The sequence below is a fragment of the Lycium barbarum genome, chromosome 9, assembly GCF_019175385.1.
Source record: "Lycium barbarum isolate Lr01 chromosome 9, ASM1917538v2, whole genome shotgun sequence".
NCBI lineage: Eukaryota > Viridiplantae > Streptophyta > Magnoliopsida > Solanales > Solanaceae > Lycium > Lycium barbarum.
The window spans coordinates 191,165-253,515 of NC_083345.1; the positions used below are offsets into that span (position 1 = coordinate 191,165).

Consider the following 62,351-nt stretch of genomic DNA (forward strand, 5'->3'; position numbering starts at 1 on the left):
CCTAATTTTGGATCTTGGGATCTTCTACTTTATATATACCCTGAGACATGCTTGAATTTGAAGGCACCACCTTATTCATTGAAATGCCTTTAGGGACTTAAATTTAATTTAGCATGTGTCGATCAACATTCTTTCTCTGTGTATTGGAGTATTATAGTGAAAGTGACTATTAATTCTTGATTCTGAAAATGAAAGTGATATTTAATTTTTGTGAAAGCAAAATCTTGTAATTGAAAAGCTTTTTACAACTGAATCATGAAAAAGCATCAAAAGTAAAAGTAAGAAAAACATTGTCACTTATAATTATGCTTGCCATACAAAAAGCAGACTTGAGATATATATACTCATGATTAAGTAATTATTTGTGGTATTAAGATTTTCTTTTGTTGGATATCACCACAATGGTGAAAAAGAAGCTTCCTCTTGTGGTGCCAAACAGAGTCTTCGTTGGCTCACAAACTGCCCATTTAATCATTCAACAAAAGGAAGCCTATAGCTTAAAAGCAGTAATTGATGACAGATGGATAGATTCTTGACTTTTGAATTCCTTATTCGATAAAAAGGAAAAAAATTGAACAAGTGGAAAATGAGCTTTTGACCATGTGATTGAACCGTTAATTTTATAATAAGAATAGGACAAAGTTGGTTATTGCAGCTAGTGGGTAAAATAAGATTAAGTTATGTCTACATGATCTGTTAATGACTCAATTATTAAGTACTGACTGAATCAACATTTTTCACACTTGGTATAGGTGCTGTTGTTGAGGTGACATGCAAGGTTGGTGACAAGGAAATCAAGAGCTATGGTACCACTAAGATCAATGGCAAGGTTGCCATCACTGTTGAAGGATTTGATTATGCCAAATATGGAGCAGATGCATGCAAGGCTAAACTCCACGAGGCACCAAAGGGATCAAAATGTAACATTCCCACAAATCTTCATTGGGGCATGAAGGGTGCGAGCCTCAAAGTGAAATCAAAGAATAAGTACGAAGTTGTACTCTCTGCAAAACCATTTGCTTATGCTCCAAAAATACCATATGAAGAATGCATGAAGCCTAAGCCAACTCCAACTCCTTACTACTACAAATCTCCTCCACCTCCATCACCAACATACGTATACAAATCTCCACCTCCTCCATCACCAACATACGTACACAAGTCACCACCTCCTCCATCACCGGAGTACGTCTACAAGTCTCCACCACCTCCATCACCAAAGTACGTCTACAAGTCACCACCTCCTCCATCACCAAAGTACGTGTACAAGTCACCACCTCCTCCATCACCGAAGTACGTGTACAAGTCCCCACCTCCTCCATCACCGAAGTACGTGTACAAGTCCCCACCTCCTCCATCACCGAAGTACGTGTACAAATCACCACCACCTCCATCACCCAAGTACGTATACAAGTCACCACCACCTCCTCCATCACCGAAGTACGTGTACAAGTCCCCACCTCCTCCATCACCCAAATATGTGTATAAATCACCACCACCTCCATCACCCAAGTACGTATACAAGTCCCCACCACCTCCTCCATCACCGAAGTACGTGTACAAGTCCCCACCTCCTCCATCACCGAAGTACGTGTACAAGTCCCCACCTCCTCCATCACCCAAATACGTGTATAAATCACCACCACCGCCATCACCCAAGTACGTATACAAGTCCCCACCACCTCCATCACCCAAGTACGTATACGAGTCTCCACCTCCTCCATCACCGAAGTACGTGTACAAATCACCACCACCACCACCTTACTATTACAAGTCTCCTCCACCACCATCGCCATCTCCACCTCCACCATACTACTACAAGTCTCCACCACCACCATCGCCATCTCCACCTCCACCATACTATTACAAGTCTCCTCCACCACCATCGCCATCTCCACCTCCACCATACTATTACAAGTCTCCTCCACCACCATCGCCATCTCCACCTCCACCATATTACTACAAGTCTCCACCACCACCATCGCCATCTCCTCCTCCACCATACTATTACAAGTCTCCTCCACCACCATCTCCATCACCCCCACCTCCATACTACTACAAGTCTCCTCCACCACCATCGCCATCTCCTCCTCCACCATACTACTACAAGTCTCCACCACCACCGGATCCATCTCCTCCACCACCATACTACTACAAGTCTCCTCCCCCACCATCACCGTCTCCTCCCCCACCATACTACTACAAGTCACCACCACCTCCATCACCCTCACCCCCACCTCCATACTATTACAAGAGTCCTCCACCACCATCGCCATCTCCTCCTCCACCATACTACTACAAGTCTCCACCACCACCATCTCCATCTCCTCCTCCACCATACTACTACAAGTCTCCCCCACCACCATCTCCATCTCCTCCACCACCATACTATTACAAGTCCCCACCACCACCATCCCCATCTCCTCCTCCACCATACTACTACAAGTCCCCTCCTCCACCATCTCCATCACCCCCACCTCCATACTACTACAAGTCTCCTCCACCACCATCACCATCTCCTCCTCCACCATACTACTACAAGTCCCCTCCCCCACCATCACCATCGGCCCCCCCTCCATACTACTACAAGTCACCACCTCCACTATCTCCATCACCTCCACCTCCATACTACTACAAGTCTCCTCCACCACCATCACCGTCTCCTCCTCCACCATACTACTACAAATCACCACCACCCCCATCACCATCACCCCCACCTCCCTACTACTACAAATCTCCACCACCACCATCACCATCTCCCCCACCTCCTTACTACTACCATTCTCCACCTCCACCTGTGAAGTCTCCTCCTCCTCCATACTACTACAGCTCACCTCCCCCACCCGTAAAATCACCTCCCCCTCCAGTATACATCTACGGTTCTCCACCACCACCAGTCCACTACTAAGCAGTTTGAAAAGCTTGGCCGTTTTCCACAACCACTCAAGTAAGCAGTTGTTTGAATTAGACTTTAAAATTTTCTTGTTACATGATAAATTTTTCTTGGCGGAATTATTTTACCTAAGTTTAACTGGTTACCCTTTTGCAGATTTCAGTTTAAGTCACAAAATAAGTGATGGCTTCTTGAGGAGAAGATTCAGAGATCCATTGTCAAAAGCAATCAATTTAATCAATAAGGTGTTCAACTTTGCAATTGAAAGGTTGATTCCTAGAGACTTGGACCACTTTGCTACTACTTCTCTGGTGGCCTTCTTACACATTGTTCCCTTTGTGTCTTCACGTGGAATCGGCTTCAACAGCTTACGATTTTATTAAGAAAATAGTAATTATTTAGTGGATTTGGAGGTGTATTTGAGTTTTCATGTTTGCTTCTTTATAGTAATTTATTATTGTATAGGGGTATATCTTTGATTCGTTTGCTGTTAATTATTGTTGGCTGTCTCCTAGTGCCTACTTGTGCATTGTGCACCAAATCAATAAAGAGATGAATTTCGTTCACTTCACTCTTCTCTTTGGTTTTATTATCATTCCTCTTGGTTATATATGTGACGATAAGATTCTTCCTCTACGAACATCTGAAAATGGTAATTAATCTATTCTTTAGAAAATTACATTTCTCTTTCGAAAAAATAAAATTTAAAGGGAGATTGAAAAAATAAACAAGAAAAGAAAGACACTGAATGAAGTAGACAATAATATTTGTGTTATTACAAAGAAAGGTTTTGGTCAAATAAGGAGTCAATCTCACTTTACCCCTCTAATATAGTCTATTTTTTTAGTACAATGAATGAGGAAGAGGGAAATAAGATTATGGTTGCGGGTTAAAAGAAATATGGGTGGATAGGGTGTATGGGTCGAATTTTTTATTAAAGTGGGCTGCTTTAACTAAAAAGCGTGGACCTCTAATTGGAAGCCACGTGTTCTATCTGTTATTGTAAACCGTCGTTAATGAATGACATGGATAAGCTATCTTGGTTACGGCTATGACACAAATGAGCCAAACTATTGACGAGTGACATAAATGAGTCATTTTCGATAGTTCGATGACATATTTGAGTCTTTTCCTGAAAGAAAGAGGACACTGCTAAAATATTACTGTAGTAATATATATTACTTCAATCTGACGCTACTTGATTTAGCAATTAAGAGATATAAATGTCTAGAAAGTGATATTAACTTAGCTCGATCGACTCTTTCATTAATTATGGTGATCTTTCTTCTCATTAATCAATCTTTAAAATACTACAAGGGACAAGTTCTTTTACCCTCTTATACAAAGTCGGATTAAAGGATGTCATTTTATCTTCTTTTGGAAATTAAGAGAGACGATACAACTTCAAGATATATACTACCATATTGAATTAAGCTATCCAAAAGAAGGCGATGAAGGTTATGAACTATGCCAATAATATCCGATTCTTAAGAAAAATTAAGCATACCAATTACCTTAAGATTAATGGGAGTTTTTGGGTTAAAGCGTCTTCAATTACATATCCTACATAATAGTAACTCATTGTTCTGGAGATCATTTTTTCCATTTAAATAAAAAGTATGACCAATTATTCAAAAAATACAACATTAACAACAACAATCCAGTGTAGTCCCATAAGTGGGTTTGGAGATCGGACACGATGTACGCAGATTTTACCCCTATCTTTATGGGATAGAGAGGTTGTTTTCGATAGACTCTCGGCTAGAAAGTATGAAGAAGAAAAATGATGATATCTATATACATTTTTTTGAGAATCGAGTCCTGAAAACATAGCTAGAAATATTTAGTGTCGCTCTCCTAAATAATGCACCAGTGGCGCGGAGACTCAAACTTGAGATCAATGGTGGTACGGACCCAATCTTTTGTTAGTCACTATATACCTTGTTTTGATTCTTAGCCAATTCCTGGTCCCAGAACACACACATCAAATTAATATCACATGCATGGCACTGGAAAAGTATATATTGGAGAAACCCTACATTATTATGAATTGATCACTAGCAGCCTTTTTGTCTTCGATAATTGGGAACGCTTTTTGAACCACAAAAAATTGGGAACCCATGAAAAAATTAATATAAGGACCATCATAAAACCAATTGTTTTTCGAAAAAGACTCATAGATACCCTTCTTCTATCTTTGGATCTAAAAATACTCTTTCATCCATTTTTTATGTCTAAAAATATCCTTAAGATTTGTTTTTGATACAAATATACCCCTCAAACTAGCAGGTCAAATTTAACTCTTTTAAAAAATCACATAGCATTTTGTAATTGATTACATATTTTAATTTCACAATAAGTAAAACCCACCCAATTTTTAAGATCCAAACCCATTGACCCGTTTTAAGGTCAGTGGCTGCTTCGGATTGAAAATCAGCACACTAAGAAGAGACATAAAAGGGATGCTTAAAGTGGAAGAAGATCAATAATTCAAAGAGTCAATACGGAAATTCATCCATTAAAACTTCAGAGCTCTTGGTTATTGGCAATTTTATTGAATTGTTCAATTTGACCCATAATCTTCGAACACATCTAGACTTTAATTGGACATCTAAATTAGCCTACCCATCTTCGAACACGGTCAGTGGCTGCTTCGGATTGTCTGTATTCATGTGATTCCATATTATGCAGAACACCAAATTCATTCTTGACTTTCTCAGGAGACCCGCAAGATGGGTAGGTTTCAACTACTTCAAATAATTCCGCACCTTCCCTCCAAGCAACTCTTCCATCAGCTTTATATGGTTGTTGAGATGACATATTACGCTTACCTTGCTCACTTTCTTTACTTTTTCCAGTAAATTTAATATGTCCTCCTTCAATATTACCTGAATTAACCTCATTGTTCTTAAAGACTTCTTCCATTTTTCCTTCACACATGTTTTGTTCCATGTCATCTTTGTCAAATGTCTTGCTTGGTCTTTCCTCTAACGGGTCAATGAGTTTGGGTCTAAAAAATTGGGTGGGTTTTACTTATCTCAAATTAAAATGTGTGACCAATTTACAAAATGCCATGTGACTATTTAAAAGAGTTAAATTTGACTTGTTAGTTTGAGGGGTATATTTGAGTCAAAAACAAACTTTAAGGGTATTTTTAAACCTAAAAGGTGGATGAAAGGGTATTTTTAGATTCAAAAGTAGAAGGAGGATATTTATAAACCTTTTTCAATAGGTTAGGAATATTTATGAGCCTTTTCCTATTTTCTTTTTACGAATACACTACGTCAGGAAGGCAGGTCAGTTGTGATGTTTAATGTGTGTCTCAAATATTATATCAACCTAGTAAAAGTGAGTGAGCGAGTTGTGATGTTTAATTTGTGTCTCAAATATTATATCAACCTAGTAAAAGAGAGGGAGCGCGCGCTCACTCAACAAATTATATGTTGTCTTCCTCTAACTTATAGTGTTAGATCTAGTTAATTAAATGGTTAATTCTATCAATATTAAGAGCACTGGAGTTGGATCTAAATATGTACTTCTAATACGAGTTTATAAGGGTTACTGGTAATTGAAGGAAAATATTTTATTGATAACTCTATAAATCTCTAAACGGTCTCTACAATTTCTATTGTTTCTCTTGTTCTCTCTTGTTTTCTTTTGTTATGAAAATAGCTAACGACACTTTATTTATAATAGTATAAAACTCATTTTAACTCACAACAGGAAAATCTATTCCTATATTAATTTGATTGTAAATCCTAACTAGACATGAATTAAAATATTAAATCCTAACCAATTTTGATTTCCTACAATTTTGAATTATTATTTTCAACATTCTCCCGTAATTCAAAATTGTATATCTAATTCTTGATCCACTTGTCCCCATCTTCAATTTGTTGAGGCACTTGTTTCCAATCCATCAATTGTTAAAGCACTTTCTCTTCAACCGTCACTCACCATCTTCCAATTTTGTTGAAGCACTTGTCTTCAACCCCGTTGATGCACTTGTCACCAACACCAAATTTTGTTGAAGCACTTATCTCCAACTCCGTTGATGCACTTGTCACCAACACAAATTTTTTGTTGAAGCATTTTCTCTAACCCCGTTGATGCACGTTGTCACCAACACTCAATTTTGTTGAAGCACTTGTCTTCAACCCCGTTGATGCACTTGTCACCAACACCAAATTTTGTTGAAGCACTTGTCTCCATGCACTTTGTCACCAACACAATTTTGTTGAAGCACTTATCTTCAACCCCGTTGATGGACTTGTCACCAACACCAAATTTTGTTGAAGTATTTGTCTCCAACCCCGTTGATGCACTTGTCACCAACTCTCAATTTTTTTTAACTCACTTCTCCAATTTTTAGAGAAGATCGTTCCTTTCTCTTGTGTTGTATTTGCTTATTCTTTTTTTTTCCTTAACCTGCAATATTTTTCTCAAGCATTCTCAGCATGATTATTCTTCATGCATATATCATTGGCTCGACATTTGTCTACGTAATTCTTGGCCAGACGGGCGGCATATATTGGCTAGTGTCGCCCGCCGGCTATTTGATTTTCTACCACGATCGTAGAAGCTCTGATACCAATTTGAAGGAAAACATTTTATTGATAAATTTTATTAATCTCTAAACGATCTCTACAATCTCTCTTGTTTCTCTTGTTCTCTCTTGTTTTCTCTTGTTATGAAAATAGCTAGCATCATCTATTTATAATAGTATAAAACCTATTTAACTCATAACAGGAAAATCTATTCCTATACTAATTTGACTGTAAATCTTAACTAGACATGAGTTAAAATATCAAATCCTAACCAATTTTGATTTCCTACAATTTTAAATTAATATTTCCTAATTATTACTAAAGTGAAATTTAGACTTAGAAGAAGATGAATATTGTTGTTTTAGAACGGATTTTGAAAATTAAGATAAACCATTTAATTCACATTATATAACTCAGGTGGCAAACGTGAATGCCAAGATATGATAGGTTTGACTGCAACCAAACATGTGAGTTATGATTATATACATACAGATGGAAACAAAGAGGAAACAAAGAGGTACCAGTTGCCATTTCCTCATTCCCTATTAACTTTTTGTGTGCTGTCTCATTGTTCCCTTCTAATAGCCGCCAGCACTCTATTTTCCTGTGATTGGATGGAGCATTTATAAAGCCAACTCAACTTGGACGTAATATCCTTTAATCGTTGATTGAGAGATAAAATCACTTCTGGCTGCTGGAGTGTACTAAGATTTTTGCTATTGCAATCAATTTCTTGTCCTTTTTTTTTAAAAAAATATTAGTGCCCGATTGATTATTAGAATCTAATGATTAAATTCGGCAATCTTCACATAATCTTGCTTCTTGCTAAATGATATAGACTACTGTTCTGAAGCGTAGTTATAGCCTGTTTGACCAAGCTTCTAAAATCAGTTTATTTTAAAAAATATTTTTTTAAAAGTACTTTTCAAAAAAATGTTTTTGGCGAAAAACAGTTTGTGTTTGGCTAATTAATTAAAAAAACTTTTTTGAGCAGCAATTAGTGTTTGACCAAACTTTTAAAAAGTGCTTCTATGCATATTTTTCTCAAAAATACTTTTCAAAAAAGTACTTTTGGGCAAAAACTATTTTTTTTAGCTTCTGAAAAACTGCTTCCGCTACTCCCCAAAAACACTTATTTTCTCCCAAAAGCTTAGCCAAACACCTCACTTTTTTTTCAAATAAGCAATTATTGAAAAAATAAGTACTTTTGAGGGAAAAATAAGTTTGGCCAATTATGCATGTGATTGTTGAATATAGTACCTCAGCCTCAAATTGAATTTTGATTTTTAGCCTGGTTCTTACATGTTGAGAAGGTATAATAATTAAGTAAATAAAAGTATGTGTTATCTCCAATAGTATAAATTTTTAGATGAGATAAATCACACACTTCAATATGATAAATTAGAGCAGATAAATTAAGGTTTTGAGTTCGAGTCTCATTGCCATTCATTATTTTTTTTAAAAAAAATAGACGTGTTTGACTCGTGAAAATGAATCAGACCTACACGTGGGGGGAGGTGTTAAGAAAATCGATACTATTTAAGTAAATAAAAATATATTTTTTCTAATAATTTAAACTTGTAGATGAAAATGGATAGACACTTCAACATTACCTTTGTTAGTTTTTCCATTTTGTATTTATTCTAATTTAAAAAGAAAATATCATTTTATCTCCTCCCAATAATTAAAAGATATCAATCCAAAACATGGACAATGACCGGTCCACTTATAGTCTTTTTCTATTTGAAAAATATAATAAATAAAAATAAAGTGGTGCTCGCTCAGGTATTAAACGTGGTCCTATTCCTGTATACTGAATAATGACCCGACCCGAACAAGTGGTCACAACTAGCACATAATACCAAAGTCTCGGAAAAAAAAATTGTCAGGAGACTGTTAAAAGCATGATTGAAGAAATAATATAGTTAAGTAATTATTAGGAAGAAAGGTAGGTTATAATGAGGACAATTGTGTAACCATCATCCAAATTCCAATCACTATTGATCAGCTTAATTGTGAACCATGCATATTGAATAAGAAAAGTATACAAACTTCAAATGATGTTTGTGGTTCCCCACCCCGATATTTTGTTGAGGGATATTGGACAAAATGCAATACTTGAAACCAAGTTAGTTAGGCAGGGAGAATAAAACATCACCAAAATCCGAAATATCTAAATATAGGAACGAAAAAGTTTAGAACTCGATTGAGTTAGCTGATAAGTATTAAGTGCTGAAACATTATTTTTAAGTGTTCAAGTTGATTTTAATCATAAATAATTCAGTAATTTCGTGTTAGAAATTTCCGCTGTCCTAATTTATGTGGCATTATTTGATTCGACTCCTACATGAAGTTTAAGAGAGAAAAAAACTTTTAAAACTTGTGGTCTAACACAAACCTTAAACATTTGTATGACTATAGATCATATCGAGTCAATTTACAGTAATTCACCATTTCCTATTTCGTTATTGCCTTTCCCTGGTTCGTGGTATGAGTCCTTTCCCTATTAAGAAAGTTCCGTATGAACTCCCCTACTGATGTGACTCCAGCTGATTATGGAGAAGGCAATTTTGTCTCTCGATATGCTTTGCCGACATGAGCTCTTGATGAATGAGAAATGAACTATTCTAATTTTCAAAGTAGAGGAAATGTAATATTACGTAGTCTGTAGTTATAAGGCCGGACTCCACCCACCCGAAAAAAAGAAGGAAGACTAATCGTCATCCTGCTCAAACTTTTGCTACCTGAGTTACATATATATGACTGACTGCGAGAAGGAAGCTATGATTGTCCTATGGGATGCGTCTGGTCAGTGCGAGAAAGAGATAAAGATGTCAACATTAGAATGAAAGGTTTTTTTGTTAGTTATATCAGGCCAATGATTCTCTTTTAGCTTTACCTACACAGCAAAGGAAAGAGTAAAAGTGAGATGAAAAATCCCCCGCATGAAGAAATAATCAAATTATTATATCTATCGTGGGAAATGGGCTCCCAAGACCATCTCTTCGACGACACGAACAATGGGTCCCATCACGGCTGATATGGGATGAGAGATACAGAAGATGCGCTCCTCATAGTTTAGCTATAAAAGATGTGCTTCCGATCACATACATTTCGTAATAAAGGATGATAAAGTAAACCAGATCATAAAATGTCTATAATTTTGCAGTCGTGATGATGTTATTGAGATTGCAAGATGGAAGGCTTATTTAAGCGGCACCTTCGACATAAAATTGAGGTGACGAGTCTGAGTGACGTGCCGGTGCTACTAATTGATTGCCAAAATCTAGTTGTGTTGTTAGTAAGAAGGTAATCAACACCTTTCAAAGCACTTTCGATTTTCTAGCTAGCGTGGGAATGTTTTTCTCTATTGCAGGCCTCATTCGTGAGAGATAGAAGTTTGGACTCCACATCTTCGTAGTCTTTTCTTGAACAGTGCAAGTAAAATTTCCTTTCTTATATATTGTAGTCAGAAACCTTCCGAAACTGCCATAGGGAACTAGCAAGAGTTGGCTGTTATCAGTTTACATGGTACTCTGAAAATGGTCTATTGAGACTGTGTGACATTCTAGGACCATTGTTCTACTGATTCATTAAGATGATAAAATATCAACATCAGAAAAAGTTTCAAGAATCTCAAATTACAATACTACAACATAAACCAATAGTTATACTAAGAAATAATTAATTAATGATGACAAAGATAGTTAATTTTGGACCTAGAAAATCATATTCCAAGGGTACCGTTGGCCGAGAGTTCACAAAATTGAAGAGAAGGCTTTGCAATTTGGAATAAATTCTAACCCCTAAGCAATTACCTACAATCCTCTTAACAACCAAACATGTAAAATGTTTCCTCAGAAATGGTAGAGGAAATAGAGGATAGTATAAGAAGAATTGTTAGTTAAAAACTAATAATTATATTTCCGCAGAAATATAGGCAGCTACTGAAATAATCAAAATCTATAATATACATTTGAGCGAGCCATTGGAGGATACCAAGTGAAGATCAGCGAGACAGCAAATTGCCGCATTACATAACAGACAACTTTGATGTGTCCTAGCTGAGTATATTCTTCCTCCTCTGCACAAAAACTCATCAAAAGATGATGAGGAATCAAACAGGATAACTGGAGCAGACTAATCAGTCAGCTTCGAAAACGGTCAAGAAGCTGAAAACAAAGGTGGCAAGATGTTAGAACCTCGCACGATACCTTTGAATACAAGAACTGCAACATATCGGTAAAATAAATGCCGCTGTCAACCATCTAACTTTTTACCCCTAGTCACACCATAATGGCCGCTTATTAGCTCTAGTTCCAGATCAGAGGTTAATTACTCCTACTATTAATTAGAACTTGCTCCTTTGAGTTCTACTGATGCATAAGCACATCCATGTCTTCGGATTTGGTGAAGAATAAAGTGGGGTTTGATGGAAGGTTTAAGGCACTACATGACATCAGAGTGATGGATTTAACATGTTTCTATTCCCAAAGAGTAGAATATGAGATAAATTTGATCGTGACCAGATATGGTGCCCTATGGTAAGCAATAGTGCACGCTAGGCATATTTACTCCCTCCATTCAACCTTTGGCCCTTCACATAACCATTATCAAATGAGAATTCAAAAAATATGACCATTTATCTGATAACACCAGCAACCTTGAGCACAAATTAACATATAGGAGTGCGATTCGCACAACCAAAGCACTGAGGACCAAATTGCAACCTCAGACAACCATCGAGGACCACAAAATAACTCTCATTCTAACAACCTCGAAAATAACAACAATGAGAAGTCTTGATCAAAAAAATTTCTAAGAATCTTGATAAAAAATAACAACAATGAGAAGCGCATAATAGAAAGAAACGTGACCACAACCAAATGTGATATCAGGCATGCAACTGTATAATATCTAACTAGGGGTGTCAAATGGGTGGGTTGGGCTGAATTTGGGCAGCGGGTCAAGATGGACTGAGTTAATAAATTGGCGGGTCATTGACCCAACCCGCCCAATTCTTACTAAGTTTTTATTTCTTTCTTTGTTCTTTTATAATTTTTTAGTACCTGATAAAAACTTTTTTTTCCCTTTATTATGGCTATATATAACATATAAATTAAAAGAAAATATTGTTGAAACTATTTTGAAAAGATTTCTCATGGTCAATTTGGGCTGCATATCAGCCCATTTTTTTATGGGCTAAGTTAATAAATGGGTGGGTCAATGACCAACCTAAACTTGGGTGGGTCATGTTTTCATGGGCTAATGTTGCCACCTCTATATTTAACACAACCGATCAATGGACAAAGCTCGCCTTCCTCGTTTTGAAAAGAGAGCATCATCAACACCATGTATCAGTATAATTATATCCCTTCTTTAATAAAAAATGGCTTGAAGGAGCTGCAGAAGCTTTAAATACCCTTCCCTCTCCAATGAAGCCATATTTAGCCACTAGAGTTGAGACAGAAATAAGTATTAACTCACCAGAGCAGGATACCGCAGAATCCATCCAAATACAGGAATCTGGAAAAGGAAAACCTTGATGGATGGCCAGAAACAACTGCAGGGAAAAGACCAAAGTTAAGATATCTTATGTGACTCAAGGGAAGACGAATGAGAAGAGAAAAATGAGAAAACTTGTCCGGAAAATATCCAAAAAAGGTGCTCACCCGAAGAGGACAATGCATCCATATATTTCCACAATGATACCCACAACTGGCCAGCGAACGAATATGAGGAAGAGCCCAAGCATAAATGATATCGTGCCCTGGAGTAAGTAAAAAAAGAACCTAAGATGAAAATTGAAGTGAAAGCGACTTGTTTAGTTTCAGTCAAAGAAAGAAACTGCATAAATGACACCAACATTTATGTTTTTGAGCAAGGTCATTACCACCACATATCAGTGGGCCCCTCCCCTCCCCCTCCACCCGAACTCTCTACCCTCACATTATGAAGACCGTTACTGTCTTCATTTTAAAATAGTAAAAGTTGAGAACATAAAGCATTTGGATCCAGCAGTGAAATGACAGAAACCGGAGAAAACAGCAAGGCATGAATGCATTGCCTAAGAATTAATAGCCCTTGAAAGATCGGTAAGAAGGTCTGGTAATAGAGAAAAAGGTGCTAAGCTGTTAACTTCCGAAACTTTAAAGTTAAGTATCGTCCAGAACTGCAAGGTGCTAAGCTGTTAACTTCCGAAACTTTAAAGTTAAGTATCATCCAGAACTACATAGAAGAGTAGCTCCTCCACCCCCCTGGGCAATTTTCCCTCTCTACTTTGCGGAAAGAGCTTAGCGGTTTGCTTTAGAAGGTAACTTAGGCCTAGCGTCATGACCACAAGAAATGGAAATTAAGTCACCTAAACAAGCTCTATATCATAGGCTAGGGATGGAACATAAAAGTGGAGCTAAAAGAGAGCAACAGGACTACTTCAGTGTGGTTTGTAACTGATCAAGTAAAGAAGTTGGAATTAAATTAATAGCTACATTATTAGTTAGATGTCTAATAATCTGAAGTTGCATTGGCGGGTGCCAGAAAGATGCATTTTATAAATTACAGAATTTCAATACATATGGGAGATTGTGAGCAGTGAACCTTTTTTCTCTTTCCTTTACTAAAACAAGAAGTTTATATTGCCTCATAAAAGAGTAATGAAGCCTCTCCAGACATTTTTATATTCATGATCTTTTCCCACAGAATCAGATGGTTTGCCTTGGTAGCCATTTATTCAGAATATTTTAGGAGTTTATCGGTTAAAATTCTAGTATTCTTCTCATCCCTTCAAGGATGCTTTTGTGAATTTTTTGAGCATCTAGGAAAGACAATTATCCATACTTCATGGTCTGCTCCTTTGTGATCTTCTATTCCTGGACTTCTTAAACTTCTTTCTTCAGTATTTTTAAATAGAAACCAAAACTGATGAAAGAGCTTTAGCTCCGAGAACAAATTAAAATCTATCTAACAAGACAGCAAAACAAACTCATGCTAGAGCAACTAGTTTTCAGGGTGTATTTAAGCCACATTGAGACATTGTGTTCGATCACATGGAAGAGATAAATCTGCTAGATCTATTAAACTACACGACAGAAATACGAGATTGCTTATATATACAGAAAATTGCCAATATAAGCAGCAGAAAATGGTATTACTACACATTTAATGAATTATAAAAGGAGAATAGGATGTATTCCTCAATTACTTCCATGCACTGTAGTTATCCAAAAGATGTCCTACCTTGTAGTTTACTTTGAAGAGCTGCAATGTAGAACGAAAACCCAGCAGAAGTGCTACACCTGCCAACATAAGTATCTAGGACAACGTATGAAGAAGAAATTAGTTGGTAATTTCATAAACCAAGAATAGTTGAAATTAAAACATCCATAACTACAGATTACTTACATTAGCCAGCGCAAGCAAACCCCTGTCGAAGAATAAAATTATGGCAAGAAATGTGAAAAGGATGCCAAATCCAATGAGACCTAACCCAACCTCTGCAAGGTTTATAAGATTTTCACTGTCAGATGCTAAACTATATTAGTAAAATAGAGGTGTAGATCTTGAGCCGAGGGTCTATCGGAAACAACCTCTCTACCTCGCACAGGTAGAGGTAAGGTCTGTGTACACCCCACCCTCCCAGCCCCAACTTGTGGGATCATATTGAGTATGATGTTGTAGAGGTGTAGATCCTGAATGAATACTTGAACGCATTTATGGCTCTTCGAAGCCTCTTGCAAAGGATGAGGTATATCACAAGAGCATGCAAATGATCTCCCTCCCTCTCTCTCGCACACACACACACACACAAGTTTTTCCAACAAGTTAAATTTCTTTAAAGAAGACTAGCTATTAATGGGTTGAAGGTGAAAGCTGGCGAAATGCTCTCGACCAATTCACTTGAGTGAGACAGACAAGAGTGGAATTTCGTGCGTAGGGACCCACCCGGCGATGTGATGAACTAGTCTTTGGGTGAATCAACTCATATAAAGAGTTTAATTGTTGAAGAAGATGATACTCACTTTTTTGCTCATCTAATTCATATGCCATGGCGCTGCTTTCTAAAACCAGAGCTGCAATACCTTACTACAAAACGATTAGCATAATAAGAATATACACATGTTTCCAGTAATTAGATTTTGAATATAAGTAAGAGTAACCAAGAGGAAAGTAAACCGACCCAGATGGATCTCAATACACTGACTGAAGCCAATTAGTTCTTTAAAACTAAAAACCCATTCTTTGATAAACGTACAATTTCTTTCTCTTATCATATCAACAGCAACAATATTGTTTGAGATATTATTATAGTCAAAAAGGATAACAAGACATTCCAAGTTTTCCTTTTCGCAAAGAACAAATTTCATTTCCAAGGGAAAAACAGAAAAAAAGAAGCAAAATTTGGATCCTATGAGTAGAGAGAAAATACCAGTGTGTTAGATTGCCTTTCTCGAGATCGAGTTTACGCTTCCCAACAAATAAATTGTTTGATGGATGCTGTACGTCAACAATATCTCCAATTTTATTCTACAGTCTATCACCGTCAAAGGATGAACATTTAAACAGTCTGTCACCGGAAAAGGATGAACATTTAAACCTTTTAGTTGTCAAATTAGTATAGCTCACTTGTGAAGTACACGTCAAATCAAAATTTAATTAAATTTGAGATTAAGAAGATTGGTTCTAAAATGTATTTTTTTCAAATTTTTTAATCTTTTATAAAATATAAAAAGATTCCAACTTAATTCAAAAAAATTCACCACCCCCTTCTCCTCCTCCCACCCCTCCCCAGCCCCCTTCCCGCCCGCCCCCCCCCCCCCCCCCAAAAAAAAATTTAAAGAAAAGTTTGGATATTTTTTATTTGTTTTTTTACCAGCACCCCCTCCTCCTCCTCCATCTCCACACACCCCCACCCCCCGGCCCAATTTTTTTTTTTTTTTTTTTTTAAATTTAACTTCTTTATTTGTTTTTTCACCCCCCCTCCTCCTCCCAACCCTCCCCCAGTGCAATCGCCCCCCCTAAAAAAAACTTTTAGAATTTTTTTTTAATTTTTCTTATTTTTTTTATCAGTCCCCACTCTTCTTCCTTCCACCCCTCACCCACCCCACCCCGGCCCCCCAACCAATTTTTTTCTTTCTTTTAAGTTTTGTTATTTTATTTGCTTTTTCACCAGCCACCCCCTCCCCCTCCCCCCTAAAATTTATTTTTTTAAAGTATTGATTTTCTTTATTTATTTTTTCAGCCCCTCCATTGATTTTTTTACTGGTCCCCACTCCTCTTCCTCTCACCCCTCCCCCCTTCCCACCCCCCTCCCCCCACAAAAAAAAATTGAAAAGTTTTTGTTTTTATTTTTTTGCACCCCTCACCCTTCCAAAAAAAAATTGTTTTAAAAAAAAAAAGTATTGAAATTTTTTTATTTTTTCGCACCACCAACCCCCCCCCCCCCCCCCCCCCAAAATGTTTTTTCTTGAAAAGAAGTTTTGAAGTATTTTTTTTTTTTTTGGTTTCTCACTTCCCCCACCCACAACAAAATGAAGTTTTGAATTTTTTTTTTTGTTTTCTTACTTCCCCCACCCACCCCAAAAAAAAATTAATTATGTTTTAAAAAAAAGTATTAGAAAGTTTTTATTTTTTGGTTTTTGCACCCCCCCCCCCCCCCCCCCACACCCCATCCCCCTCCAAAAAAAAAAATCTTGAAAGGAAGTTTTGAATTTTTTTTTTTTTTAGGAAAAGTTTGTGTGAATAGATGGTTTTTCTGTTGCTGTCTGGTATGGCTCAGAGTTTAGGAAAATATATCCAACAGATAGTTTTTTTGTTCTTGTCCTGGTATTTATCTGATTCTATTTGTAGAAGATAACCAACAGATTTGTAGTTATTGCAACAAGTTCTACACTTTTTGCAACAAGTAGACAATCTATTGCAACGACTCACCAATCTGTTGGACATAACTTCAGTTATTTGCTTCTGTTTGTATAAGATATCTAACAGATTTGTAGTTGTTGCAACAAGTTCTACACTTGTTGTAACAAATAGACAATCTATTGCAACAATTACAAATTTGTTGGACATAGCTTCAGTTATTTAATTTTTTTTTTTGTAGAAGATATCCTAGAGATTTGTAGTTGTTGCAACAAATTCTACACTTGTTGCAACAAGTAGACAATCTGTTGCAATAACTACAAATCTGTTGGACATAGCTTCAGTTATTTAGTTTTTTTTTTTGTAGAAGATATCCTACAGATTTGTAGTTGTTGCAATAAGTTCTACACTTTGTTGCAACAACTACAAATCTGTTGGACATAGCTTCAGTTATTTGGTTCTGTTGGTAAAAGATATCCAACAGATTTGTAGTTGTTGCAACAAGTTCTACACTTGTTGCAACAAGTAGACAATCTGTTGCAACAACTACAAATCTGTTGGACATAGCTTCAGTTATTTGGTTCTGTTTGTAGAAGATATCCAACAGATTTGTAGTTATCGCAACAATTTCTACACGTGTTGCAACAAGTAGACAATTTATTTATGAATCAGCAAATGTTGAGGAAAGATATAATCAAATTGAACAGCCAAACTGACAATCAATCCTTAGAAAGAGATGAAGAACAGAGCAAAGAAGCAGTAGATACAAATGAAGAAAGTGAAGAAGAACTAGAAGATGAAGAAACTGATGATGGAAATGAAGGAGATGGAGTAGATCAAGGAAATCTGCTACACCTTAGAAGGCAGTTGCTGAACAAATTATTACTTAAGTTGTGGTATTTGGAGCCAAGGTTGCTGTTGAACAATTTCTATTTTTTTTTTGTCCTTTATGTTATTTGTGAATGATGTTTATGAACTTATTTATTTTGATTAGTTGTGGTATTTGCAATCAAGGTGACTGTTGAACAATTTCTGTTTATGAACTTATTTATTTTGCTTACTAATTATTGCAACAGATGCATGCAGTTGTTGAAGAAGTTGCAACAAGTTACTAATTTGTTTCAACAAGTTACTAATCTTTTTAAACAAGTTGCTTAGTTGTTGCAACAAATTATTCACCTTGTTGGAAAAAATAAAACAATGGCTTAAATTATTGCAAAAACTAAAAAATATGTCGCAATATATGAGTTAATTGTTGCAACAGATCATACACTTGTTGAAGAAGTTGCAACAAGTTATTAATCTGTTTCAACAGATGGATCAGATGTTTAAGCAAGTTGCTTAATTGTTGTAACAGATTTGAATTATTGCAACAACTTACTCATATGTTGCAGCAAATATCTCATATGTTGCAACAACTTACTCATATGTTGTAGCAGGTGTCTCATATGTTGCAACAACTCCTCCATTGTTGCAACATATTCACGATATTGATCACATTGAACTTCTTTGTTTATACTGAATAACATTGAATTAATTTGTTTATCACTAAATATGGTTGAATTAAGTACTTCACATCAAAACACTCTAATGATCACTCGATTTGGGAAGAATACACTTAGAATTGCCCATCTAATCCATGAAATTACTATCTAATCCATTAAGGATATTAGTGGATATTTATATTCATCACTAAATACCATTTATTTCCTTTGTTTAACACTAAATATGAGTGAATCAAGTAGTTTGCATCAAATTACTCTAATGATCACTCGATTTAGTGCATACTAACTTAGTAGATCATCTTTCCTGACTCAAAATACATCAAATTGATTAAGTATTATACATTGATCACTAAATATCGTTGATTTCCTTTGTTTATCACTAAATATGTGTGAATTAAGTAGTTCACTGTAATGATAACTCAATTTAGTGCATACTGACTTAGTATATCATATTTCTTGACTCAAAATACATCAAATTGATTAAGTATATACATTGATCACTAAATATCGTTGATTTTCTTTGTTTATCATTAACTATGGGTGAATCAAGTAGTTCACAGTGCATACTGACTTAGTAGATCATCTTTCCTGACTAAAAATACCATCAAATTGATTAAGTATTATATATTAATCACTAAATATCATTGATTTCATTTGTTTATCACTAAATATGACTGAATCAAGTAGTTGATATCAATTCACTCTAATGATCATTGGATTTAGTGCATACTGACTTAGTAGATCATCTTTCCTAACTCAAAATACCATCAAATTGATTAAGTATTATAAATTGATCACTACATATCATTGATTTCCTTTGTTTATCACTAAATATCATTGATTTCTCTTTGTTGATTACTAAATATGGGTGAATCAAGTAGTATCTGTTGCAACTACTGTAATATCTATTGCAGCAAGTATAGTATCTGTTGCAACAACTGTAGTATCTGTTGCAGCAAGTGACATAGTTGTTGAACAAGTCTTTACTCTTGTTGGATAAACACAACAAGTTACCCAGTTTATGCAACAAGTCACTCCACTTGTTGGAAAAACCCCAAAATGTAACTTAGTTGCTGTAACAATGCCTGTCAGTTGTTGCAACAGATTGCTTACTTGTCGAAAATCTTTTAGCAATTGGATAAAACCCAACAAGATGCTAGTTGCTGATATAAGTCCTGTTACTTGTTGGATAAAACACAATAAGTTACAGAGCTGTTGCAATAGATTCATTTGTTGTTGGAAATTGTTCAGCAATTTATTAACCTCAGAATACACATATTTGTGATTGACCACGATCAACATATCATATAAACCAAGTTCATAAACACCAAGAATAGAAATTATCATTCTAAAAAAGAATAACATTAAAATGTCATAAAGTTCCAATAAATAACTATTATTACAACACAGTGCAATTAACAACTATGGAACATTTCGGTTTGGACATGTTGTTTTTTGTGCCAACTGTTTTGCATAAGGAGCATTTGTTTTTTCTCGTTCGCAATGATTCCCCGATTCCACCCCTCCTTTTTGTCCGCCTTCTTCCGGGTTTGCTAGGATCAATATATGGAGGAGGTATCTCTCTCTCTCTCTCTAATTCAAAACTTCTTTTCAAGATTTTTTTTTGGGGTGGGGTGGGGTGGGGTGGTGCAAAAAACAAAAAACAAAAAAATTTCAAAACTTTTTTTAAAACAATTGTTTTTGGGTGGGTGGGTGGAGTAAGAAACGAAAGAAGAAAAAAATTCTTTTCAATTTTTTTTGCAGGGGGGTGGGGTGAGGGATGGGGTGGGGGTGGTGCAAAAAATAAAAAACAAAAACTTTTCAAAACTTTTTTTAAAAAATAAAATTAATTTTTTTGGGAGGTAGGGGGTGGGGGTGCCAAAAACCAAAAACCAAAAATCAAAACAAAAACTTTTCAAAACTTTTTTTTAAAAAATAAAATTAATTTTTTTTTTGGAGGGTGGGGGTGGGTGGTGCAAAAAAACAAAAAAAAAATTAAAAATCTTTTTTAAAAAAATATTTTTTTTTGGTGGGGGGCTAGGGAGGGGGGCGTGGTGGGGGCTGGGGGCAGGAGGCAGGGGGTGGGGGTGGTGCAAAAAAAAACTTTTAAAAATCTTTTTTTAAAAAAATATTTTTTTTGGTGGGGGAAGAGGCTGGGGGGCTGGGGGAAGGGGGCAGGGGGTGGGGGTTGTGCAAAAAAAAAAAAACAAAAAAAACTTTTAAAAATATTTTTTTGGTGGGGGGTGGGGGGCAAGGGCAGGGGGCGGGGTGGAGGGATGGGGGCAGGGGGGGTGTGAGGGCGAGGGACAAAGTGTTAAAAATAAAACTTGAGGGTAAAGTGTTACAATAAAGTTGAGGGTCAAAGTGTCAAAAACAAAAGTGTTGGGCAAGCTCAAAACCCCTTAATCACTAATAAAAAATCATCACCTCTACTCAATAATTAAAACTTGAATCACCTCTCCTCAATTTTAAAATTTAAAGGTCACTTATATTTTAAATGCCCCTTGTGTCTGGGACTGCACCAGGTCTTGGGTTCACACCGGGGATATGAAAAAAAATTCTTGGTGTGCGGTGTCAATTTAGATTTAGTCCGGTTCCAATACAGATGGAAAATAGAAAAAAATCTATGTCAATTAGGAAACTGATTTCTCCTTATATCTTGTTTGTGTAATCTATATCAACATATAATATAAAGCTAGATAAAAGATGAGTAATGTTGCACCTTTATTTGGCCAAGTAACCTAACTATCTTTTTTCTCTTCTTTTTTCTATATAATCTACAATCTAATTGGATTAAAAAAGGCCTCATACGTTAAATATCCATCATTTGCAAGAGCTAACCCACGTACAACTTGGCAATAAATCTCAATTAAACCTTTCATTCAGCCCACGTCCTCATTTGCTGATACATTAGGCCTGCAACCGTTTTCGTGGATTCTTAATTACCAACTAGGGCGGAGCTAGGTTGGGCCGAGGGTTCATCCGAACCCTCTTCGGTGAAAAATTACACTATATATATATATGGTTAACATTATTTTTTATGTATATATAATAGATGTTGAACCACCTTAATTTCTTCGTGTGTTTACTTCTTTATATATTTGAACCCCTTAGTAAAAATTCTAGCTTCACCACTGATTACCAATAGTTACTGTGCCTAATTAAGTAGGCGTTTGACCATGAAAATCAAATATTTTTCACTTTATTTGGAATTTTGAAGTTGGAGTTGAAGACGGAGTTTTGTTTGGTTATAGTTTTTGCAAAGAATATTTGATTGTTTGAATGTATTGAAAGTGAAAAAAATAAAAAATAAAAAGTGAAAACAACATTTTTGATGTTTTTCAAATTCCAAAGATAACTTCAAGTTGTATTTGAAATTTTTTTTGGCCAAATTTTGATTTCCAAATAAAATGAATTATTTCCGGAAAAAAAATGAAAATTCTCATGGCCAAACGGGTCCTAATTCTCTGCTTATTGATATCCTATTTGCCCCCTATATACATACTAGTTGGGATCAGCCCGGGTGTAAGGTTTCTCTTTTTCTCCTCTGAAATGTTGGTTTAACAAGTTAGAATTAAAACACCTATAAATGACTGCAACTATAATTTAGCGCTTTTGACTTATGTTATCTGACTTGCCCCTACTAAAATGTCCATACTCAATACTTTGAAAATTGCTTTAGATAAAGCTCTAAATGGTTACATATTCCACGGTTATGTGTCATATTGAAGCATCCAACAAACAACATTGCAAGTGTCTTAAGCTTCTGATTAGATATTTGACAGTTGAAGGACAAGCACAGTTGACAATTTTGGATAGAAACCAGGCAGTATGCACATCGCTACTAACATAAAGGAAAGTTACTTTGTTTACCAAAATAAAACATCAATGAGATAAAATAATGAATTAATAGCATCACTTCAGTAATAGTAAATCAAGTTCAATGTGTTACTTTAAAGCAAATAGTGTTTTTTTGAAATTGTTAGTTTAATTAAAAGATTCTTCTTTTAGTTACTTTCCAAAATTTAGATCCATGTCATAAAATAAGTGGTACAATGGACAGAAGGGAATATTTGAGTACCATAACGTCCAAAACATCGATGTAATTAACTATAGTTGTGATATGTTTACCTCAGAATTTTCAGGGAAAAATCATAATATTGACAAAAATTCATCTTCTCCATAATGATCATTGATCCATAACAGAGATGGACACTCCTTGTAGGACCAAAAAGTTTACCACCAAAATCGGGAAAACCAATTATTTTATTAACAAAATTAAACACATCAAAAACCAAAAAGAAAAAAAGTTGCTATTCCAGGTAAATTTTGTGTTATGAGCAAATTTTGCATATGATGGTGGGCTTGCGAAAGTGTGTTACGATTTCAGAGAAAAGCTAGGGCGTAGCTTTGTTTGGGCTGCTGTACAGTTTGAGATAAGCATTACAAGTGGGTATTGTTTGTGCCTTTGTACATAATTTACTGTGCACTAAAAAATATTTAGTAGCAATCTTATTTTCTAAGCTTTTCATTCTTTAAATTATTTTTGATATCCTATATCGATTCTGAGCAAGAACTTAATAAGTGGGATTTTTTTTTTTTTGCTATTCTTATTCGTAGTGTATTAATTTTTGCTATATTGTTTCTTGCGAGAATAAAGAAAAGATCAAATGGTGTACACATGAAAAGAAGATTAGAAAATGACTACGGGAGATTTGCGGAGAAGGACAAAGACATTTTTATCATCACTAGCCACTTGACATGAATATCTTTTTTAGTAATACTTTTTCTTTGTTTCATCTAAATAGTTTAATACTACTTAGTACATTTTTAATTTGACTTTGGGAAAAAAAAAAGCGATCTCCGTTTCACCAAATGCAAGATATCTAATCTTTTTAGGGAAAATACATTAACCCCCCCCCCCCCCCCCAACGTATAGCCGGATTAATTATGACGCACACAATCTTTGCGGGCGACCTATTACCCCCCATTTTTGTAACATTTTCGGCTGACGTGGCAAAAAACAAATATGGCGAGGGAAACGAGATATTTTAATAAAAAATAATTTTTTAAAATTTATTTATATTAAAAAATAATTTTTAAAAATTTATTTATATTTCACTCACCCCTACCCTCCCTCTCTTTCTTCTTCTTTCTCCTTTTTCTCTTTCTTGTTCTTTCTCCTCAACCACCGCTGCCGCCATACCGCCACACCTCCGCTGCCGCCGCCACACCGCCGCCGTTGCCAGCAGCAGCAGCAACAACAGGGGGAGGCGTGGTGGTGACGTGGGGGTGAGGGTGGGGGTGGGTGAGATATTATTAATGTGTTAATTTAATTATTAATGTGTTATTTTAATTATTAATGTGTTAATTTAATTATTAATGTGTTAATGTAATTATTAATGTGTTATTTTAATTATTAATGTGTTAATTTAATTATTAATGTGTTATTTTAATTATTAATGTGTTAATTTAATTATTAATGTGTTAATTTAATTATTAATGTGTTATTTAATTATTAATGTGTTATTTTAATTATTAATGTGTTATTTTAATTATTAATGTGTTAATTTAATTATTAATGTGTTAATTTAATTATTAATGTGTTATTTTAATTATTAATGTGTTAATTTAATTATTAATGTGTTATTTTAATTATTAATGTGTTAATTTAATTATTAATGTGTTAATTTAATTATTAATGTGTTATTTTAAATATTAATGTGTTAATTTAATTATTAATGTGTTATTTTAATTTGAATTATTAAATGAAAAAAAAAGTGGCGGTGACGTGGTGGAGAGTGTGCAACACTCTCCACTGTGCGACTGGGATTCATTTTTTTTTGCCATGTCAACCAGAAAATGTTACAAAAATACAGAAAAATGTAGACTGGGGGGGTAATAGGTCGCCCGCAAATAGGACTGCTTATCGGGCGGATTGAACGGATTATTACATGTAACGGTTCGGCTTAACGGTTATCGGCTTTTAAAAGTACTAATCCGCTAGCCAACCTATAAGATATCGGTTGGTTCGGTATCGGATTAGCAATTATCGGACGGTTATCGGGCGGTGTATCGGCTAAATATAAGAGAAAATGAAAGAAGTGAAAGAAGATCCGACACTAAAAATAACTAAGTAACTCTATGAAGACATATATAACTTATAAGTTAGCCTTTTAGTGTGCCAAGACAGGAGAGTTTTTTTAATCATTCACAAGATTCCCTGTACATGCTGTGTTTCATTCAAACTAGTTTACAATGCATAATAATGTATGCCAAGAGCTGGTACTAACAAAGAAGTCTAGCCAGGTCCAATACACTTGGGAATGACCAAAAAAACTTGCCAGCCAAAAGTGAACATTTTTTTTAATTTTATTTTATGAAACCAAAGCTGCTTTTAATTGATCAAGCACTCAACAGGCAAAAGGTTCAAATGTACAACTGAATGCCAGTAGCTAACCAACATGGCAAAGTACTACTATGAAGAAAGCCTGTAGAAGTAACTAGACATATAGGTTCTTCCTCTTGAACGTGTTATACCTTTATCAATGACAAAAAACGAAGGCATCCCCAGTGCCGAGGCTTAGCTTTAGGTTTACAAATTATAATTGCCATACATATTTTATATGTTTAGGGGTAAAAAAATAATAAAATATGATAAATTCTTAACGGGTTAACGGTTTACCCAATAAGAAATTGAGTAATCCGTCCCTTGCACCGATAAACCGTTAATTATAAAATTAAATCCATTCCCCACCCGCTAATCCGATAACCCAATACCAATAAGGCTATAAGCCAATTTTGCGGTTGGATTATCGGTAGCGGTCGGTTTTGAACAGCCCTACCCGCAAAGGTTGGGTGCGTCATAATTAATCCGGCTATACGTTGGGGGGGGGGGGGGGGTTTTAATGTATTTTCCCATCTTTTTATAATTGAAATATTTAAATGGCATAATTTAATTAATACAGAAATTTTATTTGCTCTTTTTAATTATTTTTTGGCTTGATCTCCTTTTAGTTCATTATTTTAGCTAGGTAACTAATTCTTTTCTTTATTTTTTTAGTAGGTGGGTAGAGATGTGATAAACTGTCAAAGAATAGAAACGGTGAAAAAATTATCTACAAAAATAGTTAATTGTTATTTCATCACCATTAATTTTGCATGCTAGAAGGATTGATTTTAGTTTCAACAGATTGTCACTAAAATCAAATTCTAATTCTCAATATATAACTAAAAACTGGATTGAATGCTTTTATTTGTATGGTTATTAATAGTTATATATAATATGAAGCATATGAAATTTTAGTTTTAGTTTTACCTTTTATTTTTAGTACTTCTTAAAACATTCTTATTAAAAGTTAAATAGTTACTTTTATTGGATAACGATACATTAATTGTATATTAAATTAAAGTATAGGCTCCAAATATCACAAATATATGAATTAGCTATTGAACTAACTTCAAAGGGATGTTTGACGATTTTGTTTTTTATAGAAGAACAGGATAATATCAAAAGTAATATTAGGAACTATTTTCATATCACTAATATGCTAACAACTTCAGTTATGCTTATATTTAAGTTTGTTTGGGTTTTTTGTTTGTTCTTTTCTTTTTTTGTCTCCTTTTTTGCCATTCTTGTCCTCATCCTTTTTATTTTATTTAATTCAATTCAACCGTAATACAAAAGTCACAATTGAAAAACCAACCATTTGCTTTAATTAGTAAAGTCCAACAAATAGTTGTTTCCATTTTTCATTTTATTTGAAATTTCAGCAATCTCTACTAAAGAAGAACCCAAATGTAAAAAGTAACGGAAATGCTTCAAATTATCCCAGTCTCTTTCATGTGTTTTAACAACATGAAACCCGTTGGATAAAGGGAGTGGGATGTCAAAATAAAACAAGGGGTTTATCAGGCTATTTGGCCCGTGTGTTTCTCATTGGGAATTCTTTTGTTCATCTTCGATATTGCCTCTAGACATTCTCACAAACATAAAACACTACATGGTATGGTCTCTATTCCTTTACACCATTTCGCTAATTGCAGGAAATTTTCAAAAAGAGCATGACAATAATAAGAAAAGACTGAATATATACCGCTGAATTAATGCATAAATTGAATCAAATTATTGTTCAGTCATCAGGTGTACATAAACAATAATGACTCCAAAAAATCTTGTTCTTTTATCAACAAGCAGCAAGTTTAGATACTTGCTTGAATCATAGAAATGGAGAAGAAGAAGAAGGAATGAGAGTAGAGAAGAAAGATGATTGAGATTAGAAAGAGAAAATCTTATTCAATGTGTTAATCTTCAATACAATACAATCAGTATATATAATGACTCTTAACCATTTCATAACTAACTTCGTAGCAATAACTAACTTTGTGAAGTAGTTAAGACTAGACCATAAGGAATTTACTAAACTGCCCTTGGTCCTTCAAGTCACTTCTTCCACCGTTCCTTCAACACTCCCCTTCAAGCTGGGATTTGAAAATATGTTGAAAACTCCTAGGCTGGATTTAAGATAATCATGTTGAGCCCTTTGGTTAGAATGTCTGCTGGTTGCTCTCTTGTTGGAACATACTTGGTTGCAGCTACTCCTTGACAATTTTTTTCTCTTATAAAGTGATAATCAATTTCTATATGTTTGGTCCTCTCATGATACACTGGGTTGGCTGCAATTTGTATTGCTGCTTTACTGTCTGAAAATATGTCCACTGGTTGACTTATTTGAATTCTAAGTTCCTTCATTAATCCCAAAAGCCAAACTAACTCTGAGACTGTTGAAGCCATGCTTCTATATTCTGCTTCTGCAGAGCTCCTAGACACAGTAGACTGCTTTTTTGACTTCCATGTAATCAAAGAGTCACCAAACTTGATAAGGTAGCCTGTTACAGATTTTCTAGACTGTGGACATGATGCCCAGTCTGAGTCACAATATGCTGAGATTGTGTTCTTCTGTTTAGTTGACAGTAGTATTCCTTGTCCAGGCTACTATCCTCAAGGCTGCCTCTAGGTGAGATTTTTTTGGTTGTTGTAGAAAGTGGCTTAAGGTCTGTACCCCATAAGCTATATCTGGCCTTGCCATTGTCAAGTACAACAACTTCCCTATAAGTCTTTGGTAAGCTGCTTGATCAGCTAAGGGATCATTGTTTACAGTTGCTGAGGTGGTTGCCCTAATATGATCATCAAGCTGCTTAGTAGTTAGCTTGATATTAGTATCCATTGGCGTTACTGCTGGTCTTGCACCACTTAATCCTGCTTCAGAGATGAGTTCAAGTGTGTATTTTCTTTGATACATTAAGATTCCTTGTTTGGACCTAGCAAACTCAATTCCCAAGAAATATTTTAACTCTCCCAAGTCCTTCATCTTGAAAGCCTGTTTCAATTTTCCTTTAGTTTCTTCAATTATCTCAAGATTGTCTCCTGTAACAAGCATATCATCCACATAGATTAGAATGATACTTGTTCCTTTACTTGTAGTCTTGGTGAACAGTGAGTGATCATAATCACTTTGTTTGAATCCAAATTTCAGTAGTGCCTCAGACAGTTTTGCATTCCACTGTCTAGGTGCCTGTTTCAACCCATATAGGGATTTAATAAGCCTGCAAACTGGTCTTGTCTCCCCTTGGCTGTTAAATCCCTGAGGTAGATCCATGTAGATCTCATCAAAGAGATCACCTTGTAAGAAAGCATTGAACACATCCATTTGGTGGATGTGCCACTGATTTTGAGTAGCTAATGCAAGTATAGTTCTGACTGTCTTCATCTTCACAACTGGAGAGGATGTTTCTTGATAATCTATGCCTTCCTTTTGGCTATATCTTTTTGCAACCAGCCTTGCTTTAAATCTTTCTACCTCTCCTGTTAATTAGTACTTTACTTTGTAAATCCATTTGCATCCTATAGGAATCTTCCCTTGTGGTAATGACACAATTTCCCAAGTATTATTATTTTGTAGTGCTGCTATCTCAGTTTTCATGGCCTCCACCCACCTTGGATCTTTGATAGCCTCTGAGTAAGTTTTTGGTTGTGTAATACCTGAAAAGGCAGTGATGAACTCTTGATATTTAGCTGTTAGAACTTCATAACTAAGGTACTTATTTATCCCATATGGAGCATCTGGCATAGTAGTGAGTGACACAAAGTCCTTCATCCAAATTGGAGGTTGTTTGCCTCTAGTTGACCTCCTTTTATCATTTTCCTGCTGCCCTGAACCTTGAGGCATTGCTAGTTCAACCGGTGTTGGTATTGGAATTTGAGGTATAGGTTGTTCATCTTGAAGTGGTATTTGATTTTGAGCTAAAAGTTGTTGTACTGCTTCTGATGTTGTTTGCACCCTCTCCTGGTCATTTGTGTTGGTTGAGGTAGTTGGATTTGCAACTGTATGACTATTTTGTGTTATGCACTGATTTACTGGTGTGTCATCTGTGTTGATATGATTGTCTACAAAAATAGGTTCAGGATTGGCTTCTCTTTTCGAAAATGGAAGCACTGTTTCATTGAACACAACGTCCTTGTTGATAAAGAATACTTTGTTAGTCAAATCATATAGAATGTACCCCTTTTGTAACTCTGAATATCCCATATGCACAAATATTTTAGTCCTAGATTGCAATTTATTATGCTGATTGACATGTTTAGCATAGCACAAGCAACCTATTATCTTCAAGTGATTTAGTGAAGGTTTTCTCTTATGTAGCCTCTCATAAGGTGATGTATTATTTATAACTAAGCTAGGTAGCCTATTTATCAAATAAACTGCAGCAAGCGCACAGTGCCCCCAAAATCTTATTGGAATATTTGCTTGAAACCTGATTGCTTTAGTAATTTCAAGTATGTGCCTATGTTTTCTCTCAGCCACCCCATTTTGTTGGGGTGTATATGCACATGTTGTTTGATGCACTATCCCTAACTGTTTGAACATAGTGTCACAGATGGAATTGACAAACTCAGTTCCATTATCTGTCCTAATTATCTTATCTTAACTGTTTTGTCAAACTGAGTTTTTGCAAACTGTAAGAAATACTTCAATGACACACACACATCAGATTTTTGTTTGAGTAAAAATATCCAAGTAAATCTGGAGTAATCATCCACAATAGTGAGAAAGTACTTATTGCCATCATAGGTTGCAGTTTTGTAAGGACTCCAAAGGTCTATATGTAACAAATCAAAGTAAGAATTGCTTTTTATACTACTACTTTGAAAAGGTAACCTATCCTGTTTTGCACAGGGACAGATAGTACAAGTAGTGATTTTGTCCTTGATATACTGAATACTAATAGGAAATAATTTCTTGAGAACTATAGAAGAGGTATGTCCAAGTCTTTTATGCCACAACTCTATGTCAATTGATGAAGCTGTGTGTCCTTCTGAATTTTGAACTGCTAGACTAATGTGTTTCTCTGCATTTTCACTCATCAACAAGTATAATCCACCTTCTTGTTTACCAATATCCTTCACCCTCCCAGTGAAGAGATCCTGCAAAAGGAAAAAGTCAGGATAGAAGGAAGCAAAACACTTCAATTCTCTTGTTAGTTTAGCCACAGATAATAGATTAAACTTAAACTGTGGTATGTAAAACACATGAGATATTTTACTTCTAGCTGATATATTGCTACAGCCAGTGTGGGTGACTAGGGAAACATCACCATTAGGCAAATGTACCTTTTTGGAACAATAGTTTTTGTAACTGTTTCCTTTTGTAGCAACTCCTTATCAGCAGCCATGTGGTTTGTGGCTCCTGTATCCACAATCCACTCAGGACTGTGAGGTGCTAACATCACCTTTATCTTATCTATACTTGGTAACTCAGAGGTGGATGAAGCATCTAGACTGATGTTGGTGTTGTTTTGACTTAGAACAACAACATTTGCATTTGCTTGCATAGTAGAAGCCTGACCACTCTTTTGATTCAACAACTGTAGGATCTGCTTATACTGTCCTCTAGTGATAGGATTTGCAGCACTTGTCCCAACTTGATTTATTTGCGCCTGAGCAAGACCTTGACCATTGAATCCTGTTGTTTGACCAGTTACCCCTGGTATATACACACTAGTATTTTGACCATACTCATAAGCAGGCTGAGCAGTATGATTTTGCACATTTGTCATGGTTCTTGGTTCATCCTCAGCTGCCACATTATATGCAGAATTCTCATTATTGTACCTTTTATTATTGTCAAACCTCTTCCTCTTGTGTTTCAACTCAGGTGGATAACCAACTATCTTCCAACAGGTCTCTCTAGTATGTCCTTTAATTTTACAGACATCACAAAACAGATTGAAGTTCTTCCTAAACTTCTGGTGTCCACCAGTTCCACTTTGACCACTGGTTCCATTAGCCTTGGTGTACATAGCTATCTCATAATTTCCTACATTTGTTGTAGGATTGACACCAAGGATACCAGCATTAGCAGACATATTTTTTACTTTCATCACTCATTACCATAGAGTAAGCCTGATTTATAAATGGTACAGGATTCGTGAGCAAGATTTGGCTTCTAGCCTGACTGTATGAATCATTAAGACCCATCAAGAATTGAAACAACTTCAATTTTTGCAGATGCAAAATGAAATCCTTAAGACTTTTCACACTTACAGCTTGGTGCAGACACCAAGGCTTCAAACTCTTCCCAAAGATCCTTGAGTCTTGAAAAATACACTGAGACTGAACTAGTTCCTTGAGTTAATGTGGCTATTTCTTTATGTAGATTAAAGGTTCTTGACCCATCAACTTTAGTAAACTTTTCTTGTAACTCTAACCAGATTGCACTAGCACTCAAAGAATACATAATCCTACCTAACAGACTCTTAGACACAGCATTCATCAGCCAAGAAAGAACAATGGCATTAACACGTTCCCAGTGATCATCCCACAGATATTCAGGAAACTTTTCTTTTTCAGCAGTTCCATTAACCAGTCCCATCTTATTTCTACCCAACAAGGCAATACGCATAGAACGATTCCAAATCGCATAATTCTAAATGCCAGTTAATTGAAAAGAGATGATTTGAATACCACTTACATCGGCAGAAGACAGAAATAAGGGGTGATTATAATCGATTCCAAGAGTCTGGTTTGCTTTAGATGAATCGGTAGCTGTTGAAGCACCATTGACATCAACATTCCCAGTCGTAGTTCCATTCCCAGTATTGTTTCCGGTCATAGTTGAGTCAAGATTTGAGTTCTTGAGATTTTGCTTTTGCGGAAGCTTTTGTAGTCACAATCTTGGAAAAACTAATTGAATCAGTAGCTCATTGAATCAGATTGCTCTGATACCATGTTCTTTTATCAACAAGCAGCAAGTTTAGATACTTGCTTGAATCATAGAAATTGAGAAGAAGAAGGAATGAGAGTAGAGAAGAAAGATGCTTGAGATTAGAAAGAGAAAATCTTATTCAATGTGTTAATCTTCAATACAATACAATCAGTGTATATAATGACTCTTAACCATCTCATAACTAACTTACTAACTTCCTAACAATAACTAACTTTGTGAAGTAGTTAAGACTAGACCATAAGGAATTTACTAAACTGCCCTTGATCCTTCAAGTCACTTCTTCCACCCTTCCTTCAACAAATCTACATGTATACAAATGAATCAAGTTGCCAAAAGGACTCATGAGATAGGTGATCCTCAAATTAAAGATGTGCAAAGTCATCTATGCAAGCGCTCTCTGACCGAAATAGGGTACATCGGTAATGCAACTTCAAAACAACCCTGAAAGAAAGAACTAAGATACAACTACCCTCTTATCTGCAAATGCTACATGCCATACCCAAAAAGTATCGACTCTACAACAGATGGTTTGAGCTCAACAGGCTATTCACTAGAATACATTCTGGATTCTATCAAAACAGCATTTCTTTTCAACGGTCTTCCCAAATTCACAGGTTTAAGCTCATTGATATCCACCACCGAATGATTGTTGGCCATAGTTACCTCCGCCCGTCATGGGATTATAACCTCCTGGTAAGGTGGAACCAGGAGGAAATCCAGTTGGCTGTTGCATCTGTACTCCTTGCCCCATGTTCATGCCCATTTCCATGTGCATTGGTCTAGCCATCCCCATAGGCTGGTTTACTCCATATACTCCCATGGCACTTGCTCCAGGAGCACCCATACCCATGCCGATGCCAGCCCCTGCCATTGGATTTGATGAAGGCCTTAGAGCACTTGCACCAGCACGACCAATACCAGAACCCATTGCTTTGCCTATGGTAACAGTCGATGTCACGGGTGCTGTACTAGGTTTCTCCAACCTCTTCTCCTTGCGGTTAATATCATCAAAATCAACTCCAATATCAGCTAAAGGATTTGTCTTAGCTGCATACCAAAAAGTACAACATTATAACTATGAGGGAAAAATAAAAGATATTCAGAGATGCAAAAGCACGAGAACCTACATCCAGAAATGTTCAAATTGACCAATCCACGGCTCAGTGTATCGGCCCAAACGGTAGATTTTATCTCAAATTTGTCATTGGCTGATTGGTTGCTGCTGATGAGAGTTGTTGAAACTGGAGCCGACTGTGGGGGCATTGACACGTTACTTGTTTGATTTTGTGAATATGGAAGATTCATTTGTGTAGGCATATGGGATGCAGTAGCTGGCTGCATAAGGATAGATGGTCCAGCAGGAGATAATCCCATTTGCGTACTAACTGAACCTATAGATCCCAATCCTGTGTTGTAACCTCCAAAGTTAGTATTTGTCTGCAGAGACTGACTAGCAGTGACCTGAAATCCAGGGTGGGGAAAGGAACCCGATGCAGATGGGAAGCCATTAAGAGATGCAGGTTGACCACTTTGCAGCCCAAAACTTGTCTGTGGTGTTTGAACAGGTTGAACTGAATAACCACCAAGAGATGGAGAAGTGCTCGTTTGACCAGAAAACCCAATCTGAGAAAAAGGTTGCCCATGGATAGGATAACTTGTTTGTGGTGACTGTAAACCAGGTTGAGCTGCAAAACCTGTTAGTGAAGCATCCTGACCATGGGTAGCTGCATAACCTGTTGGTTGTGCAGCTAGCCCACTGTAAGATGGATAACCTGCCTGTGCGGCAAGTGGGCCACTTGGGGTTGCGTGGTCATTAGAGGGATGCAGAGAAGGTGAAGGAGCAGAAGGCGGGAGAATATCAGCCAATATATCAATATCGTGGTTGGATGTGGACAACTCCTGATGAGCATAATTGTGTGATGCATATATTGTATTCGGGACCTCAGCACTCTGAGGGCCTGGGGGTTCAGGGCTTTGATTTGAGTTAGGAAGGAAAGATGGAGGAGAAATGCTCTGCGGCTGAATTTGCACTGTGTCTGAGGTTGGTACAGCTTTGAAAGGACCATCACCAAAAGGATCCTCAAACATCTGCAAGAAAAGCGCAAACTTCAGTAAGTAAATGACGACACATGATTAAAATACTGGTGTGTAATATGATATCAGCATACAACATATGTTTAAGATCTTCAAAATATATGTAATCCTCTTTGTGTGTGTTGTGTTTTTGGCTTATCTACCCCTCTAACCTCTCTGTCTTTGTGTTCTCCCACGCTTACAAATAAAGCCACAATTTGTTAAAATTTTGTCAATAAGCATCCATGCAAATGGTATCAAACGAAAAAACATAAAGTAGGCTGGAGGGAGTGTAATATACATTATCCACTCTGTTGTTTTAGAAGATAAATCATATAATACTCAAATACTAAAGGTAGACTTGATTTCTTTGATTCTAAAATTCAACGAGGTTTAACTACAAAATGGTTCCGAAAGTGAATGAGAACATCTTGATCAAAACAACAAAGCCATGAGATTAATTCGGGATTGACAGTTAAATCTAAAAAGTTGGAGGAGAAAAAAAGCTTCAAAAACTGAACAGTGTTTGGCATCAACAGGAGGGATGTTAAAAGGAGATGGAATACCGAAAAAAGTTTTGGAGGAGAGAATATGTTAGGAGTAAGAAGAGAAAAAAGAAAAGGGAAAATACCACAAAGTAGAACAGATAATAAGGCACAAATTGCTCCGGGATGGAAGAACTTCAATCGTCATAACACAAAATATAAGGAAAAAGGAAGAAATTATTCCTAGTGATGGTTCAGATTCTATTGAAGTTTGCATATGATCCGAATCAGTGTTTTGAGCATTCCATCAGGTCTGCAGCGTGTTTTATGATCAATTTGAATATTAGGTCCGTGTCCGGGAGGTTCCGGATGAGTTTCAGGTGTTAAAACGGATTCTGGGAGACTTTTTAATCCAATAATTCTTTAAATAAATCGCTCATCCTTTTGTTTTTCTTCTTTATCATTTTTTACTGCTTTGAAAAAATTACTCCATTACAATTAAATAGGGACTCCGAAAAGGCTTTCGCCTCACAGCTTGAGGTATTGCCTCACTTAAGCTTGTGCTTTAAACTTTTTTAAGCAATTGCCTGGGGTGGAAAGAGGGAAGTCTAGCACAAGGGAAAGTAAAAACGTGAGGATTAAGGGTCATTTCCCTCATTTAGTTCAAGCTGCAAATGAAAGTGTCAGCAACCTCCACCGCTATTTTTTCCAGCCCCTTGAGAAAGAGGATGAAAAGGAAGAAATGGAGGCTTCACTGAAGGGAGGCCAATTAATCAGTTCCGTCCCCTGTTCAAAACTTAACTAAGGTGAATTAGTCTCATGTGCCAACCAAATGTACAGGATTGTTATAGGATGAAGAGGGCATAAAACTGAAGTACAAAACAAACATATTTATGAATTAAAGGCAACCTGGTTAGTGACAGAAGATGCAGGTGATGCTCCGCCAAACACGGGTCCAGAAACATTAGTCTCAAAAGGATTAACCTCAGAGGTGGTTGTAGTTGCTGATGCAAGGGCTAAAGAATTAGAAGAAAATTGCTCAGATAAGGAGCCAAGTAAATCCACTTCAGTGCCAATGGTAGTAGTTGGCACAGCACCATTTGATTGAGCCCTGGTCACTGCTCAGATAGCAGTAGAAATTATTAGCTCAGACCAATTAACACATGCTGTGATTTGCACAACAAGAAGAAAAATAAAGGGCACATAGAGTCTGTAAACTTATACTACATTTACAAAGCAAATTGAAGTATAAGATTTTCCAATGTGACATGGAAAATGACCTATCAACTAAGATTTACTTATAAAATTATGAAGAATCAACATATGAAGAAATCCAAAAATCCCTATAGAAGCTTCAATTTATATAATTAAATCTCAGAATTGCCCCTTAATTTAGCCCTTATGCTAAACAATGAAGTCTACATGTGACTGCAGTACTGCCCCTTTAAAGGATTACAAGTGAATAAAGCGGGATAATGTGGGGGCATAAGATGCCTTTTAATCTTATAGAAAGGAAGCAGAGGGTTGTTTGAGTGAGAAGTGGATCTTAAAATAAGCAAATCATAGAAATTCTCTTTCTGGTAAACTGGTCATTTTAAATTGCAAAATTCTCTTCTTGAGAAACTCATAATTGTTTTTGAAGACAAAAACGGAAGGTTTTAATGCTTATAAACCCAAAGAAGTATATCTATATCAGTATATTTATTTTGCGTAGAATTTTCTGTTTAATTTAGTTGTCCCCAAATAAAACAGCTTCCAAGTCTACCTAACATTTGCAAAGTATATTTTCACGTTCAAAAGTTTCTACCACTAGTAACAAAACCGTTAAACTTCAAATAATCGGGTCCTTATCATCACAACTCCAATCAAAGTAAAATAACCTTAAGCATGCTACACGCTTGAGTAACACCTTCAATTGACAGAGATAAGTAGATAACGAACACAACTAAGGATTACACAACGAAGGTCCCGGCTAGTGAGGACAACAACAATAGTAGGTCTTCATTACCAGAAACACCTTCCCAAAGTGTTACTACACTGATAAACTTGAGGGTCAATATTTGGCCAAGCTGCAGAAATCAGCTTATTTTGAGAAGTAGTTCTCATGAGAAGTGCATTTTAAATGCTTTGGGAGAGCAGTTTGTGTTCGACTAAATCACTTGAGAGGTGCTTTTGTTAGTAATTTGTGTTTGGCCAATATTTTCAAAAAAAAAGATTTAAGTGTCAAATTACAAAAAAGGAAAAAACTACTGGTTTTTGATTTGGTAAATATGCACTTTGATATGGGTAATCTTGTCCTAAAAAAATCAAAAGCACTGATTTTTGGGAGAAGCTACTTTTTTCAGCTTCTGCTTAAAAAACACTTACTTTCGAGAATGAAGGGTTTTGATCAAGCTTTTGGTGAAGAATAGTGCTTTTAAGAAGAAAAAAGCACTTATGGCCTTTCAGAAGGTTGGCCAAACGTGCTATAAGTACTAATTTTCCTGCTAATCTTTAAAATAGGTCATCTACCAGAGAAAGAAGCCCGAGGATCAAATTCATCAAAGCTCTCAATATCATTGTTCTCTGGTGGAGCAGCAACTGGTACTGGAATGGGCAATGAAGCAGCAGCTGGTGCAGGAGCAGGGGTGGTTTCTTGTTTTGGACTTCCAATTGCGTGAGTGAAGAAGATTTAGGAGCAGATGCTGAAGCTATTTCCACATTCCTTTTACAACGAAAAATAAAAATCAATACAGAATTTGCAAGAAAAAAGAAGTTCGGTTAAGAATCTTCTCACACAACTATTACCTTTCGCTGTGTGTGGGGCTTCGTGACGCACCAATAGCTTCCTCATAACTGGGAGGTGCATCAAGGTTTTGTTCAGAAAATCCTCTTTCAAGCTGCATGGCATTAACACTGAAATTGAACATGTAAATTTTGTCAGAAAGGGAACCATTCCCTAATTAGTTTATTGTTTGTTGTATACGTGTGTGTCTGTATCATCTGATGCTGCATATACACATTATATATATATACATATATACATATATCTATATATATATATGGTTTAAGTAATACAACAGAGAAACCACATACAACGTCTAATAACAGAACTTGAGGAAAAACTAAAAAGAGTCGATAATATCACCTTCCATCTTGAAAGCGATCCTCAGCCCTTGTACCGCTTCCTCTGTTGGTAAAAGGTAACAGTCAACCATGAAGATTAAAGTAATGCATTACCAGTGAAGAAGGTCTGAGTATTAATGAATACATGGAAATTGCAAATCAAATTTCAGAACAATGGCAGGAACAAAATAGGGTGCTAGAAAAGACCTTATTCAGTTTGTCAAACAGAATTTGAAACTTACATTAGGTCACAACAAACTATGCCTTCTAAGATATACAGAAAGGTGAGAAGACAAACCTAGAAGAATATTGACCATCATCATCATAAGCACGATCCCTGTCTCTGTCACTACTTCTTGAGCCATTACTATAATCATCTACACTCCGACTTCTTCCACGATGATCATCATCCCTGTTTCCATCTCGGCTGCGTTCATCATAACCTCTACCATAGCGATCCCCATCACGGCTGTATGGATCACCATACCTACCATATTTGTCCTCATCTCTGTAATCCCATTCTTTTTCTCTCCCATAACCATTTCTCTCTTCATCTCTGCCTCCATAATGATCCTCTTCATATCTGTCACCATATCCTCGATGCATATCACCCATTGATGGGTCACGGAATCTATCAAGATGATGAGAAAATTTAGGACACCTTGCCATTGTAAGGGCTAACAAACGGAAATGAACACAAATTTGGCAAAATTTGCTTTTTAAGAATGTAGGCATACCTTCAGCTTAAATTTTATCATTCATCTATTTTAGTCTTCCAATTATTAAAAAGATTATATTCCTTCACGGAAAACAACTGAGCTCTTCAACTAACTGTACATCATCAGAGATCACCGAAACTACAAACTACTCGGGAAGACAAAAGATAAGTTTTGTTGTGAAGAGAGAGACAAACGGATCAATAAATTGTTTTCTTCCCATACGACAAAGAAGCTGGATCAAGTAAAATAGGCCCAGTCACACAACGATTCAATGGATGTCCAGTGATGACCACGTCAGTCTAGAAGAGGCAAGTCCATATTTTGTGAAAGAAGTATTATCAAAATTGCTCTGAAGCAATTCTAATAACTGGTAACTTTCATTGGTACCTCAGAATCACATACTTCTCGAAATGTATATGCTAAATATTGATGGATGTACTAACACACTGTTAAAAATCTTTCGGAGTTGAGGTGTGCTTTAGCCCGAATACCACCGTTAATATTCTCTTCTTAGAAGAATCTTATGGATTCTAGACTACGTCTCACACTCTCACTTGAATTTGCCAGTAGCAACCAGAAACATGTTCAAGCATACACAAAATTTATATGAACAATTTCCATCCGGAAATAACAGGTTAGAGAAAAGCTTATGTATTAATCACATTTTAGCTGGAAAATAGAAGATTTCAAAAGGCTTATATTTGCATCACATTTTAGTTAGATTAGGATTACAGGAAACATAGATATCAGTGGACAAAAAGAATACAGAGCAATGACTAAATATAGAGACATAACGCTAGCAATCAATTTCTTTACCTTTTTTCTCTTCATTTTTTGGGGATAAGTATTATGTCAGCATAATGTCAAAACGAACAGTAATGAATGTACTGCAGATTGAAGTAGACTTACTTGTCCCTATTGGTAGCTGCCTTTTGGCGGACTTCTTGTATCTTCTCCTTATCATTTACAAGAACAACAAGACTCTGAGATTTCTTCCTAACATTGCATCCCTGGTCTTTTCCACTAGAGTCGATATATTGAAAATCGGATAATGTCTGTGATAAGACCGGAGAAAACAACAATTAACCATTTTTCCCAGATACTAAAAATGCAGATTATGTCATCATACTATTATATAAAAAACAAAGAAGAAACTTACAGATATCTGGTATGCATGTTCCCTTATGTCATCTATAACACGCTCAGACCCATTGGCTACTAAATAATCCAAAACAGTTAAAGCCTGGAATTAACCATTCATCATTAGATTAGACTACATATAACAAAGCAAGCAGAGCAATAATGCGCGCATTTACGTCTTGGTATAAAAAAGAAGGATTTGGTAACATAGAAAATGCCACATTCAGGAGATATCACACCAATCTGAAATTTTCCAGAGATATTCTAAAAGCAACCTTGGCGGGAGGAGCAAAATAAAGTCAAGTATCACAAACCTTGTAAACATACCGCCAATTTTTTCCAGTATCACTGACACGCTTCCAAATTACAGCCATAATCATTTGGTACTCATGACTGAAATTTGCGTTGAACTCTTAAATAGGAGAAAAAAGAAGAGCACAATTAAATAAAGATGTTGGCACAAACAAGCTTACTAGTTTCTTGAAGCTTGAGCAATATCTGCAAGAAGTGATCCATGAGGACCCCAGGGCTCATTGCTAGTTGCATCAAGCACCTTAAGATGCCAAAAAAACAAACAGATGAGAAAATTATTAAGACAAGTACTAAGAAGATAAACATATTTCCCATGCTTCCCGTGCAGCTTTAGTTAGCAAAGATTCAATAAGAAAAACTAAAGTTGAATAAGACAAGCTTGGTAAAGGCAGCAGGTATTTTGTCTACCCAATTCCCTGATCCAAAATTTGGCCTCCCATTCAGTGCAAGCTAAATACAAAAACAATTAGGTTTGCTTTGGCTTCTGCATATAAAAAATATATACTGCCAAAATAAAAGGCAAAGAAATGCAAAACATAGTTCTGGAGTAATCGATCTTCTTTTTGTAACAACAATGGTATCCGAGCTAGCTTGCGTGAACCTCAACTATTCCACCAGATACGTGCTACCTCCCACTAGCACAAGTACGGGGACTCTGCCCATCAAGGCGACAGATGGGAAAAATCACCTAGTGGATTTTCTCTATGCTGGGATCTAAACCCTAATCTCCAAGGTATGCACCGACGTCATTGACCACTAGACTACACCCTTGGGTGCATTCATGAGGGCATCAATGTTCTACATATGGAAGGATCTATTAGTGAGAAGAATGAAATTATGACGGTACCTATTTGTTTCTGAACTCAGATTTTTGATATCCCCCACATCTCCTGCCTATTCTCTTTTTTACGAACGATCAATGGCAAGATAAGAGAAATCAGCGATGGTTGTACTACTGTGAAAGCTATTCATAAGATTCAAAGCCCACACAACCACCCTGTAGATGGAACCAAAATATAGATAATGACCTAACACGAAGAAGCGTGCTTTTTAATTAGTTTGAAACTACTTTATAAGCAAAAGATTAGTTTCGAAACTAGCACTTGTTGTATCGAGGCGTGATGCTTCAGTCAAGGCAATAGCCTCGGTTTGCAAAACCTTACGATGTTTTCCGTTAGGCTTGAGGTTAAAACCTAACTCATTACTGGCTATCGAAGAACACTGGCACTTTTCTTAACCCTTCAAAAAGTTTGTTGTATAATTTCATAGTCGCATGTCACTATTCATCATGAGTTCCTGTACATTTTCAAAGGCTTATCTATGACAATTGTTTCTTGCATAAAACAACTTCTTATGAGGACTAAAATGGATAACCTCCACATATTAGTTTTATGCTGCTCCTTTGAAAAGATAAACCTCCATATGAAGGGTGTGCAATATTTAGTCAATGATGCACAGGACAGTATTCCCTGAAAGTAAATCTGACTTTGTTGTTGCACAGAAAAAAAACAGATATGTATCAGTCTACCAAAAGGGTCAAGGAACATAACTTACTTTTTGTTCTGCGGAAGGGACCTTAAGAACTTTTTTGTTCACCCCTCTCTTGCTGCAATAAGAGGGAAAAGTAGCTAATTCCATATGAAGCGCAAGCAACATACAGAAGACAAAAATACAAAAGCTAATTGAATAATCATTATTTTTGGCTGTACCTAAATGCTGACATAGAGAAATGACAAGTATCACCAGAAACAGTATTCTGGTTAATTAATACAGAATAGTTTTAGAAGTAACTAAAACTTACATGTCCCTGACAGTTTGACCAAAGGCCTTTTTCATTTTGGGGCAGGTCAAGTTATTCTGCAGAGACAGAAGAGAGAGTCATTTATATCCAAGCACCATCTTTTATCCGGAAAGAAGAAGAACAAGTGAAAGAGAGGCAGAATGAATCAAGACAACCAAATAAAGACATGTACATTACATAGAATGGATTGATAGAATAGAATGTGAGGAATGTTGATGCAGATTGAAACAAACATTCAAAAGTGATGGGAATAGAGATATGAACCTGATGCTATAGGATAGCCTCCTCCCAATATTAGATCTGACAGACACATATATAATGATGGTGGAGGAGGGGGGGAAAGAGCTACGAATGATTTTTTTTTGGTTTTTGTTTTTGAGAGAGAGGGAGGGTGTAATTAATATAAGTAGTAACGTTATGGCTGCAAGCAAATGAAAAAGGAGACTCTTGCACGTACCCTACCAATATACATACAGACAGGGCGGGGTGGGACAATCAAATCAATCACTCTCATAGGCCTCCACTTCCTCTCTTTTCCCCTTTTTCTATCCCCATGTCTAAATCCTTTTTTCCTTTTATTTCTCTTCTTCTCTATAAACTTAACCCTTTTATTCTCACCCCTTTTTTTTTTTTTTTGTACGGAAAAGGGTCAAAGTATTAGAAAATGGTCAAATATACCCCTCGTTATACTTTGAGTTCAAATATACTCCTACCGTTATTCTATTGATTCAAATATACTCCTCATCCGTTAAAGTTGTTCAAGATGGACATTCAATCCTACGTGACACTCACATTTGATGAGGTGGACGGCATGCCACTTCATCACCCCTAACCCATTTTAACCTCCCTCTATTTGTTCTTCCACCTAAAATTTCTTTCCCCTCCACCATACACCATTACCGTCAGCTGCCTTGCTTGCTGTTATGTCTGGCCGGTCCCCCATTTGCTGCTTCCCCTAGATGTTACCTTCCTGTACGCCTTTCGAACTCTCGCGAGACCTTTCACCTTGCTTCAGCGAATACTTTGAGGGCCAATCTGTACCAGTTTGTTTCCTTATCCACTTTTACGCATTTGATTGAGCTCTTAGGTTAGCTAGCATAACTTAATTTAAGCAACTGTGTTCTCTGCATATGCTTATATCTTAGTGATTTGGCATATCTTCACCGGAATAAGCAATTTTGAGAATTCTGAGATTTGTTTATTCTTCTTTTCTAACCGGAATACATGGCGGTAATAGTGACAATGACGGTGGAGGGAAATAAAATTTTAGTGGTGGAAAAACAAATAGAAGGGAGGGGTAAAATGGGTTAGGGGTGATGAGGTGGCATGCCACGTGGTATCCACCTCATCAAATGTGAGTGTCACGTAAGATTTGATGTCCACCTTGAACAACTTTAACTGATGAGGGGTATATTTGAACCATAAATATAACGATCAGGGTATATTTAGACCCAAAGTATAACGAGGGGTATATTTGACCCTTTTCCAATAGTACATGGGTATATTTGGCCCTTTTCAGTTTTTTTTATTAGCCTCGACTACTTTTCAATTCAATATTTATCTCTCTATCCTCAACATAGTATTTCTTTTTTTCATTCAACAAAGCCTCAAATTACAAAATAATGTCTTTCCAATTAAACTTACATTTTGCCACCTGATTTCTTTTATTTTTAAAAAAAAAAACTAAATATTGATCCAAGTACACACTTTTTCCTACAATTGGTGTCTAAAACCTTGTCAATTATTTGCTTGAAAACATAAATCACTATCAAATTGAAGAGCTCTCTATTTAGAATAAATTTTGGAATTTATACTATATCCATCAAGAATAACTCTTTGTTAACATCATAATGCCTTTCCGGGAAATTTTGAGATAGTGGAGATATATTCGCTTTCTATCAAACGAATCAAGACTCAAATTCAAAGTTATAATTGTCCATTTATAATGAATATAGTCATGAAATCTAAAGTAACTTTTAAAGACTAGTTTTCTATGCGTGCGTCATCACTCATCATCCTCGTGATTTGAACATTTTCAATGAAAGTTACAGTCGTTCTACTCAAAATTTGTAATGCTGAAACTCGCGCCTTTGTATCAACCATAAATATGGATCAATCTATGATGAAATAACGGAGTAGGTAGCCGATATAGTGTATACTTTGAAATCTCAATGGAATTTCATGAAATGTGACATAACTAGATTAAAGCAGGTACTCGTATAGGCATACATTTACCCTTTAATTACGGCATATGTGCCTATAGAAAGGATGCATTGGCTGGGTCCTTTTCAATGAACAAAGAAAATTTCCATGGTGGACAACTACAACTCTACATGACATCATTGAAAACTTTATATATATAAATTCCATGGATGACTTTACATCTTTGACTAATGTTTGATCATTGCCTTTATCAATCGTCTCTAGTTTCTGAAGTTGTCTAGAGACTATATGGATGTATTTAGTACGGAGGATACATTTTCTAGAAATGTTTTTTTTTTTTTTTTTACTTTTTTCATGTTTGGTTTGTTTCTTATAGAAGTAAGGAAAATAAGTTCCATAAGTGACATTTCAAGCCCACCCCCGCCACCCTCGAACCGCCACTTCTTATCTCATCCTACCCTCATAGTGGTTTGCTAGATTACATATATAAATGCTCTTGAGATAATATGTTTTTGTTTACTTATCAAACACTAAAAAATAAGTAAAAAACGGACTAATCGTTTTCCAATAAAATATTTTTCATGAAAAACATTTTCCTTTTTACCAAACACACTATACAACAACAACAACAATATATCCAGTATAATCCCACAAGATGAATCCGAGGAGAGTAGAATATACGTACCAAACACACACTATATGTTTTTGAATTGGGAGTAACCTTATATCTAGTTTCCGTGAAGAGACTAACCTATTTCGAATGGAGAGAGATGGCATATCATGGTTCGAGAAAGTATATAGTAAAGGGAAAAGGTACAGATATACCTCTCAACTTTGCGATTCAGAGCAGATATATCTCTCCTTAAAAAAGTGATGTATATGTACCCCTGCGTTACAAAATGGTATAAATATACCCTTTTTTGCTGACTAAATTTTGTATAATAATCATTTAGCTTATTTTTTATTTTAAAAAAATTGTCACGTGGCTTTAAAAAAAAGTCTACCCATTTTTTTTAATAGACATATTTTTCTAAAGGCACATGGTAATTTTTTTTTCTTTTGGGTTGGGACTTGGGTCTGATTCGTTTAAAAAAATGGGTAGACTTATTTTTAAAAATTACGGAGATATTTTTTTTAAAACTAATCAGACCTGACAAACCAGAAAAAAAATTATCATTTGGCTTTTGTAGCGTACAATATGATCTGTTTTCGCTTTTAGAGCAAAATATGACCTGTTTCGACATGTCAAATTTATTACCTGCTTCTTAAACTTCACTTCATTCTGTGCATTCTCGATTACTACTCCAATAAATAAAGCGTCGTCTAGTTCGTTGAAAGTCCAGTCTAGTAACCTAAAATTGTTGTATGTGATAACTACTTGAAGAAGGGAATTTGGTTGGGGGGGGGGGGGGGGGGGAGAGCTGAATATTTTTAAGCATAGTGGTTGTATAACAAGATACTATGCATAATAAGATCGCCAGGTGAGTCACTTATTGCATGCTCGTTAACCGCTTTCGAATTTTTGAAAGAGTGTTTTCTGAATTTTGATGAGTTGTAAGATAAAAAAAAAGGCCCTTTTTATCAATTTTCTCAATTATTTGATAATTATTGATACCAGTTTAATATTTGGATTACTGTTGGTATCAATCTATATTTAAACTTCAAATTATTTACCTAAGACAAGAAGATATTCATTTTATTTTCCTAATTTCACAGAAGGAAGAACTCACTCTTGTTGAATAAAAGTTGTATTTTAAAAATATAAGTGGCACCACAAGATTTGATGCGTGACACATACCTCCTATTTAAAATAAAATTGTGGTTGGTGGAGAAAGTGGATAGTAATACCATCTTGAACCAGTCAGGAGAGTGCTAGCCTGCTAGGACCCCTGCAAAACTAATGTTATAATGGGAAAATTAGGACTAGTTTGGAGGTTTTTATGTATTGTCCCAATAGAGGGGTGGATCTACTGTGATAGTTACGAGTACATGTGAACTAGTAACTTTTGTCCAAATCTTATATCAATTTGGAAATCTACTAAATCCTTATAAACGTTTCACTGTGAATTTAGTTATTATTATGTTATTAACGTGAGTTCGTTATAGAAACCCATAAACTTTAATACTACTAAAGAAACAAGAATTAGCGACGGACAAATTTTGTAGCTAAACAACAAATTAAATATGTTCTTAATCCTATTTACGATAGATTGTTAAAAAATCCCGTCAGCCGTGAGTAATTCATGATGGATTAGAAGGAAGTTCGCAATTAATTCCAATGTTTTTATAGAGATATAAATTATGAATTCGCCTTTGTCCCGATAAATAAAACTTGAACATTAGATGCATCAAGTGATGTTTGAAAGTTATTTACGATTTTAAGTACACAGGAACAAAAAGAAGAAGAGAAAAAAGAAAGAGAGACTACATGATGACATACGATGGTACTTGGAGGATTGCTAGCTAGCTTTGTAACCACCTATTGGCCTGATATTAATAACTTTTTCTTCAAACCAACTATCAGGTAGTAGTTGTAGACTAGTAGTACAAGTAATCTAGTTCAAGAGGCTCAAAGTGTCATAACACTTTGGGGTGGAGTTGGCATTATCTTTGTTGGAAAGAAGAGAGTCATGAACATACTTGCAATTAGGACAACAAGGTGATGACTCTGACACTATCACTAATAGATGACAATTTGAACATGGCAATGCTATCATACTGCTGCTGCTTCCACTGTTGTTGCCTTTGTAATTTGATGATGAGTAGTTTTGCTTCTTCGAGTAGTAGTTGTGATGATGATCATCCATTGTTTCTTGATGGTTGAAACTTGATGATATGTTTAATTCAAGGTCTAGCTTTTGATCCTTTGGCCAATCCCATGTCTTCCTCAATGTTTTCCTATTCAGGTAATACATTCTTCCTGACTGCAATTTGTTGCAAATAATAAACACAAAGAAACATCATTAGTAATTAATACACCAGAAAAAGGTTAACCGATGAGTTTATGTTTTCTATGCTGAGTCGCTGACGGTGTAAATAACTTATGATAGGTAAATCTTCACATCAAGCCTGATACTGTGACATACAAAATAGTGCAATAAGGTGCTCTAAACAGTCAAATTACGCTGGTAATATAAAAGTTTTTTCTATTGCCGGTGTGTAAAAGTTTTTTTTTAATTTTTTTTTTATAGTATCAGATTAGGTTGACCTACAAAAATATGTAGGTCGCGATATCAAGCCTGATATGGCGACTTAAGAAATATTGTGATAACCTATTCTCAAACTACACTAACAATATACAAATTCTTTATTGTCAGTGTATAATATAAGTTAAACTCTTTAATAAAATGAAGAAAAAGATCATTAAGTTTGAAGTGAAAACTTGGAGAAGAAAAGGGTATACTTCAAGATCAAGACATTGCTCCCAATCCAAAGGAAGAGGGTCTTTAAGTTGAAGATCAACACTTGCTTGAATCATTTCTTGCTTCCTCTTCACTGGGAGATTGATTTCATGAGATTCATAATTGGAAAGATGAGAAGGAGCCAATGAAAGTTCAGGGAATTCCATCACTATAATCAGCAATCTCTTCACAAATTCATCAACTTTTGATCACCTATATATTCTTGCTTTGTTATGGTGTATTACTCTTGTATGAGCCTAAGGCAAATGACTTATAGGAGGGGAATAGAAGAGAAAGGACAAACAAAATTTAAAGCATATCAGGAGTTGGACAAACAAAATTTAAAGCATATCAGGAGTTGGACAAACTAAATTCCTCTACTTCACTTGAATTTTTTTGTTGGCAGAGGGCAGAGGGTCATGCAAGAAGGTGAGTCTACTTAAAAGAGACCATAAATTGCCTTCATCAAACACATTTAAAGGAGGGCAGGCCAAGCATTTAATGAGACAAGTAGATATATCTCTTTAATGCCCTAAAATCCTACTAGCTCTCTCATATTGGCATTTAAAATCCCCCTCTACAGATGAAACATTAAATCCCAAATTTATTGTGGTGTTTGCATTTCAACAATTTCCATTTAATTCACCCTTGGCCAAAAAAGGGCTAAAATATTAAAGATACATTAATTATTTTCCTAGGCAATGTACTTCAGGAATACTGTGACCTGCTTCTGTTTTGAAGTCATTAGTTTAAACTACCACCTTCATCCCACATATAGTTCATTCATTAAGCACTACAATTAATGTCTTCAATTATTAAAGGGAAATTTACTATATCCTAAAGTCATTTTATGTGTTCAAGAGACTAGAATAACCGAAAACCATAAGATAACTTGAATGCAGAAAATAGTTTTATGCAATAGTACTGGACATAAATGAAGGGGGTTAATTGAAGGCCTCCATTAGAAATTTATGTAATTATTACCTTTTTTAGGATTAAAATGCGAGAAAATCATACTAGAACTGTAAAATATATATATGGTTAGTTCCTCCCAAAGTAAACTTTATCCTGTTCTAATTAACACAAAATGTTGCATGGCACAAGGGGAAAGACAAACTTTTTAGGTCAGTCACACTTTCAGTAAGTACATCGGTTAGAGTATTGATATGGTGTCGTTTCAATAACATTAATCTGGGAATGTATAGTTTGGTGAGGGGGATGAAAAACATAACAAAAGACCTTAGCCAAAAGCAAAGGATTCCCAAGCCCGAACGAGAGTAGAGGTAGTAATGCAGGCATTCTCAGAAAAGGAAGAAACAAAAACAACAGCCGAAAGGTACGTAAAAACAACTAAGACTAGGTTTGAAGGTCGAGGAGATAGGGAAGAAAAGGTTATTCGCTATCGACTTACTCTTATATCAGGTCTTGGCACAATCTATACATGATGGACGAAGGTTTTGACAAGGATAAGAATGGCTGATAGCTATTATCACGCACACAACATTTGTCGTAATATATTGAGGTTTGGAAGAAAAGATAAGGAGCATATTATCTTAGAAGATTGATCTTATTTAATTTAATACAAATTACCTAGATGTATATATATATATATATATATATATATATATATATATATATATATATATATATATATATATATATATGAGTATAAGAAATTTAAAGTATATGAACTTTATGAAATAAGTTTAAGTTAAGGGCCCGTTATACATGATTTAACTTTTGGTCACAAATTCCATTAAGTCGTCCCCTCTCCGTGATGAGTTGAGTTAGAACTTAGATGAAGATATCTAACAAATGCTATACATATAGTAGACTCTTCTCGTACTCCCAATGGAGAGCCATTGTTTTTCCTATATTGTGAGTGGATGTATTAACTTCTTTTCTGTGAAATCCTCATTTGCAATTAATGAGAAGTTGGGAGACTGCATCTATAAATTAATTACGAGTAATTCAATAAAGAAAGAGAGTATATAGTACTACTATTATCTACTATTAGTACACCTCATTTATTGGAATGTGAAGAAGTACTTGCAGTTAGCCTGCAAACCTAGTTGGTTACTCTTCAATTGGAAAAAATCGTATCAATTTAGGCTTACCTTGCGCGCTGCAACAACAGTAAAAGCTAGCTTGTACAGTATTTAATTTTAAGAGTACCAGTACTCCCTCGGATCTGTTTTAAATGTCGTTTTAGCAAAACAAATTTGGTTCAAACGAGTGTCTCTTTAGAAAGCTAAAAAGACATTAATCATTACATTTTTCAAATCTACCGGCCTTGCTCAACAGTTATTACTCATCTTTTTTGGGAGAGATTCATTTAGTAAAATAACCATTGACATGATGCAAGTTAGAGATACTTTTCAAGAAAAAATTATCGAAGTTATATATACAAAATTTGAAATCTACGAGGAACTTAGACATGATTATATCTAAAGGGAATATTGTAGTTCTTGATATCTATTTTTCAAATAAATGGAAATGATTTGATTTTTTGTTTCTGCATTTTTATATGTTATGGACATGGTGAAAATGTTGCAGATTGTCCCTTTTTGAGAAAACGGTTTAGTAAATGACCACCTTCTATTTTTTTCTTATAACTAGTATTAGTATCCGCGCAATGAGCGGCGGGTATCAGAAGCTAATTGTAGAATATTATTATCTTAATTTGTTTGATATAATAAATAAAAATTCATAGCCCGTTGAAACACTTAAAACAAATAAATTTGTGAAATATTAAATATAACTATTAATATACTAAATTTAATGTCATCAATGATGCAAAACTTAAACAAATTTTTTATATGAAAAACTTAAGTTGACACTTAATATCCCATCACGGTTAGAACTGCTCTAGACGTTTTGATATGGAAACAAAAGTAATATTTTTAACACATCCTATATTCCTATTGGTATATTTAGAAAAAAGTACTTTGTTTAATCTAAAACATGGGAACGTAATTTTTATTTTTAATTCAAATTAAAAATAATCTTCCAATACAAATTCCCAAGCAAATTAATCATACCTAATTTAAAACTTTTATATATGTTTTAATTACAATTCAAAAACAAACATGATCACTTAATTTTACCATATTGCCTATTAACAATGTCAAAGATTATCATGTCGCGTTTTGGTATTAGCTCGCCACTTGACTTAATATTCTTGCTCATTGTTCTCTTTTTAATGTTTGGATAATTTAAGAGATAACACTCTTTAATTTTGCCTTCGTACCACTAACCTCCTTGTTGTTTGCGATAGTATGTTTATATCTATTATTTTGATCTGTTTATGACATTAACCTCCCTTATATGTTCAAAGTTATCAGATAATATTTGAATAATTTTTTTTAAAATTAAGTAATAAGACAATAAAATTTGTTGAATTTTAGGTTTATATAATAAAGAGTTTATTTACACTGAGATTATGAATTTGAATACTAAAATGTCATATAGACAAACAGGATTAAATTTGATTAAATGTAGGCTTCACCTATGTCTCTATGGTGATATTTTGAGGGGTGCTCGATCCTTTCTAGCAATTCTTTTTAGAGATAAATGTGAATTTAATCTTCCTCTTAAAAGGAGTCCGGAACTTTTATAACCCATTTTTTTTTTTTTGGAACCAAACTAACCCGTTACAAAAAAAAGGAACCACAGTAGGCTTCACGCACAGAATCTGTGCGTGAAACCCCCTCCCCCCACCCCAGCCTTTATTCTTTGAAAATCAAACTCAAAATTAAGCTTTTTTCCGTACTTTGACCGAAGATTAGTCACATTTCAAAACACCGAAATATAAATATTTTATATAGAACATAATATTTTTTTTAGTGTACAATGATATCGACTCATTACATCAAGTATACATATACATTTAGATCTTCATTTTAGGGGTTGTAAAGTGCTTCGAAGTAAGTTTGAAAACTTGTTATACATATACATTTAGATCGTCGTTATAGGGTTCTAATTAATATAGGACGTCGCACTAGTTATTATTAATCGACAATAAATACTAAAATAACTAATTATCATTAAAAAAATAATACCCAAAAATATATATAATATTAACATATATAAAATGTACATTTTATTTACAAATATACAATCTCCTAAGGCCTAAGGCCAACCCCACCACCCTCACTATCATCAGGATCCTCTCTCCTTCTCTTAACGACAGGATGATTTATGTCATGATTATCTTTTCTTCCTTTCTTCAGGCCATGGGTGAAAATATGCTTCCTGTGCGAGACGGCGACGGTCGAAACCTGAGTAGCCTCATTAGATGCCTCAGGAGATGACTCAATCGAAGGAGACTGGACCACATGAGCAGAAGAATGAATTTGAAATAACATATAAACAATTTAATTTAGATTTATCATAAACTAAACATGAAATAACATATAAACAATTATTTAATAAATTATTTCATTGTAAAAAAACAAACCTGTGTGTCGGCGGCCTCCTGAGATGGCTTGTCAGAGGGCTCCTTAGCTGGCTCCTCAACGGTCTCCTGAGCGCTACCCGGAGCTGTATCTGGAGGTGGAGACGGGTCAATCTGAACAAGAGGAGACGGGTCCACAGGCGCAGAAGAATGAACCTATAATACATGTAAATAATTTAGTTTATATTAATAAAATAATTAATTAATACATTATTTTATTGTAAAAAAAAACATGTGTGTCGACGGGCTCCTGAGATGGCATGTGAGAGGGCTCCTGAGCGGCCCGCGGAGTCGGAGATGCAGATAGTGCCATAGGCCTGGCTGTAGGACGAAGAAAGTACTCATCGAAAATAATATCCAAGTTTAAGTCCTCATGTCCGTCTCCCATATGTAGATCACTAACTGGCACCTGTGACAATGATGACCAAGGATCATAATGTGCGAACATCTCTAGCGTATATCCAGGTCTCTGTGAAGTCGACGGCCTGGAAGAAGAAGTCGATGGGATATATGTAGCTGACGGAGCCTAACGGGCTATACCGTCAGGCTCATCTACTAGACCTCTGCCAGCCCGACCACCTCTATCAGCCCTACCACCCTCTGGAACACCCTTTGGTACAGGCTCTGGAACATCTTCATCGACACGATGCCACTCCTGTGCCTGTGTCATAGTAGTGTCGATAAGCTGAACTATCCGTGCTGCATATGCCGTTATCCCAGGGTCGGTGGACTCCGTAAAGGGAATGCTCTCATGGCGTATCATCAGAGTCATCCGTAGCTGCATACATTTGCAAATTTTAAGAATTGAATAAATTCGTAAAGTAATACATAATAAGACGATGGATTAAGTTTAAGACTAATAAAACTTACCAGCGCCTCATACGCTCCTGAGAGTGATGCATGTCCTCGGCCATCAGGACGAGACGTCGAGGGGTTGGCAATCAAGGAGCGAGTGTCATACCCCATTTTAACCTGGTTAAATTAGAAGTACAACATATTGGTGATTCCTATTTTTGTTTATTTTAAGGAGTCGCCACCTAATTATTTACGGTGAATTAGGGCACCTAAGGTAATTAAAGTAATCATCTAAAGTTGATTTTATTTTAAAGTCTACGAAACCAAATGATTCTAGGTACGGGTTCAACTAATCTAGAGGGAAGGTATTAGGCATCCTCTAAATTCCATTAATAATGGTTAATCCGACCGGACTAAAATTTAATTAGGCTAAGAATGCAAATATAATATTTTAAATGTTTGGGAAATAACTTATAAATATTGCTAAAGTTTTTAAAGGAAAATGTAGTAACGTTATTAAAAAATAAGACCTGTAAAATATAATAATTTGTATTTAAAAAAATATTTTAAGTATTATTGAAAGCGAACTTGAAAAGGTAATGGTTTTCATATAGGCCGTAAGTTTAGCGAAGTTGAAACTTTTAAAATTGTGTTAATATAATAATGCAAACAAAATCTAGCTTTATTTTTATAAATATGATACAAAGGACATGGGTTTTCTTTTTATTAACTTTATTTGATTATATTCGGCTAAAAGTATGCATAGTTGGATAATCTTAAAAATAATGTTTATAAAGTATACTTGGATTAATATTTACATATTAGTGACGTTTTGAAATTTTTAAGATAGCAAACTAAAGAATGATTCCTTTGACTCAAAATATATAGTCATGCCGTTTTGAAAACCAATTATTCTAAGAAAGATAAATATTAGGAGTATTATAAATAACTTAATATAAAGAGTTAAAAAATGAAATTTATGGAATTAATTATTGGTTTCTATTTTAGACTAACCACCCATTATACTAACATTAATCCACTAATTCTACTAAGGTTCATTCTAGCTAAAAAAATCCAAAACAAAGTAAAATGTTAGTTGCGTAATACAAATTAGACATACAAAATAAAATAAAAGAGGGGAAAAATATAATTAATGGGCTCAACCCATTTTAGAACTGCTGCTGCGCCTCACTGTTGGGCTTTGGCCCAGTTTCGTCCCCCCCCCCCCCCCCCCCCCCCTTTTTTTTTTGCTGCAGTAGAGATTGACTTCTTGATTAAAAGGGGTCTAGATTCAATTACGCGCTTTTCTCGACGACGGGACCAAATATCAGTATACTTCGGGGACACTTCCAAACTTCAACAAGGTCATCAAACAAACACACCAACTAGTCATGGATGATAAAACAGCTAAAAGAAAAGCCATAAAGTATGGTGCTCGGGAGAAGTAACCAAAAGAAGAGTATAACAGGATGCTTGTCATATCATCTCGCTTCTCTTTGGTCTTCTGTCCAGATGAGTTTCGAGAGAGTGAGAGGTATGAATGGTAGAGTATATGCACGTTCAGGTCTTGGGATGGCAACGAGTCTCAAAACGAGACTGCTCGGGCAGCGAGAGTCTTTATGGAGACTCCGTTGTGCTTTGTCAGGTGCAGCGAACAGGGCGTCGAAGGCCTCGAAATCTAAACTCGAACGCGAACGACACTCGAATTATTTCTGAGTACGAAACTCAATAAATCCGAACACACAACGCAGAAGAAGGTTTTAAAATCAGAGAAATCAAATTGAATTTTGTTGAAAACTTTTTGTTGCGGCTAAAGTTGGCCGGAAAAGGAAAGCAAGTGTGGAAAAAAACAGTGGGATATTTTTCTAAAAAACGATGAATAATCCTTTCACGGTGTAAGCTTATATTTTTTGTAGGGGGAATCTTTGGATTCCAGATCTTGTTCGATCTCTAGGGGGGATTTTTCCGATCTGTTTGATCTTGTTTCCTGCCCCCCTTTTTTCAACTTCCGGATCACATTTTATAGGGTTTTGTTTGTGTTAAAGTGAAGAGACGAGCGTGGGAGAGAGACGAAGGAGCGGCAGAGAACGTGGGGAACAGGGGAGTGTGGAGGTGGCAGAGGCGTGGGGGACAGGAGAACGTGAGGAGCAGGGAGGGGTGGAGATGACGATGGTGGAGATGGCAGAGAACGTGGGGGACAACGATGGAGGTGGCAGAGGTGAAGCGTGGGAGAGAGGAGGGAGTGTCGGGTGAAGGGGGTGTGGCGGCTAAGGAGATGAAGAAAGGAGGAAGTGAAAGAGAAAAGAGGTAGGGTGAAATAAGGGGATTGGGCCGGACCGGGTCGGGTAAAAATAGAATTGGGCTGGACCGTTGGGAAAATAGGTAATGGGCTGGTTATTTGGTCCGAATTTGGCTGAAATTGTTTGTCTTTCCCCTCTATTTAATTATTCTTGGACTTATAATTTAATAACTAGTACAACATATATTATGCGAAGACAATTAATATGTAGAAAAATAATGATTTAACAAAGCGTTGTCTTGTAATTATTTAACGAGTCCAAAACCGAAAATGAAATGATGACGATCATTTAAAATTTGTTTTAAAGTAATGATCACAAATGTTAAAAAATAAAGCAGCGAAAATAATAGTAGTGAAATAAAAAAAATAGAATAGTGAAAATAAAGTATTTAGCTTGTCAGTATATTTAGACGCCTGAGTGAATAAAATTAAATAAAGGCGGGACAAAATTGGGTGTCAACAGATGCCCCTCTTCGACCGAAGACGATGTAAGAGTCTTCGGACGAAGAAGTTGACGTAGTAGCCGATTTGTTCCGACCAGCAAATATGAACTTGAGAAAATATGAGTTAGGAAAATTGGTGGGAAATATTATGAAGGCAGAAGGAATTATGGTTGAACCTGTTGAGCGAATGTTATTTATGGATTTACCACTTTTCAAGGGTTGGGGACAGGTGACGAGAACGTTCAAGAATTGAACATATGCTTATAGCCTCCTAATTATAAATGGGGTGCACAACACACCCATAAGTAGGAGTACTCTTCTAGACACGATGTAAATTCTTTCAAAAATGCCCCAGTGTTGAGTTATGGAGACACTGGGATATAGACAGGATACGAGATTTATGAAAAGAGTTGATTGAGTAGAGTCTTAGCGGTGTATATGAAAGAATTTTTTTGGATAACCTACGTATCACATGTTTGTGGATGTAGGCGGAGTCGAGTTCGAGAGTAGATCCGTGACCTTTGCTTGTGAGTTTGATATTCCTCTTCAGCAAATTTGCCCCAGTTCACTGCGTAAGACAAAGTTCCACGTTGCGTTGTGTCTCTGTAGATTGTACTGTCTGCCAAAACTGAAATTCATGTCGAAATCAGTAATAGAGTTGAAAGTGTAAAATTATAAAGAGTGTAAAATGATAGTTATTATGAGTGTGAGAGTGAGGATGAAGCCGTGTGGCTTAATGAGGCAGTATGGCCAATGTTGTCTCTGGTTGTCTTCAGGAACTTGAATGAATGTGTGATGCGTATGCCGAGGATGTAATAACATCTCTAGTTGTATTTGGAGATTTTAATAATAGTGATAAGGCATCCGACTGACTTTTGGGACTAGATGATAAATGATGTCTGCGGAATTCAAGGTAAAGTCGTTAAAGTAGGTAAAGTGGATGATAAAATAAAGTAATAAAGTAAGGAGTAAAGTAAGTGTATAGCCGTCTGGCTTATGCAGATGAGGCTGTGTAGCCATGTGATGTCTCCGGTTATTTTCGGGACTTGATGATATGATATCTCCAATTGTCTTCGGAGATTTGATGAAGATTCCCGTAAAGTCTGGGGTAAAGTCGTAAAGTGGATGATGTCTCCGGTTGTCTTTGGAGGCTCAATGATAATTCCTGTAAAGTTCAGGGTAAAGTCGTTAGAGTTGGTAAAGTGAATGATAAAGTAGAGAGTAAAGTTATAGTGTAGCCGTCTGGCTTATGCATATGAGGCTGTATAGCCGAATGATGCCCCCAGTTGTCTTCGGAGACTTGATGATAATCTCTGCGAAGTTCAGGATAAAGTTGTTAAATTTGGTAAAGTAAATGATAAAGTAATGGATAAAGTAGGGGGTAAAGTAAGAGTGTAGCCATTTGGCTTGTGCAGAAGAGGCTAAATAGCCAAATGATGCCCCCGGTTGTCTTCGGAGACTTATCGTTGATTCCTGTAAAGTTCGGAGTAAAGTGGTTAAAGTTGGTAAAGTATATGATAAAGTATGGAGTAAAGTGATAGAATAGCCGTTTGGCTGATGATGTTTGATGGTGTCGTGATAGGCCGAACTAATGACATGTGATCCTGATTTAATTCGCCTTCAATTTCGTCAACCTACAAAACAGGTATATAAAGTCATAAAGTTATTGTGATAAAAATAAAATTAAAGATAAAGTTGGAAATAAAGCCGTTTGGCTTTTGAGGCGAGGCCATGATGAGCCAAATGATGCTTTTCGGCCACGATTGATAGACTTGACTGTTGATCTCGTGGTCTTAGGTTCCTGCACTCAAAGAAAAATTCTTAGTTTGGGAGGGGGAGGTTGATTCGTGTTGACTCGAAGCTTGACGTTGTTGGCGCTCCGTTCGTCTTGTTTGTTTGGATCTTGTGATCGCCGTTCAAGCCTCGGTAGATGAACAGTAGTGAAAATGATTGAATGGAAGTGTTTCATTTGAAAAGTGTATATATAAGGAAAGCTATATACGTAAGTATATGTATATAAGGAAAGATACATGTGTAAATATATGTATGTAAGTTGTAAAATATTTCTGCCAACTTCGGATTGTGACACTTCTAAAGTAATTGGTCTATAATACTTCCTGTCTGGTAGACTTAATCTTGTCGATGTCCAACTGTTCTTTTGTCTATATCTTTTCAAAATATGCCCCAGTTTTGGGTTCAGAAGGGTACGCTAAATTTATGTTGTGGTGTGACCGAACCTTGTTTAGGTTGCCTATGTATCCTTCCAAAGGAATTAGGTCAGAACGTAGTTCGGAAGGTACATAGAAATGGTTTGAAATTTTCTGATAAAGGGACCGAACCCGATGTTGATTGCCTACGTATCCCACCAAGGGAATCAGGTCAGCGTAGTTCTGTTATGTATATGGTAAAAGGTTTGTTGGTTTTCTACCTAAATATGATTGACCCGTATGTTGGTAGTCTGCGAATCTCACTGAGGGAATCAGGTCATGTGTAGTTCTCCTTACATAAGGATTTTTTGGATTTTCTTTTATAATGCAACTGAACCCTATGTGGGCTGCCTACGTATCCCGCCACGGGAATCAGGTCAGCGTAGTTCGTACTTTAAAGGAAAGGTTGCAAACTAGGTTGTCTAACCTAATGTCGTACTTTGATTTCTTCTTGAATTGCTAGCTTTCTGCTTGTGTCATTGTCTATCGGCTATTTCGATTTATTCCAAGTGGAATATTGTCTTGTACTCGAGTTTTCTTTGTTACTCTCTTGAGATATATGTTGTTTATTCGTTCATTTTATGTCACGATCATAGAGTTGGCAGTTTTGATAAATAAAGTAGAGAATAACAATAGTAGATAATTAAGAAAAATCAGAAATGCATTCATAGATTTTGCAATTAAGCTTCCAAAAGATGAAGCAAAACAAACAAAAGTTTTGGGTACGATTCAAACCTCAATTTAAAAAACAAGTTCACTACATGTTCAAACTACCAAGACTCCCGGCGAATCAGGGACGGAGTACAAGTCCAATTCTTCGGAGTCTCTCCTAGTTCGGCACCTCATTTGGGTAGATGTCTCGGTGTTGTGAGTAGTTGTAGCAGTAATCTTCATGTGCGTTTGCCTTTGGATTGTTCCTACGGGAGCGACAAAAGTTGATGACATGCCCCTTTTCATCCTTCCAATTGACGTAATAACTTCTTTCAAACTTTGGCATCTTCGTGAGCAGGTAAAGGATTGTTGACCACATTGGGCTTAGCTCCAGTGAGCTGTACTACTCCTTCCTTAATCAGGGATTCGATTTTGTTTTTAAGCCCATAGCAATCTTCAGTGGCGTGTCCAGCAACTCCAGAATGGTATGCACAGCGCTTGGAACCATCAAACCATTTTGGGATAGGATCGGGAATTTTTCCTTCAATCGGTTGTATTACGCTTGCTGTTTTCATTCTTTCAAACAATTGAGCCAAGGGTTCAGCGAACCGAGTGTAATTACGGGTGTTTTTGGTGTCAGGGTTTGGGCGGGCTCTAGGTGTGGCATGTGGTCGATTTTGGTAAGTTGGAGCTTGGACGGGTTGATATGGACGTGGGTTTTGATGTGAAGGTGTTCGGGGTTGGTAGCAGTTCGCTTGGGCATTGTAGACAGGGTAAGGAAATAGTGGAGCTTGGTAGGGTTCAGTGTAGTGATAAGGGTAAAAAGGTTGTTGTGGGTGGTTAAAGTATGTAATGGCTTGGCTCGGCTTATGCCCTTGGATATTCATGACTGCAGCGACATCTTCTTTCTTCTTTTTAACCCCGCCGACAGAACCAGATTGAATAGCTTTGTTTATTGCTTGCAAAGCAATAAGATCCTGAATTTTTCCCGATTTGATTCCTTCTTCTAAGGCTTCTCCCATTCGGACAACTTCTGTGAATTTTTGTCCCATCATACCTATCATTTTCTCATAAAATACGCCAGCCTGACATTCAATGAAGGTAGCAGTCATTTCTCTATCATTCATCGGAGGTTGAACCCTGGCCGCTTCTGACCTCCATCGTAACGCATACTCGCGGAACGTCTCAGTTGACTTTTTGTTTAACTTAGTCATGTAGACTCTATCTGGCGTGATATCGGTGTTAAAACTGAATCTGTCCATAAAGTCTTGCGCCATGTCACTCCAACCACGCCATTTACGGACGTCCTGTTGTGTATACCAAGTAAGAGCCTCACCAGATAAGCTTCTTATGAAGAGCTTCATTCTTATGTTCTGATCTCTACCTACTCCAACCAGTTTGTCGCAATAGGCCCTTAAGTGTGTATGGGGGTCACCTGTTCCATTGAATGTATCAAATTTCGGCGGCTTGTAGCCTACGGGCAAATCGACGTCAGGCTGAACACACAGATCTTCGTATTCTACACTTTTGCTTCCCCTAACGACTTGAAGGTTTCTCATCGCTTCTTTGAGACTGTGGATCTCTTTTAGCAATATGTTATCCGCCCTTGCTTTCGCCTCTTTTTCCATTTCCTCGTATTGATCCACCTCGGGTTGGAACCTGACCGTTACTGGGTTGGTAAAGGCTTGTGTTTCTGCGGCATATACCGGAGGAACATATTGCGCATTTGGGGTGACAAAATGTGCCCCTTGTAGATGGTGGGTTGTATAAGTTTGGACGGTGGGGGTGTTTTGGACTGGAGGTGGTGTGTTATAAGTGGTGTTTGTAGGTAGTTGGTTTGGTGGGTTTAGAGGAGTAGTTGTAGGTGGTGGATTAGTGTTGGTGGATAAAGGAATATAAGGGGTGTGAACTAGCGATTGACTTGGTGGGTTAACGGGTAATGGATTAGGAGTAGCATAGGTAGTGTAGGTGGGTGGTTGACTTTGTGGAGGGGTATAGACGGATGATGGATTTGGTGGATTTGCGGGGGTGATTGGAAGTAAGTTGTTGTTGGCAGGTGCATTGTTTTGTGGAGGAAAATGTTCAGGAACTGGAGATTCGAGTGATGGAAAACGAGGTGGGTTTGGTGCAGTATTTCTAGGTTCAGGGGGTGGACTCTGGAGTGTGATGGATAAATTGGTCAAGTCCCTAACCCGATTTAGTTCTCCACGTAGATTCTTAATTTCTTGAGTCAGGCGGGCGATATGTTCATCATATTGAATATTAGTTCTGTGTTCGGAAGTCTCGGGGGGATCACTAGAGATCACGATGTTTTCCAAACCAGTTGAAATAGATGCGGCTGGATCAGACATAATAATTAATAATTTCTTTTCCTTGAATAGCCCAACTACGTCGCGGTAATGATGATGTCTTTGACCTTGTGAGGTAAGGATGGTCAGCCAGCTCGAGTGTCAACACGAATCAACTCTTTTGTTGGGAATAAAAATAAAAAGAAACACAATAGTGTAAATGGTGTCAGTCTCACAACATATCTAGGTAAAGTCATGATCACATAGAGTCAAGTAAGTCATGTAGCAAATAATTCATCAAATAAAGTCAAACAAGTTGTCAAACAAATGTAAATAACGCGTCCTAGTATGCATGTGACCTCTTTGTGCCAGAGGTAGGCCTATCGTTTGTTTGAAGGGTAAAGTGTCCCATAATACGTCATCCCATTGCTTTTGATTAATTAAACAAATTCTATTTCCCAAAATAAAGTACAAAAGTAATGTAATATTTATTACATAAGATGTTACCTAATCTAAGTAAAGTAAATATGACATCTAGCTCCATTTTGTGATATCTTTGGTCTTCGTCATTTGTTGATGTACTGCGATGCAACTTCATACCTGTCATAGAAATATTAGTCATGCCCTTCCTCCTAAAGTTTAATTAATTAGAGCAAATAGTCAATATTTAGGCACAATTATCTTTCAAACATGCACATAGAGTATGATTGGTGTCACTCGGGGTCGTGAACCCGCTTGGACGTTCGGGTAAAGTCAACTAATGGGTTTAATACACCAAGGGTATTAAACCTCCTAGGTCATGAAATGTATGCTCCTAATAAAGGTGTTGGTTTAGCTCTATCTTAGGCTGACTAAGAGTTGGCTTCCTATAACACAAGGTTCCCCCAAGTGGACAACTTGGGGTGGAAAGTCCGTGGCCGTCGACTGCACCGCCGATCGACTAAATCCACTAGACCAATCCAACTAAAGGAGTAATTTAGTAGTGCACGGGCGCGAACCGCGAAGCCGTTACAAGTGTGTGAATATGTGTGAGTTTTCCAGGAGTGGAAGAAATATGAACGGAATGACAATTTATCAAAGCAGTAACACTTAGACAGTTTATATCAAACAACAATTAATCACGCCAACAATTTATAGCATGTAAAACAGTTTAGGCAAATAGAGTAACTAAGTTAGCACACAAAGCTTAATTAAATCTAAGTCCGTTATGGTTAGAACCTAGGTAGAGTCCCCAGCAGAGTCGCCAAGCTGTCATACCCCATTTTAACCGGGTTAAATTAGAAGTACAACATATTGGTGATTCCTATTTTTGTTTATTTTAAGGAGTCGCCACCTAATTATTTACGGTGAATTAGGGCACCTAAGGTAATTAAAGTAATCATCTAAAGTTGATTTTATTTTAAAGTCTACGAAACCAAATGATTCTAGGTACGGGTTCAACTAATCTAGAGGGAAGGTATTAGGCATCCTCTAAATTCCATTAATAATGGTTAATCCGACCGGACTAAAATTTAATTAGGCTAAGAATGCAAATATAATATTTTAAATGTTTGGGAAATAACTTATAAATATTGCTAAAGTTTTTAAAGGAAAATGTAGTAATGTTATTAAAAAATAAGACCTGTAAAATATAATAATTTGTATTTAAAAAAAGATTTTAAGTATTATTGAAAGCGAACTTGAAAAGGTAATGGTTTTCATATAGGCAGTAAGTTTAGCGAAGTTGAAACTTTTAAAATTGTGTTTATATAATAATGCAAACAAAATCTAGTTTTATTTTTATAAATATGATACAAAGGACATGGGTTTTCTTTTTATTAACTGCTTGACGGAGTTAAGCTGTATTGAGGGAATCGTTTTGTCTCAATCAATCAAGAATGCCTCAACTGGATAAATTCACTTATTTCACACTGGATCTAGCGCAGAT

At 36.1% G+C, this 62,351-nt stretch overlaps 4 protein-coding genes and 1 long non-coding RNA gene across 10 annotated transcripts in view; 2 read left to right on the forward strand and 3 right to left on the reverse strand.

The window, feature by feature from the left end:
- LOC132611509 (extensin-2-like) overlaps nucleotides 1–3,459 on the forward strand; it is a 4,877-nt gene extending 1,418 nt beyond the window's left edge. The window contains exons 2-4 of one of the 2 annotated variants that reach the window (XM_060325927.1): nucleotides 753–1,535; nucleotides 1,572–2,947; nucleotides 3,050–3,459. In XM_060325927.1, the coding sequence (XP_060181910.1) occupies nucleotides 753–1,535; nucleotides 1,572–2,908 (2,120 nt within the window). In that variant the 3' untranslated portion in view covers nucleotides 2,909–2,947; nucleotides 3,050–3,459. Of the gene's footprint in view, nucleotides 1–752; nucleotides 2,948–3,049 lie in introns of both variants that reach the window. The other variant, XM_060325926.1, reaches the window with a different exon arrangement.
- Nucleotides 3,460–11,147: 7,688 nt separating this feature from the next.
- Nucleotides 11,148–16,087, reverse strand: LOC132610172 (vesicle transport protein GOT1). 5 transcript variants are annotated; one of them, XM_060324462.1, is made up of 7 exons: nucleotides 15,866–16,087; nucleotides 15,459–15,497; nucleotides 14,842–14,933; nucleotides 14,677–14,751; nucleotides 13,113–13,210; nucleotides 12,928–13,003; nucleotides 11,148–11,612 (listed from the first exon to the last, which is right to left on the reverse strand). In XM_060324462.1, the coding sequence occupies exons 2-7, from the start codon at nucleotides 15,484–15,486 to the stop codon at nucleotides 11,589–11,591; spliced, it is 393 nt and encodes a 130-aa protein (XP_060180445.1). In that variant the 5' UTR covers nucleotides 15,487–15,497; nucleotides 15,866–16,087; the 3' UTR covers nucleotides 11,148–11,588. The 5 variants fall into 5 exon arrangements, with proteins under 5 accessions (XP_060180445.1, XP_060180443.1, XP_060180442.1 ...); XM_060324460.1 differs by having other exon boundaries at nucleotides 15,459–15,509; nucleotides 15,866–16,085; XM_060324459.1 differs by having other exon boundaries at nucleotides 15,459–15,522; nucleotides 15,866–16,084.
- Nucleotides 16,088–32,178: 16,091 nt separating this feature from the next.
- LOC132609130 (clathrin interactor EPSIN 2) lies at nucleotides 32,179–42,452 on the reverse strand. Its single transcript, XM_060322985.1, is given in 15 exon segments — nucleotides 32,179–33,133; nucleotides 33,214–34,174; nucleotides 35,554–35,762; nucleotides 37,156–37,305; nucleotides 37,308–37,348; nucleotides 37,432–37,539; nucleotides 37,772–37,813; nucleotides 38,048–38,380; nucleotides 39,378–39,523; nucleotides 39,628–39,711; nucleotides 39,923–40,001; nucleotides 40,082–40,161; nucleotides 41,475–41,526; nucleotides 41,722–41,777; nucleotides 41,899–42,452. Coding segments are annotated over 14 exon segments (2,745 nt in total). The 5' UTR covers nucleotides 41,757–41,777; nucleotides 41,899–42,452; the 3' UTR covers nucleotides 32,179–32,708.
- LOC132609131 (uncharacterized) lies at nucleotides 34,055–37,608 on the forward strand. Its single transcript, XR_009570705.1, has 2 exons — nucleotides 34,055–34,197; nucleotides 37,147–37,608. It is a non-coding gene; the product is annotated as an uncharacterized LOC132609131 (long non-coding RNA).
- A 3,776-nt stretch (nucleotides 42,453–46,228) lies between the features above and the next one.
- On the reverse strand, nucleotides 46,229–47,687 carry LOC132610320 (protein CURLY FLAG LEAF 1-like). Its single transcript, XM_060324625.1, has 2 exons — nucleotides 47,288–47,687; nucleotides 46,229–46,808 (listed from the first exon to the last, which is right to left on the reverse strand). The coding sequence occupies exons 1-2, from the start codon at nucleotides 47,450–47,452 to the stop codon at nucleotides 46,440–46,442; spliced, it is 534 nt and encodes a 177-aa protein (XP_060180608.1). The 5' UTR covers nucleotides 47,453–47,687; the 3' UTR covers nucleotides 46,229–46,439.
- Between the last annotated feature and the right edge of the window lie 14,664 nt (nucleotides 47,688–62,351).

Excerpts from the sequence above, each read along its gene's own strand:
- LOC132610320 (XM_060324625.1), bottom strand. The coding sequence starts at position 47,452 with ATGGAATTCCCTGAACTTTCATTGGCTCCTTCTCATCTTTCCAATTAT. Across the intron at positions 46,809-47,287 it reads AGCAATGTCTTGATCTTGAA|TCAGGAAGAATGTATTACCT; the intron begins GTATACCCTTTT and ends AACAAATTGCAG.
- LOC132610172 (XM_060324458.1), bottom strand. The coding sequence starts at position 15,710 with ATGATAAGAGAAAGAAATTGTACGTTTATCAAAGAATGGGTTTTTAGT. Across the intron at positions 14,934-15,458 it reads TGAATTAGATGAGCAAAAAA|AGGTTGGGTTAGGTCTCATT; the intron begins GTGAGTATCATC and ends TAAACCTTGCAG. Across the intron at positions 13,211-14,676 it reads TCTTCAAAGTAAACTACAAG|GGCACGATATCATTTATGCT; the intron begins GTAGGACATCTT and ends TACTTACTCCAG.